The sequence below is a fragment of the Nicotiana tabacum genome, chromosome 19 (genome assembly GCF_000715075.1).
Source record: "Nicotiana tabacum cultivar K326 chromosome 19, ASM71507v2, whole genome shotgun sequence".
NCBI classification, from domain to species: domain Eukaryota; kingdom Viridiplantae; phylum Streptophyta; class Magnoliopsida; order Solanales; family Solanaceae; genus Nicotiana; species Nicotiana tabacum.
In genome coordinates, this window is record NC_134098.1 from 130,724,658 (window position 1) to 130,796,746 (window position 72,089).

Here is a 72,089-nt window from a genome sequence, read left to right on the forward strand (position 1 = left end):
ACTAAACAATTTTTTTTTTAAAAATCACATAAAAGGATGAAGGGAGTATTTCTTTTCCCCGGGAAATAAAGGAAAAGAAAAAGCAAAAGAATACTCGGAAATGTATGGTCAAAAAAGGCCCTCGGCGTTACTCGTGAAGATTCAACAATGTGGAAGTTGGAACCGACAAAATGATATTTTATTAATTTAAGACTAAGTTCTGTATTGGGAAAAGTAATTCAGATAATGCATGCATTAATATATTTATCAAAAATTTGGATTAAAAAAGGCATTGTTCTTACTAGTGTTTTAAAATGTGTGGGCGTAAGGCGAGGCGTTTTACATATGCTTCAGCGAGGCATAAGCCCTGAGGCACGGGGCATAAGCCACATAAGTATTTAATTTTTAATATTTTATAAAATAATATAATGACAGTTAATATTTATAAACATGTAAAATTACATAAAAATTGAAGAAAACTATATATATGTGCGCTTATATATGTGTGCTCCATCCCCACAAAAAACTAATCAAAATAATATATTATACTTTACTTACAAGCACAAGTAATTTGAGTCTAAAAGAATAAAGTTTTCTATATGGGGGAACAAAAATGATGATTAACCTGCAATTTGAACTTTGAATTTGCTGTTATGAAGAAAAAATGTAGTTCTCTTTGTATTTGTAAAAAAAATTAAATATTCGTTGCTTTTGGGAAATATTAGCAGACTAGCGGACAAGATAAAAAATTGAGAAAATTATGAATTAGAGCTTAAATCAATAAAAAAGGTCTTTACTTTTAAATTTAATACTTTTGAGTTCCTTTTTAAACCTTTTGAGTAATTATCAAACTGACTTTTGAGATTTTTGGTATTATATGAAGGACTAATTCAACAAATTTTGTTTTAATTTGAAAAAGTCTCTGGGGCTTACTCCTTACTAAAAAACGCGTCCCGAACGCCCGGGCGTACGCCCCAAATTGCGGGGCGTACGCCTCCTGAGACTTTCGCCCCACACCATCGCCCCGGGGCTCGCCCAAGAAACGCCTTTTAAAACAGAGTATTTAACATCTCTTTTTCCTCATTTTGAAAAGAACGTTCCACGGCGTCCTAAACGAAATTGAAATGTTTCCAAATACAGTCACACCGAATCTAGTTTTTTCTCAGAATCGATTTTTAATGTTATATTTTATCTTTATATAGTAACTTTCTACTTATAACAGTAACAATTATCTTTATGACAATACGTTTTTTTATAAAATTACCTCTATATAACAGTCATGTAGATTTTCTAAGATTATTATTAATAATAATTCTAAATATTTTAATCAAATATTTTATAACTTTAATTTAAAACTTATAATAGAAATATATATGTTAAAGATAATAGTACACTCCATGAAAATATGCACATTATTATTATGTTTTTTTAAAGATCTTCAAATGATATATTTTTAATTAGAAAAATGCCAAAAGATACTTAAAAGATTTATTTATACTTTTTGAAGATATATATATCATTCTTTTTTATTTGAAGATGTATACATGATATATTTTATATTGGACAAATGACAATAATATGTAAACGTAATATATTCATATTTTTTAAAGATATGCACATCATAATTTTTTATTCGAAAAGATTTGCACGTGATACTCTTTGGATGTTTAAATATTTGAGTGAGTTTCTCTTAGTGCATAGGTAATGAAATTTGAAGAACACACTAAAGTTATTCGTTTAGAAAATTCAAGCTATTCTTTTAATTTTTTTCATGTCATATGGGTCTAAACGCCAAGCTATTCCTTTGGAAACTAAGGTAGCATTGTGCCAATACAAAAAAGATAATCCTACCATCATTCATGAATAATTAAAGGAGAAATTTTCACTTACTAGTCGTCATACAGTCACCGACATTCTTAGCAAGAAGAATAAGTATATAGAGGCGGCTAAGCAAGCATAAGTTGTTCAAAGGCATGTACACAGCCAAAAGTTGTTCAGAAGTTTTTGAATAATTTTTGTCTATAACAACCAAAATATATTCAAACACTAAATGTTATTATAGGTGTATAAAAGTCATTCACTATAAAAGTCAAAAAATTTCAGAACAAATGATGATATTATAGAGATGTTTGACTGTACTATAATGTAATATCTGTAGATAATTTATACAGCTGATTCGACTTATTCAAACTTAGTACTTGTAACTGATTGAATCATATCATATAATTTTAATGCTAACTTGCTTCCCTCGCGTCTACAGTTGAAAACGATGTTTAACTATCTACATCGTTATTTATCATGCATTGATCTTTCCAAGCAGACCAAATCAAACCTCAAACATAACCATATTTTTCAAACTTAAATTTATTTTATCAATATAATAACAATAATATGTCAATCCCAAACAAGTTAGGGTGATCTAATGACTTTTTTAGCGGTCATATCGCTCGACGGTCATATCACTCGACTTAAGACTATTTCCGTACACAATTAAACAAAAAAGTAACATTGAAAGTTTTCATGTCTTCTACTTATAGATATTTATATGACCGAAAGACTTCTAAAAAAGTAGTAAAAGATATAAATACACACATATATATATATATATATATTATTAATATGACAAAAATAAGCATGTATACTATCGTTTGATAAATTAATTTTAAACGTAGTACCATTACGATAATGCTCACAAAAGCATTTTACAATAAAGCTACCAAAATTATTATATCAAACGTAAGTATTTTTGCATAATATGTGGAGTAAGGAATTAATTGTTTTGCATGCCTACCGAGAGAGATTCCAAGCAATACCTAAACTCTAGAGAGAAGTTTGGCATCTCAACCTAGAAGGTGTTTGGGTAAATTTAAAAGCGAATCAATCCGGGTTTTGAGCATCTTTTGCTTATTTTGGTGTTTGGTGAGTGGTGACATTGATTTTTTTTTTTTTTTAAACATTCTTCTTCAATTTCAAGTTATGCGAAACATGTTTGACTGAGCACGTAGTTTAAGAAAAAATAAAGATTTTTAGAATTTGTGATCCTAAACAAGTCAAAAAGAACTCTAGAGTATTTGTGTGATTATAAAAGCTTCTTATTAAGGGTATATTTAGAAGTTTAAGCTAAATTATTCTAAATTTAGAAAGGGATAATTTATTTTAGAACAGATCAAAAAGGAAATAGATTCAAATAAAATGGGATTGATGGGTAGTACTTTAAACCATTCAAAACAAGCCAAAAATGCTAGAAACTGAGAGTAGAGAGGCCTTCACTTTTAAAATTTCTGTGAGAATATTTTGCATTATTTACCTACAAACTCTAGTCAAATTACTAATTCTTACTATATCTTAACAACTTTAAGAGTATTTTAACAGAAATCAAACATACTAACTACCTATATTTAGTTTCAACAATAACTGCTTATTATTAGTCCAGCCACTTAATTAAACATGATTCCAAGCACTTGAAGACTATGATTTTTCTTAGCCAAACGGGCTTACAAGTGAAAGGAAAATCACTCCACCATACGTTTAGAGTACAAGGTGTTTTTTTTTGTGGTGCACGAGTAAAAACTTATTATATACGTTATTGTTGGAGATTATTATTATTTAATATTTGTTAGTTTATTTAATTTATATTTAATTAAAATTTGTAGTCAGAATTATATAGAAATACTTTTTAAATTTTTTAATTAAAATAAATTTTATAATATTATAAAAAGATGTGTGAGAAATTATTATAGAGAGCAGATAATTTTCCTTCAGTTACTCAAAATACTCCAATATATATGGGAAGTTTCAGCTAACTTTCTCCAACACACAGTCACACACACTCAGGTCCCCTATTCAACGTTTCACATTCCCCGAAACACACACAGAGAGAGCTGCTTCAAACGAAATTCATTTCTCCGAAAAATGGCGGTGAATGGACTGTGTGCGTCAACCGAAGATTTCCTGAAACGGTGCGAGCAGTCCGGCGATGCTGCTTACAGTACCCTCCGATCACTCCTTGAGCGACTGGAGGATCCGGTTACCCGGAAAGAGGCTCGAGTCTTCCTCGCTCTTCTTCAGAAACGCTTTGCTATTAAAGAAGCCTCCGATCAATGCCTTCAAACTTATCATTTCCAAATTCAAGATATTGTCCTTGAGCAATATGAAGGTCCTCTCCTTTTCTCCCTTTCGTATTGATCAAATTTTTTATCTACTTTTGATTCTCACATTTGCTTGTATAATTTTTTTTTAATAATATACGTGGATGTCTACGTACGTGATGATACGAGGATTGTACAGTTGTGAAAAAGCAGATGGATCAATTTTTTATTCCTCATAATATTTCGTCGTTTTTCCCGTTTTAAATCTGTAGCCTCTTCGTCAGAATTGTCGCTTCTATAATTGGTCAAAAATGAGGTTCATGAGCTATTACTTGCTTTGTCCAAAATTGTTTGGTACTATTACTATGTGTATAGTTACAGTATTTCTCTTTGACTATAATTTTTTCAAACAATTCTGGAATTTATACTTACCGTATTTTATGTAAATTTTAAATATGTATCAAAATTCGGTTGCTCTTTTAGGAAGGAGGAAATAGTACAGTTTAAGATTATCATGGAGTAATTTTTCTATGAATGACTTGTATTTAAAAGTAAAAAAATGTTTACTGATGGTGAGTTTTAGGTTCAGCAATTTTTATTTTGTTTTTAAGGAAAAAGAGTTGTTCAAACGGAGCGAAGATTCATATAGCCGACCCGACTAGCTTGGGAACGAGGATACTTATTGTTATTGTTGTTGATTTAAGAAATAAGAGGTATTTAAATGGAGTGAAGATTCATATAGCCGATCTGGCTAGCTTGAGAACGAGGATAGTTATTGGTTGTTGTTGTTGATCTAAGGAATAAGAGTTAAGATATGAGAGCCGAAAGGGGATGTGAAGAAGGGGGAGAGGACTCACAGTTCCTGGTTTCATCCATCAGGTACACTAGGAAATGTGAAGGGACATGTTAGGTGGATCTTGATTTATCAATGATGCCTTTTTGTATATTCTACTGCAAAACAAAGGATTGGCTTAAATGTAAACCTTGTTGAAGCAAGCTGTTCCTTTCTTAAACCAAGGAGATGAATATTAGGAGGATCATCTTCTATAGGTGTTCCATTAGACTTTTTGGAAACTTAAATTCGGCAAGTTAAGCTTGTATTCAGAATGTGTACACTGAGCATAAAGTCGTTCAGCAGAAGGGGTATCTCAAGTATGGAATAAAACTCTGGATCCTTTCATTCCAACTTCCAAACTCTGTGCGTGTTCACTCTTTCCACAGCCTCTGTAACTTTCTCATAGTTTTTACTTTAGTTGTTCTAATGCCATTCAGAGATATTGCCCTAGAAAAAAGATAAACAAAAATTAATTTTGTTGAGAGACTGCTTCTCTTATACGCCTGTCTGTTTATTTTTTGTAGGTTTCCAGAAGCGAAAGAAATTGACAATGATTGTCATCCCCAGTATTTTTATCCCAGAGGATTGGTCCTTCACCTTTTATGAGGGACTAAATAGACACCCTGATTCCATCTTCCAGGACAAGACAGTTGCCGAGCTGGGATGTGGAAATGGATGGATATCCATTGCCATTGCCGAGAAATGGCTACCATCAAAGGTGTGCTTATCAATAACCGTATTTTAGAATTCCTCTTGCAATTTTGAGATACAGGAAATGATGCTTTTGTTTAGGTTATTGCTTACAAATACCTTTTACTTTAATATTGTTTTGCAGGTATATGGGCTTGATATAAATCCAAGAGCAGTAAAGATCTCGTGGATAAATTTGTACTTGAATGCTCTGGATGACAATGGCGAACCAATATATGATGAAGAAAAGAAAACACTACTAGATAGGGTAGAGTTTCACGAGTCTGATCTGCTAGCTTACTGCAAAGATAATCACATCGAACTTGAAAGAATTGTTGGATGCATACCACAGGTATTGCTACAACTAGCATGCCATATTATGGTTATCTACACAATTTCCACTGTGCCTCTTTAATCTCAACGGAAATCTAGAGATTATGAGTATGTTTTGGTCATTTGATGGAAGTGTATGGTCACGTATTCTGATTTTTATGCATTTTTCTTGGATGCAGATTCTTAATCCAAATCCAGATGCAATGTCCAAGTTGATTACTGAAAATGCTAGTGAAGAATTTCTGCATTCATTAAGCAATTATTGTGCGCTTCAGGTTGGCATTGATTGATAGAAAATTCCCTTGCGTCTTTCCATGCTGAAACTGTTTTTATTAAATCTTTTTTTAAAAATCATGTCTAGGGCTTTGTTGAAGATCAGTTTGGCTTGGGGCTTATTGCAAGGGCAGTTGAAGAAGGTATTTCTGTCATAAAGCCATTGGGCATTATGATCTTCAACATGGGAGGCCGTCCTGGGCAAGGTGTTTGCAAACGGTTATTTGAGCGCCGTGGTCTTCGTGTTAACAAGCTCTGGCAAACTAAAATTCTTCAGGTGAGTGAATTCTCTTTTATTGAGATAACAGTTACAACAGACTATGCCTCTAAACAGTAGGTTAATGCAGGCAGCTGACACTGATATATCAGCTCTAGTTGAAATTGAAAAGAGTAGCATGCACCGGTTTGAATTTTTCATGGGACTTGTTGGAGATCAGCCAATATGTGCTCGAACAGCATGGGCTTATGGCAAGGCTGGTGGTCGTATCTCTCATGCTTTATCTGTGTACAGCTGTCAACTTCGTCAGCCAAATCAGGTAGCTGTAAAGGGCTTACATATGTTCAAATCTGGTAATTGAAATTGAGGATATACAACTCAGAGCATTGCAAATAGGCGTAAAACTGGTTCTGCTGAATTGACAGGTCAGAAAGATATTTGAGTTCATAAAAAATGGATTCCATGATATCAGTAATTCTCTGGATTTGTCATTTGAGGATGATGCAGTAGCAGATGAAAAGATCCCTTTCCTAGCTTATCTTGCTAGTGTGCTTAAGGAGAACTCTGTTTTCCCATATGAATCACCAGCAGGAAGTAGATGGTTCCGCAATCTGATTGCTGGCTTTATGAAAACATACCACCATTTTCCTCTTACTGCCGACGTAAGATTGTTTAACTTTGTTATTTTTCTTGATGCAAGATTCTTTTGCTAAAGTATTGGAGTTTAAGAAGGATTGCTGCCTGATACGGCCTTGTAGAGAACGCCATGTGTGGATATGGAGTGTGTTATGTGAATGTTAGCATATAGTTTCCACTGAAACAGTCATAGGCTTATCACCTACGTCCATAATTGTCATATTTCTCTCTGAAGTAATCTAGAAAAGCAAGTTATTTGAGTTTTCCTGCTCAATGTTTTCACCAACACGAGTTAGCCGTGCAAAGTTGCAATTTTTCGGTGTGAAATGCAAGTTATGCACTGAATGCTGTAGTTTTCATGGAAAGGCATCAAGGGGAACTGTAAGGTCTATGGAAAATGTAATGCAACTAATAATTTGCTTAGTCGCTGCAAGCCATGTAACTAGGATTATCCGATAAGTCGTGCAACAGACACATCTTTAAAAAAGTATCTTAAGATTTCAGTTTTTAAGAATTGGGCTGGGGGCTTAAGTGGAAGCATCTTTTCAGGATTGGTTTCTGCAAAAGTATAATTGCATTTATTATGTGTTCTAACATGGGCTTCTCCATTTTATGACAGAATGTCGTTGTCTTTCCTTCAAGGGCTGTGGCTATAGAGAATCTGTTGCGGTTATTCTTGCCACATCTAGCAATTGTTGATGAGCAACTGTCAAGACACCTGCCTAGGCAATGGCTGACATCATTAAAGATTGAGGTACTTGCTCTCCATCTCCGTTGAATATAATCCTTACCATTTTTTCTAAAAGATCATGTAATTTCACTAGCCTGATGAACTTATGCATAGTTCTCTATGAATACCAAGTTTACTAGTGTTTTAACTTTTAATAGTACGCGCAGTGAGTACTTGAAGGGGTATGTTGATTCATCTTTCATGAGCATTGTTATAGGTTTATTGGTCATTTTTAACAATTTTGAAATCTCGCTTTCATGCAGAAAAGTCAAACTGATAGTAGTTCAGAAGATAACATCACTGTTATTGAAGCTCCACGCCAATCTGATTCGATGGTTGAACTGATAAAGAAGTTGAAGCCTCAAGTCGTAGTTACTGGGATGGCGCAATTTGAATCAGTTACTAGTTCTTCTTTTGAGTACCTACTTGACACCACAAGGGAAATTGGATGTCGTCTGTTTGTAGACATATCCGACCAATTTGAGCTATCCAGCCTCCCCAAATCTAATGGGGTCCTGAAATTCCTTGCTAGAACTACTCTTCCCTCACATGCAGCAATTATTTGTGGCTTAGTGAAGAATCAGGTAGGTTTATATTTCCGCTTAATTATTGCTAGAGCATTACTAAAAGATTTCTAGGTCCTGTTTTATCATTCGTTTCTAAGTTACTTGGCGGGTTTAGTTAGCTAGCTTCATAATCGTAATCTCTTTCTTTGTTCAGGTATATTCAGATCTGGAAGTAGCTTTCGTCATATCAGAAGACAAAACTATCTGTAAAGCATTATCCAAAACCATGGAACTACTACAAGGAAATACTGCTCTTATAAGCCAATATTATTATGGCTGTCTTTTCCACGAGCTCCTAGCTTTTCAGCTTGCTGATCGACATCCACCTGCTGAGGTTAGTAGTTCGGCTCTTTTATGATTGCCTAATGGAAAAAGCTCATTAGCCTTTGCTCACCACTGCTATCGCCACTGGATGTAAGTTAAGTTTAGTTTTAACTATAGCACTTTAAGGTTTTCATCACTGGTATAAGATCTAATCTGGATTTTCTGAAAATGTAAATAAATCAGGAAAGTGAAGAAAAGAGAAAAGAAGAGAAGACCTGCTTTTTAACTTTGAGTATCTCAATATTACACTCATTTTTCTGGATCGTATAAAGCTGGCAGTTTGGCTTTTCTTTTTCCATGTCTTTAGCCATATTAAATTCTCTAGAGAGAAAATTCTTATGAATATGGAAATTTCTTGCTTTCCAAATGGACTGCATTTATAATGACTAAAACCCCCAAATTCCATCGAAACAAGCGCCAAAATTGACATGATTTCAGGATGTAGAATCTATACTTAATCACCATTGGCAGGGCTACTAGGACTTGGGTCAATCTATTGGGTGGGGCATCAAATCCTAACACTAATTAAGCTAATAATTGAATAATCAGTAGTAATAGAAGGAATGTACCAACAACAAGATATTCTAAATCTTGAGATGTGTGCACTTTCCTACTTTTTAGTTGCACAAGTCTCTTTAACTCTGCTTATATTAGCTGCTTAATTTGAGCACTATGTACTAAAAGTTACCTTCTATACATTCTCCCAGAGGGTAGCCGAGAAGTTGAAAGCATCCAAGATGATTGGCTTTCCTAGCTCTGTCTCCTCAGTACTCAATCATGCAGAGTTATCTGTTACTGATTCAGACAATACTCTGATTCACATGGATGTAGATCAAAGCTTTTTACCTATACCAACTCCTGTCAAGGCAGCCATTTTTGAGAGTTTTGTGAGACAGAACATTGCAGAGTCAGAAATTGATGTGACAAGCAACATTAGACAGCTAATGGAGAGTAGTTATGGTTTCCCAACGAACAGCAAGGCAGAATTTATATATGCTGACTGCCCTCTAGCTCTTTTTAGTAAATTGGTACTTTGTTGCATCCATGAAGGTGGGACTCTATGCTTCCCAGCTGGCTCAAATGGTAGTTATGTGTCTGCTGCTGAATTTGTGAAAGCAAATATAGCATATATAGCTACAAGTCCAGAGGAAGGGTTTAAATTGACACAGAAAACAGTTGAAAGTTTTTTGAAGACCGTCAACAAACCTTGGATTTATATTTCTGGACCAACTGTCAACCCTACTGGGCAGCTTTACCTCAACGAAGAGATAAAGAATATATTAACTGTGTGCGCAAAGTTTGGGGCAAGGGTCATAATTGATACTTCATTTTCTGGTGTGGAGTTCAACTCCAAGGGTTGGGATGGCTGGAATTTGGAGGACACTCTAGCAAAACTAAGATCTCAGAACCAGTCATTCTGTGTTACTTTGCTTGGAGGATTGTATCTGAAGATGCTTACAGCTGGAATTAATTTTGGATTTCTGCTTCTAGACCATCCTGCTTTAATTGATGCATTCCACAGTTTTCCAGGTTTGAGCAAGCCTCACAGCACTATCAAATACCAAGTAAAGAAGCTGTTGGATCAACGAGAACAAACAGCAGAACTTTCCAATGCAGTCTCAGAGCAGGAAAGTATTCTGGCTAGTCGATATAAGCTCTTGAAAAAGGTATTTTTTTTTCCTCGAAAGGCTAATTCACATCTATAGATGTTTATTATCACTTCATCTTCTGGTTATTTCTGCACCCGCATTCGAACTTTAGTCATTTGTCATTGTGATTACGTTCATGGCTGCATTAAGTAATCATCTTGACTAATAAGCAGTTTATTAGAGTCACTGTGTAGACCATTTTCTCTACATTATGGATTAGGCGTTTCACAAATTGCTCATATGCTGTTGTGGCCAAACCATGCGTCTGACTTCTAAAATATTCGCATGATCTCTTTCTTACCATTTGAAGAAAATTGAAATCGTATTTAGCCTCCATATATGAATTTGTTATAAATGGCTTCCAAGATGGTAATTCTTGACTATAGTTCTCTCATACAAATGTCCTGATTTATGTGTAACAGACCCTTGAAAGTTGTGGTTGGGATGTGCTTGAGGCTCATTCTGGCGTTTCAGTGGTGGCAAAGCCATCTACCTATCTCGGGAAGACAGTTAAAATCAGCAACGATTCATCTTCATGGGAAGGAAAACTTGATGACACAAATATCAGAGAAGCCATGCTTAAGACCACTGGTTTGTGCATCAATAGCTCTTCGTGGACCGGAATTCCTGGTTACTGTCGCTTCACTATCGCCCTGGAAGATGGTGATTTCGAGCGTGCATTAACTTGCATCGTTAAATTTAGAGATATGGTTGGTAAATGAAAGACACTGTAGCCAAGATAGTCTAGCACGCCTTTCTCTCTTTTTGCTGTGTTTCACAAGGCTGTGAAATATAAGCTCCATTTCCTGTGAGCAAGAACACCTTTACCACCTGTTTTGCTGCAACTTGGTCATTCTCTAACGCATTTGTATACAAAAATCTTTTTTTATGTTTTTGAATTCTTTTGTTGGAATTACATTTGTTCCTTTACCAACCTTATTATTGGCGTGTAGGGAAGAGGTATAAGAAAGAGAAAAAAAAAATCATGTGGAACTTGATAATTAGAAATCGTACAGTTAGTTTAAAATTAACAAGTTGCAATTTGAATCCCGATGTTTTCATTCGGATGATTTAAATGTCATTTTGGATTATCCGCCAATTATAGATTGCTTTACCCCAATTTGTTTTTCCATTTCTTTTCAAAGTAGAAAAGTGCTCATTGGATGAGACTCACTATTGGAGAGATTACAGATAAAAAAACTTAATTTTAAATCTAACGCCACAAATTACCCTCAAGAAGAGATATAAAAACAAATAAAATCACTATGATTTAAATCATGTATTCCTAATCCTACCGATACGAAATTAGTATCTCAGATTGCCGTAGTAGATTATCTGCACGTCTGATTTCTAATATTTGGTGATATCTTTATTTATACCGACTGTTTTTGCCTCTTCGATGATCTATATTAATGGTAGAACAATTAGTCTACAACCAAATTCCAATGATGTGTAAATACATAGGTAAACAAATAAAAAATAATTTGCAAGAAGAGAAAGAAGAAGGATCTTTTTCTTGGCACCCAACCAAACATAACTGAAAATAGAAGACCAAAATTGCAACTAAGGAACAAATTCTGCGAGATTTCTGGTAGCATGAAATGGATGGTCAAAATTACAACTCACAAAATCATGGACTACTAGTCCAACGTGTCTAACGCTTGTTCTCATATTACTTCCCTCTTATTTGGAGAGTTGGAGTTGGTTCACTACTCTAAAATATGATAACCTGAGGAAAAAACCAATTTTTTTTCCTTTGTTTTCTGAACCTTGAATATTCATAATGGCACTTCAGCTGCAGCTTCAGCCAACTATAAAAAATGGAGTTTTTCAGTACCCTTCTGCAATTAGACCTTTTGGTAATAGAAAAAAAGTTTCTTTTCAAGCACAAGCCACTCCTACAAGAACCCAGGTACACTTTCTTTGGTCAATCCCAGCCAATTATGTTTTTCGTAGTACATTTATGATACTGAATTAATATAAAGATTGAATGGTGTATCAGAGGATAATGGAAGGAATTGCAGTAAGTGGGGAGGTTGGTGGAGCTGGTGGTGCATACTCATATAGTGCATTAAAAAGATTGGACCAGCTATGGTCTAAAATTTGCTCTTCTTCAACAGGTAAATAAATGTACTTTCAAAAAAACATACCTTTATTCTATTGGAGGAAATGGATAGTGGCACTTAATTTTCCTGTTTGTAGTAGTTGTTGAAGAACCCCAGAAGGTGGTTTCCTCTGTCCCTGGATCATACAAAGATTCTGAGCATGTTGGAAATTTGGATGAAATGTTTGATGTCATTGTTTGTGGAGGTACTTTGGGAATCTTCATTGCCACAGCATTAAGTTCCAAAGGTTTTCGAGTTGGAGTCGTGGAAAGGAATGTTTTAAAAGGGGTAATGTATTATACTCATTGCCTTAGTGGGATTCAGTTATGTTATTTAGAACTAGTCATCTACTTAGGAGTCCAATAATGCTCGACTTTTTTGGGAAATTGATGAACAGAGGGAGCAAGAGTGGAATATATCAAGGAGAGAGCTATTGGAACTTGTTGAAGTTGGCATTTTAACTGAAGATGACGTTGAAGAGGCTACTGCTGCCAGTTTCAACCCTGTATGTTCTCTATCCTAGCATAGTGTTATATTTGTGCATAAAATAAGCCTAATTTTGCTAATAACGATTTTGCCTTGACCAGTGTGGACCTACTAATTTTTGTTTGGAAGGCCTATAGAGAACGAAACCTTTTTTTCCTTTTGTGAATGGACTTTTGGGGTGAGGATAGATAGAGCAAAAGAGGGAAAAGTTAAACATCTTAACAATACTATAGCTCAAGTGTATAATTTTGAAATGACTTCTGGGATCTGTTTCCTACTAAGGGTCCTCTACTGTTTTCTAGGCATCGTTACTTATTCTCTTTTGGCTTCTGTGTCACTTTGCAGAATAGATGTGGATTTGAAGGGAAGGGAGACATTTGGGTCCAGGACATTCTCAATCTTGGTGTTTCGTAAGTCTGTTTTCCTCTCTGAATCAGCATGCAGCCAAAGTTCATAACTGTAAAGTTTTACTGTGATTGCTACATAAGAACATCAAAACCCTTCTTCTTTTTCATGTTGCATGTAAGTTAATACATGATACTCATCCATCAGCACTATGAGAACTCAAGCATCAGGTGAAATGTAAATGATCACACATAAGCTTTAACATGAAACTGAGATAGATTTCATATCAGCTATCTTGATTGTTTTGTAAAATTTGCAAAATTATAAAGCCAAAAAAAAACCTGAAACAAACAGATGCATTATGCAGATAGAACCAAAATGGAGGATTTTCTGAAAGCTTCTTGTCTATTATTTTTTATCCTGATATAGTTATATTGATAGAATTCTTGGAAACACATTGAGTTATGCAGTTATACTGCTCCTATCCGGGCGCATCCTTCAATATCCAACTATCCAATCTTCTCGAAAGATGTATTAGCCCTATTCTTTCGTCGAACAGAAGCAGGATCAGAACAAACTGCCAATTAGGAAGCCACAAGAGCAGGCCGTACACACAAGAATCTGATTGCATCATACTGATGAAAGCAACCAACTAAGTTTAATTAACATAATGTTTTGAACTTCAAATGGTGGAAAATTGCAGATATAGCCTTTTCTGAAGATATATAGGCAGTCTGTAAGCAAATTTAACAACAAAATAGGTCCTGCTTGTTTAGGGTTCCCACATCACTTCCTATTATAGGATTCGAATAGAACAAAATGGACAGTGAGGATTTATATAACCGACAGCTTGGGATTGAGTAATAGTTATTGTTGTTGTTGTTTTTCGTACTCTCAATGTTATGGAAGATGGAGAATCAGCTATCTTCTACCCTCAATGAAGTGAAGTACTCTGTTGTCGTATGCTGCATCTGAACATCATGCGAGTTTTTATTATTATAGTTTAGATGATTTTTCAGTCACATATAATTTCTTTCTTTAACTTTTGTAAAAACCTAGCTCAAGATCATAATGTTCTTTTATATTTATCTGTTCGTAGGCCAGTAAAGCTTGTGGAGATTATGAAAAAGCGTTTCAATTCCCTTGGAGGTGTCACATTTGAAGGTTACAGTGTCTCTAGCATATCCGTGTATGAGGACTCCGCAGTATGCTTACTTACTCATAGATGTGGCTATTTAAGGATGCACTTTATCACTTAGTAGCATTCTAGGTTAGGCAGAAAAAGAAATGTATTTTGTTATTTGATTTTTAATTTGGGCATTGGGTTTTGCCTTAATTAAATTTGTGCTTAACCTCAAATGACTTGTGTTTGATTTGGCCAACCTACCAACTGCAAGAATGAAGAGGCTGAGATAAAAAGACCCCAAAATCCTAAATACAAGTACAGAATTTTTCCAACATAAAAAACACAAGATTCTAGAATTCTTTCGGAGAGAAAAATTTGGAGGTAGTACTTAAGTCACAAAGAGTTATGAAGATTAGCTGAAGGATAGTATGATATCTGGGTTTCTTTCAGTCAAAGGGTTTCAAATTAATGTCAAAAGAATGTTGCAAATGCTGTCAGCTATCTTTCTGTTACTATTGAATTCATACTAGATGAGTAAGGTTCATCCAGATTTTGCTCTTACTTTTCTTCTTGCAGGTCTTGCAACTAAAGGAGGGAAAGACTATATTCTCGCGTCTCATCATTGATGCAATGGGAAATTTTTCTCCTATTGTAAAGCAGGTGCAGAATCGTTTTGTTAAAGCATACAACTATAACTGTTTCTAACGGTGAAGAAATGATTCTGGTATCACATGATGTAAAGGTCAGGAGAGGTAAGCCACAGTTAAGGGCCGGTTATGTTGCATCACAATGATACTGTTGGACCAGAAGATGGTAGACTAAAACAGCTCTCCTATTATTCCAACTTAATTTCCCAAAAATATCACGTATTCTAGGATTACTTGGACCTCGTAATCCTTACTCCGACGCTTTTGATAAAAGTCTTCTATATCTCACTAATCTTCTATATCTCACTAACTTTCTCTTAGATTCTTTTATTAGTTCATTTCCTAATGTCTTGAACTGGCTCTTATGATTGAAAATTGCTTTAGATTAGATGTGGAAGGAAACCAGATGGTATGTGCCTTGTGGTTGGAACTTGCTGCCGTGGTTTTAAGGAGAACTCTACAAGTGATGTCATATTTAGCAGTGCTTCCATTAAAGAAACAAGCCAGTCAGTAGTCCAATATTTCTGGGAGGTAAAATGATCAAAGTAATTGGAAATCATGCAATGTGAACCGCTAAGATGCTTTAAAATATCTTGCACATCATAATTTGGAAAATTTTTGTGCTTAGCAAATAACAATTTTCTCATGATCTTCAGGCATTTCCTGCCGGCTCGGGTACTAGGGACCGAACCACTTATATGTTCACTTATGTTGATCCTCAACCCGGATCTCCACAGCTGGAGGAGTTACTAGAAGATTACTGGGATTTGATGCCAAAGTACCAGGTAAACTTTGGAGTATGCTATTTAAGGCTTATGTCTGGCATACTTCTGCTTTCCTCTTTTTCTTACTCTGGAAGATTTAGCTTGTTGATATTCCTTGCAACCGATTTTCTTCAGAAGAAAATTAACCCCTGAAAGATCTGATGTCGGTTAAAAATATCAACCAAGGGACTCATATTATTGCTTTTGTTGTTTGGATTAGCTGTGTAGGTTCAGTGCTTTGGATTTTGACAGTAACTGCTATCTTGTTGTATAAACTGCTGTTTCTCCTTAGTGATCTATTCAACTGCTAATTTCTTCCATTTTTGAACTTGTAGGGCGTGTCTTTCGATGATCTGGAAATCTTGAGGATAATATATGGCATTTTCCCAACGTATAGAGACAGGTAACCATTAACTTTAAGTTCTGTGCTTAGGACATGATTTATATCCATAAGATGCTGTTGTTGTTTCACTTGCCACCTAACTTAATTTGTTTTTCCTTCGATAATTGAATAACTGTAGCGTCCTTTTTATGCAACAAAATGAGAGTTGCATCATTTCCTCACTGCTCAAATATATACAACTCCTTGCATTTTGATACATGACTTTTGGTATATTTATAAGCCAGGAGTTATTATAAAAAAAGTTCTTGGTCGCTTTACTTTCTTACTATTCTGATAATTCTGTTCCCTTTCATTTTGATGGCAGTCCATTGCCAGCAGCTTTTGATCGTATTTTACAGGTGTTTCATCAAACCCTTTAAAGCCATGATACATTGCAATTACATATCAACAGAATACATGAGTTTGAATCTCTACAGTTTGGGGATGCTAGCGGCATACAGTCACCAGTTTCTTTTGGTGGTTTTGGGAGTTTGACTAGGCACTTGGGGAGATTGACTACTGGTAAAAGTTTATCTTATCTTACCTCAATCTATAACATCTTGCTAATATATGAAACCTTCTTTCAAGAAGAAAAGACTAATAACGCATATGTCAACCAGCTTTCCTCTTCTAGATATTTGACCAGTTTAATTCAACAAAATGTGTTAGGTTGGTGCTTTGAGGTTTGTAGATCTTAGGACTGCACGTTTCTTTTTCTGAAGTTGTTTTTCTCTATGCTTTATTTGATTCCCTTGTTTTTTCGTTTTCATCCATGATAGAGGGATGGAGAATGCAATAAAACTGTCGATTAAACACTAGTTGAAGCAAAAAGAAGGTTTCCAAGGAAATGGAAAATCATTAGCTATAATACGAGGGGAGAGATTATACTGGTACTTGTCAGCTGCTTTTTATCTGGCATTGCCAGAATGTTTCAAATGCACTACAGCTAATCAATTACTATCAATTTAGCTGTGTCCTGTTATCAGTGACCCATCCTAATGGACTACCAGCCTTCGAATAAATCTTGAAACGTACTTGGCATTTTAGGCACTAGCTGAAAGAAAATTAAGATTGCAGATTTCTTGTGCTGCTTAATTTTGATCATTACATGCTTTAGCTGTTATCGACATCCTCTCCTTAACTTTTAACAAGCAAATGAGCGTGTGCATAATAGGTATATTCCTGCTTGGAAAAAGAATATGGCTTCTAGTGCACTGATATTTTTGGTCTTTTCCTTTGGGTACAAGGTATATATGAAGCACTTGAAGGCAATTTTCTAGACTCCAGAAGCTTGTCCTTGTTGAATCCTTACATGGTGAGTTTTCAGCTGATGCATTAACACTTGAATAACTCTACTATCACCATACTTATGTATTATGTTCTGCAGCCGAACTTGAGTTCTTCCTGGTTATTTCAAAGGGCAATGTCAGCAAAGAAACAGTCCAATGTTCCACCAGATTTCGTCAATGAACTTCTTTTTGCCAATTTCATGAGTATGCAGGTATGCCATCATCATTTGGTAAGGTGTTGAATGCTTTAACATTTTTAGTATAGGATTTTGAGTTCTTTACCCTTATCTTGTTGTCGTCTACTTGCAGAAACTAGGGGATCCTGTCTTGAGACCTTTTCTTCAGGTGAGTTCTCTTATTGTGGTATACGGTTTCTATATCTAGAACTAATTTCCTTTCATCTCAATTGATATAGGATGTTATACAGTTTGGACCTCTTGTGAAAACATTAGGCCTTGTAATGTTAACGAGACCTCAGATTATTCCATCAATATTCAAGCAGGTAAATATATGGCTACCTTTTTTCATTACTCATTTTTGCACCCGCACCTTGCTCCTTTTCTTCTATTGTTAATGTCATATCCTTCAAGATACGAGTTTCCTAATGGCTTGACTGGGGTGCTCTCCATAAAGTCCAATGCAACAGCCACCATTTTATGGCTGTTAGATTGTGACAACGAGTTGTACGTCAAATAGTGCTACACACCAAATTATATTCATCTTCTGAATTACTCGCTCTATTAGTTCCCAACAAGTTTTTCTTTCTTCACATTTATCTAACATCCTTAATTGATACAGGAATTATAAATCCACGAAAAGCATGTAATAACTGAACTACACATTTTTAATGTTCCTGCAGTAAAATATGTTTATAGTTTGTGGCATTGTTTTAAGCATCAAATTGCTTGTGCATGTTGGCCAAAGGCATTATAGATAAAATCACTTAGAAAATACTTCTTCTTCCTTTTTTAGGCTGGTGAGAGTAAAAGGGAGTGGTGTTGCAAAGTTGAGATTGTTATGTTTCACAAGAACCTTATAAAACTTAACAAGCTGCAATTTCTCCTTCTGGTCTGACTTTGAGTATCACAAATTCAGAGAGGACACAGAATTAGATCTGTCATCTAAATAGATCAATACGAGTCATTTCACTCTGTAGCATCTGTACTATTCTGATATATCTAAATGTGTAAACGCTGTGCTGCATCTTAGTGAGGAAGACTAAACTCCAGATGATTTTTCAGGTTGGAATTCCTGTGCTTGTTGACTGGTCTGGACATTTTTTCATGTTGGGATACTATACATTTCTCTCTACCTTCGTCGACCCTGCAATTAGGTAATGAGCTTTTGTAACACACAGTTCCGTTTTGTGCTTGATATTTGCATTGTCACTAGATATCGTAGTCACTGACAACTATCATTCTATATTAGGCCATTGATAGGTTCATTTCCAGCCAAGGTGAGATACGAATGGAAGCGCCGACTTGAGGCTTGGCAATATGGAGCTGGTTTAGACTACAAACTGAGTCCTCCTGGAGCTCATGAGACAGCTATAACATCAGATCCTAGTAAAGAAACTCTTACTACAAATAACAAAACTGCAAAATATTAGCAGTTGTATAGTATGAAATGCAAATGCTATAACCAGCTACGGAAGCCAATGATTCAGGTCTCACACTACCTTTATTATACTAGTAAATACCATCATTTTTTTGCCCACTTTGTTTAGTGAGGTTTGCTTTTATATTTTTGGAAATATTAATTCTTAAACCTTTAGTAATGCCTCATTAATTTCAGATATAACTGATTAATGAAGTTTGACCTTTAGTTCCCAACTGAATGGTTGAGGTATAAGAGTGACAACCTAGAGATCTGAGGTTCAAATTTACTGACACTTGTATGAATGCGTTTACGCTAGTCTTATTGGAGAGGTTTATGGCTCACTTGCACTTGTGGTTGTAGTACGCTGCTATTAGTTCGGACACCACTATCATTAAAGAAATTTCATTTTGTCATTTACCTAGTGTCTTGGCATGTATAGTGAATATAGTGAAATGAAACTTGTATTGGGGAGACATTAATGAATATTACACAATTCTTGGATAAGTGAGTCTGATAAAATCATGAATAGGGTTGGTCCATAAGATTTGATGATCTTCGGATAACCAAATTGCAGATGTATAACCAAATTTAGAATTATAGAAAGTTAAAAATATACTATTTGCTAGTTTATGTTTGTGGTGCTTGATAGCTAAAACATATACGATTATATTTGGTTTCCATATAGAATCTTTCTCAGATAATCATCATTTTATTAGTACAGACTTTTGCCAGGAGACGGTGAAGATTTGTTAGTTGGGAAGATATTGGTTAACAAAATGGAGTTTGTTTTCCTAATAGACAAAAATCATGTAGCCTATGAAAGATATTAAGACATTTATTTAATTTTTTCAGTATACCAAAAAAAAAAAACTAGTTGTAAGTTTTAATTTTTAAATGATTAAGTTGCGAAATTATCTTTTACTGGATTATTTAAATTTAAAAGGACCTATAATAATTCGACATGAACGGATTAGGCAATACTCAAAAATGGCACGTTATTATTTGTAAGGTCACTACAACTCCAAGAGATAAAACTTAACTTTAAGAGGGCATTAATCATTTGACATGGATTGAGCACGTAATCTGTACACGTGGCACATAATTATTGGTCAGATGACTACAACTCTTGAATTCTTACTTCTCTCAGCCTCTTGAATGATCGAGAATAGTCAAGCCATGCAAATTCCTGCTCCAGAAACTTGTAGACCAATCCTAGAATTTTCCTGAACCACACTCTGCCTCTGTTTCAACATCTATATAAGCAGCAACTATGCGATTCTTATAATCAGCAAAAAATCTCACTGAAAATACATCGTCAAAATAGTGGATACTTATAAAATCCGTTCAAATATCTAAGCTATACAATACAACAGAAAATGGAGAAAGCAAAAGTTCTTGTTTTAACAATGGTGATAGCCTTTTTACCCTCACAAACCCAAGCTTCAATGCCATACACACGCCCATTCTGGGACTTAATGTTCCCACAAGAAGACCCTTTCAAAATACTTGAACAAACCCCACTTGCAATTCCTAAGGGAATTGATCAAACAATCGCTTTAGCTCGTTCAGATTGGAAAGAAACAGCAAAAGAACATATAATTTCTCTTGACATTCCAGGGATGAAAAAGGAGGATATTAAAATAGAGGTTGAAGAAAACAGAGTGTTGAGAATTAGTGGGGAAAGGAAAACAGAGGAGGAAGTTGAAGGTGAAAAATGGCACAGAGCTGAGAGAACTTCTGGAAAGTTCTGGAGACAATTTAGGCTTCCTAAAAATGCTGATTTGGAACAAATCAAAGCTCATTTGGAGAATGGAGTGTTGAATATTACTGTCCCAAAATTGGCTGAGGAGGAGAAGAAGCAGCCTAAGGTGATTAGTATTTCTGAACAAAGGAATGCTGCTGCTGGTGGTGAAGATATTAAAGCTACTAAAGCTGCAATGTAAAGAAGTGCACATGTGATATTTTGTCTGTGATCTTTTTATTTTAAATCACCTGTGTTGTTGTGAGTTAATTAAGTTTAATTTGTGTTACTTAATGTTATGTTGCAAGAAACTTATGTAATGTAACCATTTTCTGTATGTAATTTAGTGTCATGCGAAAAACATGATTAGTGTAATGGATTATGTAAATTAATGTTCAGTTTCATTTTGAAAATCACATGTGAATATTGATTTCTTTGACTCGTTAATAAGATTCAACTTCATTTTATACGGTTAAGATGGAGGCGAACACCCATCAATATCATAGCATCATCCTATTCTTTTTCCTTTCCTTTTCCATTTCCTCCCTTGATATAATAAAAAAAGATGTACCAAAAAAACTATCTACTTTTTGATAGGTTATCCCCTATACATATAATTCTCTTATTCTTCAACTAACTTTGTATTAATATTAATTTTTCTTTTTTCAAGTTCTAAACTCACAAATGAAAATTAAACCTTACTCTTAGTAAGTTGAGTTCATAGTGTAACATAACTACGTAGTCGAAGTACCTTATAAACCAAATGATCGAAAATCTAATTTGAAAGTTATTAACTCGTTATATATAGATAGGGAATTGCAAATTTAAAATTATTAAAACATCTCAAGATTCGGGGTATTATTTGTTTGAATGAGTAACCTTTTTTTCTCGTGCAAAAAAAAAAAAAAATTTTATTTTGCCATTTTAATACTTTTACTGTCACAAAAAAAGTTCACGATCCAAAAACATAAATTCAACACATTTAATTCTTTACTACGTCTTTTAATTCAGTAATAAAAGTTTAAAAATAAATTTAGAAGTATTACAAACAAAATATTTAAGAAAAAATCGGACTTTGTGTCCTAGCAGAGATAAAGATAGATTAGTTTCTACAAAGCATACTACTATGCGTTTGTAATGATTTAGCAAAAAGTGGTAACCTAAATGTTCTTAGTAACTTTACTACCTCTATTACTAATGAAATGCTACTCCCAATATTATGAATAAAACTTCCTTTTAGCCAAAAAATAAAATAAAATAAAAATTCACATGCTTTAGAGTATCTAATTTATTGTAAATTAGAACGTAATTAGTTTGTGAATAAATATTTTTATATTTTAGAAATCATATACCAAAAAGTACTAAATCATAAATTTTAATAAAAAATATTTGAAATATATTTAAGAAATAATTTATTTTTTCCGAACAACCACAACTAAGGACCTGTGTGTACGTAGATATTTTTTTTCCTTTTTCGATTTAAAAAAAAAAATACTTATTTATGAAATTTTACAAGTTTTTGAAATTTTTCGAAACTGAAATTTTCAAAAATCAAAAATTAGTTTTGATCACTTTTTTGAAATTTTCTATCTCTCCACTCAAGCATTATAATATTTTTTCGTGAAATCCATATCTAAACATAATTTCAATTCCAAATATACTATTTTTCAATTAACTCCAAATAATACTTTTTTTTAATCTTTTTAGAAACTACCATTTTTATGTCCAAACGCCTATTGAGAACAGTGATCTTTTCAACGGCGTCGCATCGCGACACACAAGTATCCTATTTTATAGCAATACATTCTGCAGAACTATCTTCGGGAAGCTGAAGTAAAAATTTAAACATGGCGGAAACCGTAACCCTAGATTCCACTACCCATCCACCTCAACTTCCCGACGAAAATCCCACCGGAAACGATGACGAAGACATGCTCGACGCCCCTAAATCCACTAAAAGTTCCGATTCGGATTCCGACTCCGATTCCGACTCAGAGGATGACGCACAGCAAAATCTACAAATTCAAGCTCTACAAACTGAGCTTTTAAATAACCCTTCCAATTACGATGCTCATGTTCAAGTATTTCTCTCTCTCACTCTATGTTCATTCACAAATTAGTAGGAAGAAATATATGTTCCATGGAGAATATTTTGCGAATCATTATCTATTGGAGTAACAGATAATCGTACAAGGTGTAAGATAAGGTATAAGGATAGTATTTTGATGACATTTTTGAGTACGGGATTGACAATAATGCCTAGACCCCAGGGCTTAGTTCAAGTGGCAAAGGTTGAGGGACTTGTGACTTACGTCACAGGTTCAAGCTCTGGGCCATGCGAAATAAGGTGTTTAAGTGGAGAAGGGTAGAGCGGCAGGCCCACTACTCCTTTCGAATGGTCCTAAAGGTTGGACTAGACAGTTTCTCAATAATCAAAAAAATAGATAAATGATTATGTCCAGGTGATCACTGAAATAAGTGATATGAGTAAGAGTTGAGATATTGGTAAAGAAAAATGAATTCTGTCCAAGTGCGAAAAGTCATTTAACCATTTTGGTGGTAACATATTCTTTTCATAGACTAAGGTAACTTTTCGTGGAGAACATTTTCCTCTGTACAAAACACACCATGAATGCTCACTAAAACTATTGGTTTACCTTTTTCTATGAGGTTAAATGATTTTTCATTTTGGAAGCGATTATCAGTTGGAGCTGTTTTCTGTATTTTCTGTAGTATGTGTGTTTGTCTGTTTAGAGATTGATGATACGATGTTTTTTTGTGTCTGTGTAGTACATAAAAGCTTTAAGGAAGCAAGGGGATATAGAGAAGCTTAGACAAGCAAGGGAAGCCATGAATACTATTTTTCCTTTGAGTTCTGAGATGTGGCAGGAGTGGACTAAAGACGAGACATCTCTTTCTTCGGGGTATCGCTTTTCATTTTTTCTACTGTATTTATTTCTTATTTAAATTCTTTTTCTTTTTTGTTTAATAATGGATGTTGTTTGATGATTTACAGATTATCTGTACGATATTGAGGCATACTTAGTCTTTAGGTTCTTCGTGATAGAAAGGCAGTAGATAAGCATGAAAGATGGTATAGGTTAGGGCCATAGAAAGGCTAGGAAAGGACAATACATAAGATTTATGTGGAACTTATTCTGTATGTTTTACATTGTATTGCTCTCCTATAGAGACTTGTGCTCCTGTATGCTCAGTTGGATCTCTAATTAGTAAGGGAGCGGAGGAAATAAAAAGCAGGACGTTTGTTCTGTAAATTTTGTATTTTCCTTTCCCAAATAATACTTATCCAACTGCTACATTTTATTGTTCTCTCATTTCCACTTTACTGTGAACAAGACTGAAGTTGAGGGAAGATCCAAATTCGTTTGGAGATCTCTATTTCCCAAGCTAAAATAGAGAACACATAGTACATAATCTTCTTTGAACAGGGTTTTTCTTTTTTCCGTTTAACAAGTTGACTCGACCTTCTGAAAAAAGTTGATTTGACACCATGTTGAGATCATGTAACCATCCTGCTCGCTATTCTCCACTTTGGCGATGCATGCTTGCTGAGACGATCCTCTCTATAGCTTGCATGACCTGTTCTGATTAATTTGTAACTTTTCTTACATGTTATCTGAAGAATGTCTATGTACCAGTCTGCACTTTAAGATAAGATGAGAGAAAAAAATAAAAGAAACAGACATAGATGAAGAGGGCATCTCATTTCTTGTTGTATGTTTGTTCACTCACTTTGACTTTATTATTATTGTTGTTGTTGATTTCTGAATAGCTTATTATTGAAGTTCAAGAGAGAGAAGTCATTAATGGCATCAACTTTAACATCCTTACTGAAGAAATTAACGACTGGAGAGTTCTAATCTTTAAAACAAAGGGAGTGCAGAGTGGATAAAGAACTAGGGGAAAATGGAAAGTATTTATGATTTTCCAATCTGCAACAGATCTTTATTTACTAGAGAAACTTCTTTAGATTTGGAGTTAACGAATTAGCTTTAGTATATGAGCCATAGTTGAAAAAGGATGGGGAGGAGATTTTGACAAAGAATGGAGAAACTCCATGGGAGGGTGAAGACAAATGGAGTAGAACGTTTTATGGCGTAATGCTCAAATCTGACCTTTTCTCTTACAGATTTAGATGTTAGAAAAAATGATGGGTTTGCTTGTACAGGCTGATATATATGTAAATGACATTGAGTTTATTCTGACACTATTCATGTAATATGATAATTTTTGAGACACACAGAGATTCCCTTGATTTGTTCATTCGTGTATATATTTTGCCTGTTTAGCTCTATGACACATAATGAAATAGAAAAAAAAAACCACTTTTGCTGCCTTCTTATATTTTTATTTGCATGTTTGTTTTGCAGACCCGAGGCTCTCCCTGCAATTGAGAAGCTATTTGAGCATGGGGTGTCTGACTATCTTGTAAGTAGTGTGTTAATGTCACTGTGAATTAAAAGCGTGAAAAGAATTTAAGGTGCAAGCCAGGATCTGGTTCTAGATTGAAAACACTAATGCTTTCTGTTGTATGTGCTATATGCAAGATGGCTCACTGGGAGATCCAAAATATAATTGCTTTGTCCGTGCCTAGTGACTTTAAGATAAGCTTAATCTTTGTTGAACGTGCCCTGTTTATTGTTTAAGAGTTGCCTTGCCTTTATTGAAATGACTTTGATGGAAAATCTCAAGGATATAGTTGTCAAATATTTCTTTGTATTGCAAAAGACGCAAAAGATAACAGAAGCCTGCCCTTGGTAAAGTAGAACGGTAGAAGGGTCTGTTGGAAATCTTTCTCAGATACCTTAATAATCCTTTTCATTGTGCTGCTTCATAGTAGGATGGTTATGTGAAGGACTTCCAATATTTCTACATTATTTCAAAGTTGTCTAAATCTCATGCTGCTATTAGAATTTAGAACAACTTTATTGACGGAAATCGTATTAAAGAAGTAATAATTCGAAGTCGTTTTTTGCTTATGAAGAATTTTTGGAAAAGAAACTTATCTTTGATATTCTGGAAATATCTGCATGACAAGAATTGTCCTAATATGCCCCCAAGGCTTTGGTATGGTGCTAATAGCGCAGTGCATATATGTGGGCTAGGCGCACGTCACGGGTTGGATCTTTGCCATAGACAAAAGCCTGGTAGTTAAGTGGAGAAGGGTAGAGGATGGGTCCATTCACCGAGCTTCAAATCGTGCGCCACTGGCCTTTGGGGATTTCTCGGTTATCAATTAGATGGAATTTTTTTTAATCCTAAATATTTTTTTTATGTGAAAAATTAACACAATTACTGCTTTTATGAGTTGAAATGGGCCAACAATAATAAAATTATTACCTTATCAGAAAAAAACGAGGACAATGAAATGGGTTTTGCTTGAATCAAAATAAATGTATTGATTGTTTTTCGCTTGATGCAGTCTGTTGCTTTGTGGTGTGACTACTTAAGTTTTGTTCAAGAGCATGACCAATCAGTCCGTACACGTTCCGTCGGTGGAATTTCAAAGGCAAGAAATCTCTTTGAGCGTGCCCTTGTAGCTGCCGGTTTGCATGTTACTGAAGGCAGCAGGATATGGGAATTATACAGGGAATTCGAACAAGATGTTTTCCTCACAATTGATGAAACTGATGCGGACGTAAGAGCTTGACAATTTCCTTTCTTTCCTTTTATGTGCGTCGTTGTCTCTTTAGCCGTTTCTTAAGCTATAGTAGAGCTAGCCCTATCTAGTTTGAGATTAAGGCGTTGTTGTTGGTATTAATAACGAGCGCAGTTCTTTCCTTAGCCCTTGTTTTCTTTTAAGGTTGTGTACCTCTCCAGATGTGAGGAAAAGGGAGCATTTCTCTTTCCTTAAGGTCGTTATCACTATGCACCCCCTCTTTGTTTTTCCTGCAAGCATACAACATGTCTTTGTTCATATTTCCCTGCTCATATCACGAGTCATGTTCTTGAGGAGCTTGCTGCCATTCATCTAATAGGGCTTCTTCCAAATCACTGTTTCTGAGAGTTTACGGGCTTTTAATGTTCCCCCTCTGAATTAAGAATGTGCTAATAAAAAATGCTGCTGAGCCATGTTGTTCTTCCTCTGAACCAGTTATCACTCCCCACTCCAAAAATGGGTTAAACTTGTGTCGTGGTTTGACTCTCAAGAAATCATGAACAGATGTAAAGAAGAGGTGTATCTTAACTTTTACCATTTCAAAAAAAAAAAGAAAAAAAGAGAAAAGGTGTTTCTCAAATCTTCGGTTGCTTTTACTGGTTCATGGGACTGATACAGCTTAATATTGGAGTTCCCTTTATATAGCATACTTCAACAACTGGTAGCAGGTTGAAATGCCGTATACTTATATACGGGGAAAGCCTATTTTCGTTATTGAATGAAGGCGGAGAAAAAGAAAGCACATATTGGTTCATGGGACTGATACGGCTTAATATTGGAGTTCCCTTTATATAGCATACTTCAACAACTGGTAGCAGGTTGAAATGTCGTATATAAGTATACGGGAAAAGCCTATTTTCGTTATTGAATGAAGGCCGAGAAAAAGAAAGCACATATTGAGTTGTTCCCTCTTGTGTTATGAGTTCGCATAATATTCCATTCAGTGTAGTTATTTGGTTGAGTTGATGTCGAGAAACTATCTATTTTTAGTAACTTCAGTTAGTTAGGTTTTGACTCGAATGTTAGGTCAGAGGTATTGGTCTCACAAAGATGCCTCTGCCTTCTAGTACTAGTACCTTTGCTGAAAATCAAAGAATGTTGGGTCTAGAACTTAGAACTTTCCTCAATTGATATCCTGTTCTGTATTCTCGTGTAATACGATTGCTATATGACGTTGGTATTCGGTTACTATATTGGACAATGTTCAAAATGATAACTTGATCTGTATCTATTTCCCACATTTTATAGTTGATATTTGCTATTGGATGTTTGCTTCATTGTGATGTAGTTGAGAGAGAAGCAGGTCCAGCGTATTAGGAATTTATTCCATCGCCAGTTGTCTGTCCCTCTTGCTGATCTAAGTTCAACTCTTCACACATACAAGGCTTGGGAAGCAAAACAGGGAGCCGATCTTGATGCAGACTCCAGTAACTTGGATGGGCTTTCGCCACATGTTGCCTCTTCATATCAGAAGGCCCTCGACATGATGAATGCCAGGACTCATCTTGAGAATCAAATATCTTGTAAAGTTGCACCTGAATCGGAAAGGCTTCAAAACTTTATGGTGCATATCCTGATACTCTCGTGTATATTTTTGAAACAGGACTCAAAAATGATTGTTTGACAATGATAGTCACACTTCAACAATAGGTATTAAAATTGGATGGCCCGCAAATTGTCGTAGTATCACGGAATCATGACTAAATTGATACGTCTGCTATCATGACTTAGTAAAGGTACATTGTGTGCGAGAAGCCGAGAATAAGATTGTGTCACATATGAGTAACTTATACTGTTACGGTCTAGAATCATGAACAGGCTTTTTGGTTGGTTGGATTATTTTACCTTAGTGTACCTAAAATTAACAGAAAGAAAAAACTGTTGAAATTAGGCAATCCTGCGTGAGATGAACCCAAATTTTAACCACTTAAGTACAATATAACTCCTTCTGTGCTATTAAGGACTTGATCAATTTACCAGATATTTTAGACTCAATTATCTGTTAAGAATTCTACGCGTGGTGTTTTCCTGCAGGCTTACTTAAAATTTGAGCAATCATTGGGGGATCCATCGAGGATACAGATCTTATATGAGCGTGCCATAACTGAATTTCCTATATCTAGTGAACTCTGGCTTGATTATACTCACTACATGGATAAAACCTTGAAGGTTTGTTCTCCGGATTTTTAACTAATTTCTCATTTCTTGATTGTGATGAAAACTGATTAAGTTATGTGCCTTTCTTTGCAGACCTCCAGTCTTGTTCGGGACATTTACAAAAGGGCGACAAGGAACTGTCCCTGGGTTGGAGACCTGTGGGTGCGATACTTGCTGTCTCTTGAACGCAGTCGTGCTTCTGAGGAAGAGCTATCTGCTGTATGTCTCCATTCTTGACTTTGCTGGATATTCAATCACTGAATTTTATTCTGATTTTAAGTGTCATCTTTTACCAGAATTTCAAGCTGGAATGGTACGTTCCTTTATGCTTTGGACTTATCTGCTGAAGATCCGGCATTGACTGTCTGTCCTTTATTAATGCATGTTTTAAGTGCTTTCTGACAAAATCCCTCATTGTCAAAAGAATTGGATATTTGACACCCGATTGTTTGCTATATATTCCCCAACTTGCTTGGAGTTGAGGTGTAATAGTAGTTGTTGTGTATCGTTTCCTATATTTTCTTATAACTGTGTTATTGCTATTTTGATTTCTGTCAAATTGTTCTTTTCCTTTTTCTTTTTCTTTTTTGGTATTAGACAATGATATCTTTTTTACGTGAAACTTAATGAGAAGAATTTAGCGCCTTAGTTTCCATTCTGTAATAGCACATGTATCAGTATTTGTGGTGACTGTCAGGATTCTTATTCAATTTTTTGTCATTGTTCCAGGTTTTCGAGAAGGCCCTACAGTGCACTTTCTCAAGCTTTGAAGAGGTTAGGACATATCTGCCTTTTATTGTTATTAGTAGTCAAATTTTTCTCCGCCCATTCCTGTGCAGTATGTTTACTATGTTATGGTGCAAAACTACGTAGGTCTTCTGGTGCATCCTTTGGATTGTTCCTTTACTTCTATTGCCTGTTATTGAGGTGATGCAATATTAGATTTAACTACTGCTGACAATTTGCTGTTAATTTTGAATTGCAACTTAGTATTTGATAGAACTTCAAAATGAATAAAAGATTCACTGTATGCCAACATATGCAAATTTCAGTAATGAAATTTGCTCTATGTTCTCTTCATCAGGCACTTATTAGGGTGGTGCGATTTATTATTTCTTTGCTGAAGCCAAATTTTAGCTTTAGGACAATGCAATTGCTGCAATGAAGTCTGATGCTCATGGAAGTTTGTCAGTGACCTGTTCGTCCAAAATATACGTCGTAGAGAACTAGCAGAAGTTAACTCATCCTGTTGTCTCTTGATCAATGAAACTTTTATTTGTTAGGAAGCGCATTGATGAGAATACTTGTTGGTTGCTGTATCCCGTGGTCTCCTTTTGAGATTTAAGAGAGAATGCCCACTTCTGAAAACAAGGAAAATTCGTAGATATTTCTGCAAATTAAGTTGCTATATCTTAGGATTGATTTTATAGAGTTGGTTCTAACCTTTAGCTGCATTGTGTTTTAGGGACTAAATGCACAGTTCATTAGATTATAAATCTATTTATGTTTGTTGCAGTATCTTGATGTATTTCTCACAAGAGTTGATGGCTTAAGGCGGAGGTTGTCTTCGTTGGAATCTGGGCCTGAAAGCAGCGACTTAGATTATATAATTATACGGGAAACTTTTCAGGTACACTTTCAAATTACTGAAGAATTTTGACCCCCTCTTGGTGTTTACCCTTGCCCTGGATTTCAGTTTTAGCTTTTGTTTGCTTTGCTGTTGATTCTTGCCTTCAAAGGACTTAACACAACAGCTATATCTGATTTTTTAATAAGGTATATAAGTTTATTAATGATGGTAAAATATCCTGTATACAAGCAGTAAACCAAAAGGGTAAATTGGTTAATGAAAGCATGAAGGGTTAAACAGGCTCTTTCTAGTTTCTACAGCAAGAACAACCAACTATGCTTGGTTTATGAACCTCAATGGTGGTGCTTTTGTATTCTCAACTCCCCATCTGTGTAAGCTTTAAATAGATCCAATGCTTGGTTCAATTTTTTTTTAATCATTAAAAAGAAGGGTTGGCTCAACTTGATATTTTTGCAAATGGCATGTAGTGATGTCCACTATCACACTATCACAGTTGACTGCTTAATTAACAATTTTGTGTGTCCAAGAATTAGTCTTGACACGATTCTTAATGTTTCTTGCAATACTTTTGAATTTGTCTGTTAATCCTTCTTCTATTGTCTCCTATTCTTTTCTTTGGACTACCACAATTTCTGATATTTGGAAGTGTGACATGACTTGCTATACATCCACATTTCAGCTTGACTATTGTGTTTCCGATTTTTCCACCTCAATGGATTCTCAATTTCCTAATTTCAAGCTTCGCCTGCTCATCTCCTTGCCAGTATTATAGAACTCAAAATAGTTAACATGACATTCTTCTGCACTTTCTTATCACTAAAATATTCAACATTTAATTTTGGTCTCACCTGTCCCCTGATGAAATTAAGAGTTTCGCATTAACTCTATCTCAATAGTCATGTTAGGCCAAATGCAGTTTGATTTGTAATTGAAACTTTTTATACCATTCACCATCTTAATTGTGCAATCATCCTTGATATTCATTCAAGTCTTTCTGATCAGTTATAAGAAATAACTCCTTTTCTACATAACCCAACATTGAAACCTTTTTTTTGGGTAAAGAAACCCACAGTGTAACTAAAGGTAGTCTCTTTACTTTTCTTCCAGCGTGCATCAGATTATTTGTCTCCACATCTGAAGAATACAGAAAGTTTATTGCGGATGTACAGATATTGGACCCGCTTAGAATCAACTCTGGGGAAAGATTCAGCTGCAGCTCGTGGTGTCTGGGAGAGCCTGCTTAAAATCAGGTTTTCATTAGATGTTCCCTTGTTCCATTTAGAGACATCAACATGCTTAAATTTAATGTTTTGATCCAAGTTTCTTCCTTGTATTTTCTTTGTTATAATGTGGCTTGTTTTGCAGCGGATCTACGCTAGAGGCGTGGCAAGGATACATAGCTATGGAAGTTGAGATGGGTAATATTAATGAAGCACGATCCCTCTTTAAGAGATGCTACAGTAAACGATTTCCTGGGACTGGCTCCGAGGTATCTTCTTGTAACAAAATCACTTAGATCATGCTGTCAAATTCTATCTCCTATTAGGACTATCACCTCTAGCTTGTTGGTTGTGAAACTGTTGAACCATCTGCTAACAGTACCTATAACATGTGCACTTAATTTTCCTCAAACTACATCACACATCATCTCTTGGTTCAGTTGAATCTGATCCTTCTGTACTTTAGCAAAGAGTTCCTTTAGGGCTAGGGAAAATTTTCAGTTATGATCTTATTAATTTTATATTTTTGGAACAGTCAATTTGGAAACAAATTTGGGGCCATGAAAAGTAACTTTTATCTGCAATACTTTGTGTATTTGAGGTACGCAAGTTTTTTTGTGCTTTGAAGCATGATTTTTGTCACATCAGCCCAATCCAATAAAGTCTCTTAAGAGAAGAAATGTGCACCTTATACCCGAGAAACACCTCTTAACTAATTAAGTACCATCGATTATGCTATTAGTGTGGAAACTTTAAGAATGAAAATATGCCAGAAATCTTTTTGGTTTCAAGCAGTTTTTTAATAATTTGGTAAAAATGGGAGCAAAATCAAGAAGATTCTCGCTGGATGCTTTATTTGGCTCCAGTTTGTGCTATCCTCTATGCGATCTGTTATATTTTATCTTTTACTGGATCGTCCTTTGCAGCCTAAGTTGCTATTCATTTTGAATTAGATGATACCTTCTTCTAAAAAACAGAATCATTCAGGACATATGCAATTCATGGATTCGCTTCGAGAGAGAGTATGGTGCACTTGAAGACTTTGACCTTGCCGTTAAAAAGGTAATGCAGTTTAATGTCATTGCTGCTAGAGTTCGCTCATAAGTGTGTTAATTCGTGCTTCAGTTGAAAGTAAGATGGATGATACAGGGAGCAGTCCTTTATGTGCTATAGAAAAATATTTCATATCTCTCTGATGCATTCTAATTACTCAAGATTAGTAATTATGCTAACTCTGTTCCATGAGCAATATAAAGAAAGTTAGAAATTTAGTTATCTTCCTAATGTTGCCTAAAGCCTCATAGCTTGTGTCAGTGACGGAATTATGATTTTTACTTTTTGGTGCAGTCACATTTTTTAGTAAGAAAGACATTTTTGATGGAGCTACTCTTTTTGTGGTTTTTTTGGGTGCATATGTTATTCCTTTTCTGATGTGAGAATTATCTGTTCCCAAGTATCTTATTGGTGGATTTTGAGTAAGAATTTTATTTCTGATGGATCTGCTTCTCCTTTCTCCAATTGTCTCAGGTCACTCCTCGCCTTGAAGAACTGCAGTTATTCAAGTTACAAGAAGCTAAGAACATTGGTCTGCCAGCAGATGATAGAGACAATTCCTCGAGGAAAAATGTGCGTGAAAAGAGGAAGCCAGTATCAAATTTAATTGAAGAACAATCTCCTGCTAAACGTCACAAAGATAAGGCTAAGAATGTTAAGATCACTTACGAAGATGGTAAAGGCCAAGCTAAAGACTCAGTGAAGGTAAATAATACAAATCCAGATGTGGATGCCAGCAAACCAGCGAGTGGAAGCAAAAAAGAAAACAAAGATGTTTCTTCCGGAAAACCAAAGCAGTATAATGACCAGTGTACTGCATTTGTATCTAATCTTAACCTCAAGGTAAGTTGTATGTTGGTGTTTCTTGAAGTTTAAATACTCCTGAATGAAATTACTTGCTTTAGCGGAATTCAGTTACTTGGTTGTTTGTTACTGAGACAGGCAACGTATGACGACCTACGCAGATTCTTCAGTGATGTCGGAGGAGTGGTTGCTATACGAATATTAAATGACAAGTTCACTGGAAAGTCAAGGGTATCTCTCTTTCTCTAGACATACACACATCAACAGATTTAGTTTATCCTTTGTATATGAGCAGACACCATCTCTTAATTGTAATCTTTTGCCTGCATTCGCTGGATGCTTTTAATGAATTCTCCTTACTTCAAAAAAAAAAACAGATTTAGTTTATCCTTACCTGCTTAGTCTCAACACTGTTGTGTTAAAAGTACCTTCTCTTTTGCTAACATTATTAGAAACACTTACCCTCTAGTTTTTATTATGAGACCGAGACAAGTTTTGATGATCATTGAAAGTTCCCCTTGTATTTGTATTTTTATTTTTATTTTCCGCTACTCCCTGGTTCCTATTTTATGAGATATTTTATTATCTGGCAAGTCAAACAGTTTTTCTTTAATTTTTGCGAACAATTTTACCCTTATTTAAAATTTCTAAACATTGTGCATTCTGAAACTTATATAAAAGTTCTTAATATGTGAATATTTTTTGCAAAAAGTCAAGGAGTCAATGTCTAAAATAAGAACGTGAAAATTAGATGTATGACTTACTTCGGCCCCTGCCATTTAATTTTGGGGGTGGGGGGGTGGGGGGAAGATACAATTTTTTTTTACGGATAAGAATAAAGAAAGAAAGGAGGAGCAGAATTGTCATTTGAGACCCATATTTAGTCACCTGCATTGGGTTGGAATGCACAAACATCGAGCTAAGTGAACAGCTTGTATGGACACAGCTTGAACCTCCAGCAATTTGAAGTTTCATGATCCACTGAGAATGCAATCATCAGAATCAATTAAATGAATCTGACTAGATCGTTGACCTAGATTGCTCAATGGGTTATTACAATTGATTAGTTTTTTGAAGTTCTTGAAATTCATGGACTTGTGCATAGAATTGAACATATCTTATCTATATTAGATGTGATGTCATAATTGTTTTCTTTCTTGGACGTGTTAAGGGATTGGCTTATGTGGATTTCTCGGATGACAAACACCTGGCTGCAGCCGTGGCAAAAAACAAGCAGACCTTGCTTGGGAAGAGATTGAGCATTGCTAAGTCAGATCCCAAAGGCAGAAAAAAAGGAAGCGATTCTCACAGTGTGTCTTCAAGACAAGGTATCACACTATGTCTTGCTTCAGTTGTTTTCACTGGTTTTGCACATTCTTATTAGTTCCGTTCTCTACCTTAATGTCATTGCTTCATAGATACCTCTTCATTTCGTGCCAACGCTTGGATAAGACAACTGATGTGTAACACAGTGAAGAAATGCTTATTGATGCAAAGATTATTCCTTTTTGGTGCATACTTGCCAGTGCAATTTCAATTTTCAAGGACACGAAGGTTCCTCCCCCCACAACCCACCCCCTCTTTCTGGTTTCCTCTGCTGGTGCTTGAATACATTTTCAAGTATGGACTTTTAATCTTTCTCCCTTTTTGGAAGCTCTTGTTGCCTTGTTCTCTCCTCTTTTTGGGTTTCCTTGGTCTTTCTGCTGTGTGCTTTGATATCTAGTTCTGATATCTTCTACCATCACTTCTATGTTTTGGCTTGTGCAATGGCTCACTATTTTGCAGCTTTTATTGGTATTTAGCACCCGATGTAGCTTACTGCAGAATGAACTACATTATAGCAATGTTCATTGCTCTGCATGTTTTATGTCTTTCTTTTTAAAATGCTCTTCATGTGTTACGAATCTTGGTGAAGCTAGTCAGCATTTCTATTAATTGCATATTTTTGTCTATTGTCTCACTGCGACCACATGCTGATGGGGTTAAAATGGCAGGTGAAGGTGCTGAGCAAACTACTGAGAGTTCAAAATCAGGTGCCAAGGATTCTGCTGAAGGTTCTAAGGAGGGCAAGGGGCATCAGGGGCAACCTTCCAGTCATCAGCGGGCATCTAATATCCAGCTCAAAGGTAAGAATACGTTCGCAGTGCCCAGAACTGTCAGGCCCCTTGGTTGGGTTGACAAAGATAAACCCATATCAGAAGAAACTGATGCTGCGGAAGATGAAATTCCTAAATCCAATGATGAATTTCGGAAAATGTTCATCAAATCTTGACATAACTAGAAAGGTAAAAAATCACCTAAATATAGTTGTGTATGTCGTGATTAGGATGCCAACTTTAGTAAGCTCTCTATAGAGTTGTGTATCACCGTTTTTTTAAGCTGTTATGAGTATATTATGAAGTTGAAAGTTTGTGATCTGCCAGCCAGTTCTAAATTCAACATTTTTGAAGGTTCATGATTGAGTTTATGACCGGTGGATGTTAGGCCACAGTTATGTGGAAATCCTTTGACGGTTGGATCCTGAAGCGCAGTAAATTAATGTTTGTGTTATAGTAAAATCCTGGTTTTGTAATTGCTCATAAAATTGTCTTGAGACATAATTCTGAAAGTTTCCATAGTTAAACAGGGGCCGCTAAGAGCAGTTCATCAACACTCAGTGTTTGCACTAAATAACAAACATATTTCACCATAAAACTGAATTTACAAAATATGTTAAAATGTTTACTTTTATGTAAATATATTTCTTAATCATGATTAACTGATGTTGTATAGTGTAAACAATGAATTCCTCGAAGCTTATTGCCACTTTGGAAGTTTGGGTAGCGTTCTGGAGCTCTTTTCGAACTGGCATTGCTTTGCTAATTTGCTAACTATAGATGTGGAAAAATAGAGCATAGATTTTCAAAAAAGGTTTCGTATCAAATTAAGAAATCGTAACATTTGCCATTCCCGTTCTTTACGTTTCAAAAACCTTTCACTTTAGACTGTTGGGTGACAGGAGAAGAAATTATTGAGTGGGGCAGAGGTTTTGATCATCAAAACAGAAAACTATGTGAAACATGACAAGTCTACGGAAGTTGCAGTTGCAGGGATACCATGTCTAATCTGAAACTGTGGTGGTTTTCTTACACGACAAAAACAAATCTGACATTTGGAGTAACCAATGCACATCAACATAATCGTATGAAAACAGGGCCTTAGAATGACTTCTCTGACCAAAGTTAAATGTTTTAGAGGACCACGCTGGTGTTACCCTTAAATGGTGCGAACTTATATGAATACAACATATTTCCAAAACGCATTTAATCTTCATATAAAAAGTTTAATTGGAACCCGAGGCGGACCTCTGCGGTAAAGAGAGGGGTCACCCGCACCCGCAAAATTCGGCAAAGTTTTTATTTATACATGTATATATCTTTACAAAATAGTAATATATTAGTAGTAGCATCTTATATATAGAGCAAATTTTGGTTGAATACAAAAATGCACCAGCGACCTTCAAATTCTAGCTCCACTCCTGAATTTGGACCCCACACCAACAACACCTCGTCAAAATCGCTATAGGCAAATTATCTAATGAGATTATGTTACCATTTGCCACAATGATCACAGCATAATAACATTATTTAAGAGTTTATCAGTCATTTACTTGTGGTTTTTTCATAAAGTTCTATACGTTAAGTGTTTCCCTGTGCTGATTTTATGTGTACTTGTGTAGTAGTGATTTTCTTCGTAAACACAAAAAACAGTCGATCGATTGAACTTTGTACGATGGGATTGAATAGTTTCAAAAGTTTAACAGAGCATACACATATATACTCTCAGCTCTCAGCCCCGTAATTATTTAAGCTGTGCAAAGTGCAAAGACATATTAAAAAAAGCCATAGTAGAAAAGTTTGTTTTCTGAGGCTGTAGGCAATTCCCATGCGGGCAAAAGCGATGTTTATATGCAAAGATCAGCGTGCATTCAATATTTACTTTTAAGAAAAGAAAAGAAAACACTCTACATGTTTAATTATCACTTTCTTTCTGTAATATGGCAAAATTTTCATGACATAATATCCATTATAATAAATTTGTGGTTCATGACATTTGCCATGACATAATATCTATTATTAGGCCACGGATTTCTTGCTATAAATAGAGGAGTTTCTCCTCATTTGAAAACACACCAATTCAAGAGCTTTTCACTCTTGTCTTTCTTTCTCCTCCTTTATTTCATTATAGAGTATTTTGTAAGAGAGTGAGTGTTGGGAAACACTTGTGTGAACCATTTCTTTGGAGTGATCTTGTGAGGTTATTCTCTTGGGGTATTTGGGATTAATTAGAGTATTTACTCTAATTTTGCACTCTCTTTTGTACTCTTGTTGGTATAGTAAAATTGCTCCTCTCCGCTTGTGGACGTAGGTCACCTTGACCGAACCACGTTAAATTTGTGTCTTCTTTATATTCTTTAATTGCCGTTATTATCAACTTCCATTGTCTTTGTTATTGTCATTATACCGTTGTTTGGCTAAATTCCGCACTACCCGGGTTCCCGATCCTAACAAATTGGTATCAAAGCCAGATCTAACCGGGTTAGTTTAAATAGCCAAAATGACTCTAACAAAGTTTTATGTTGAGAAATTTGACCGAAGTGTAAACACGGAATGTGGCAATTAAAGACGGAAGCTATCCTAATTCAGGATTGCTTAGATTTGGCATTGCAAGGAAAGGAGAAGATGCCGGATAAAATGATGGACGAGGAGTTTGCCGTCATAGACAAAAAGGCAAAAGCAAGTATTATTTTAAATCTTTCAAACGAGGTTTTGCATGAAGTTGCAGCAGAAAGCTCAGTCAAAGGCATATGGGAAAAGCTTAAAACCTTATATATGAAAAGAACAGTAGAAAACATGCTTTACCTAAAGCAAAAACTCTACACTTTTCGTATGGCTGAAGGTACCTCTATACTTACTCATCTTGATACTTTTGATTCTCCTCTTATGGATTTAAGTAACATACATGCTGAAATCAAAGATGAGGATCAAGCTGTGTTATTGCTTGTTTCCTTACCCCAGTCGTTTAAACATATAAGAGATACTATACTTTATGGAAAGGATAATATCTCTTATAAAGATATCAAATCTATTTTGAAATCAAAAGAACAAATAGATAGAGATATTACTGGGGAAACTAGTGGGAACCAAGGGGAAGACTTATTCATAAGAGGTAGATCCAATAAGAAATATTCAAGTAGTGAGAAACCTAAATCAAGGTCAAAATCCAGATACAGAAATGTCATGTGCAAATATTGTCATAAGAAATGTCACATTATTTCTGAATGCTTTAAATTGAAAAACAAAAAAAAGCATATAGAAAAGAAAAATGAGCACAAAAATACTGACACTGCCGAAGCAAGTGTAGTTGCTGATGAGACTGAGGGAACTATTTTTTTAGCAACTAATAATAGTTTTAAATCTAACAATGAGTGGATTTTAGATTCGGGTTGTTCTTATCATATGTGTTCCAGTCGGGATGTATTTACCACATATGAATCTATTGGAGGTGGAGTTGTCTTGATGGGCAACGATGCTGCCTACAAAGTTATTGGAAAAGGTACAATCCGAATAAAAAATGCACAATGGTGTGGTGAGAACTCTCATCGATGTTAGACATGTTCCTGACTTGAAGAAAAATTTTATCTCTTTGGGCACTCTAGAATCTCTTGGGTGCAAATACACAGGTGAAGGTGGAGTTCTGAAAATTTCTCATGGTGCTCTTGTGATCATGAAAGCATGCAGATCTGGTACGTTGTATACTCTTTTGGGATCTACTGTTACAGGTGTTGTTGCAGTTTTAATATCAGATAAATCAGATTCTGACATCACCAAATTATGACATATGCGATTGGGGCATATGAGTGAAACAGGTCTTTCCATCCTCAGCAAAAGAGGTCTCTTATGTGGCCAAAGTACCGAAAATATGGAGTTTTGTGAACATTGTGTGTTCGGAAAATAGAAAAGAGTCAGCTTCAAATCTCCAGCGATTCATAGAACAAAAGGTACTTTGGATTACATTCATTCAGATCTTTGGGGTCCTTCACGTACCCCATCAAAAGGTGATGCCATGTATATGTTAACTTTCATTGATGATTATTCAAGAAAAGTTTGGGTTTATTTCCTGAAAAATAAAAGTGATATTTTCTTAAATTTTAAACAATGGAAAATTTTGATTGAGAAGCAAACATGAAAACAGGTTAAGCGGCTTAGAACAGATAATGACTTGGAGTTTTGTAATGATGAATTCAACGAATTTTGCAAGAATGAAGGAATTGCTCGACATCGTACTGTGAGAATGACACCTCAGCAAAATGGTGTGGCAGAAATGATGAATAGAACTCTTTTAGAAAGGGCTCGTTATATGATTTCAAATGCTGGGTTGACAAACGCCTTTTGGGCAGAAGCTATCTCTACAACTTGTTATATTGTCAACCGAGCTCCTTCTGCACCTTTGAACTTTAAAACTCCAGAGGAAGTGTGGTCAGGTACTCCTGCTAATTATTCTGATTTAAAGATATTTGGTTGCCCAACATACATGCATGTAATTGATGAAAAATTAGAGCCAAGGGCTAAAAAGTGCATTTTCCTTGGGTATGCATCTAGGGTGAAAGGATACCGACTATGGTATCCTGATCCCATGGCACCAAAATTTATAATTAGCAGAGATGTAACCTTTGATGAATTCTCTATGTTACATTCTAGAAAAGAGTCTTCTAGTTCTTGTGATACAGATAAAGGAAAGTGTACACAGAACCAAGTGGAGATTGAGGTTGGCATTCCTTCTGAGCCAAGCTCATCAACTTTGGAGCAAAATACAGTTGAAACTCTTGAAGTTGAGACAAAAGCTGAAATTTCTAAACTTGAGACTCCTGAAGTTGAACTAGAAGAAGATGAGTATTCTATAGCCAAATATAGACCAAGAAGAGAAGGTAAACAACCATTAAGGTTTGGAGATTATGTTGCATTTGCTTTTTCAGTTTCACAGGAAACTGAAGAAATTGGAGAACCATCAAAATATTCAGAAGTAGTTTCTGGTGCTGACTCAGCCAAGTGGCTGATTGCAATGAATGAAGAAATTGAGTCTCTCCACAAGAATGGTACTTGGTCTCTTATGAAGGCGCCATCAGGAAAAAGAATTATTGGTTGCAAATGGGTATTCAAGAAAAAGGATGGCATTCTAGGGGTTGAAGATGCGAGGTATAAGGCACGATTAGTTTCAAAGAGCTATAGTCAGGTACAAGGCGCTGATTTTAATGATATTTTTTCACCTGTTATTAAACATAGCTCTATTCGTGTCTTGCTTGCCTTCGTTGCCATGTATGATTTAGAATTAGAACAACTTGATTTTAAGACAACTTTCTTACATGGCGAACTTGAGGAACAAATATACATGCATCAACCCGAAGGATTTGAAATTAAAGAAAAAGAAGATCATGTTTGCTTGTTGAAGAAATCCTTGTACGGATTAAAGCAGTCTCCAAGACAATGGTATAAAAGATTTGATTCCTTTATGTTGGGTCATGGTTATTCGAGGAGCATGTATGATAGTTGTATTTACTTCCGGAAGTTAAATGATGGTTCATTTGTGTACCTGTTATTATATGTTGATGACATGCTCATTGCTGCTAAGGATTTAACAGAAATTCACAATTTGAAAAGTCAGCTGAAAAGTGAATTTGAGATGAAAGATTTAGGAGCAGCTAAGAAAATCCTTGGCATGGAGATCAAAAGAGATCGAAAAGCCAACAGGCTATTTCTGACCCAAAAGAAGTACTTGGAGAAAGTCTTGGAGAGGTTTGGCATGAAAGATGCTAAACCAGTTAGTACCCCTCTTGTTGCTCATTTTAAGTTATCAGCTGCTCAGTTCCCGCAGTCAAAGGAAGAAGAGAGGTACATGGCACAGGTTCCTTATTCCAGTGCAGTCGGCAGTATTATATATGCAATGGTTTGTATACGTCTAGACATTTCACAAGCAGTGAGCGTGGTAAGTCGGTATATGGCTTGCCTTGGTAAAGCACATTGACATGCTGTGAAATGGATTCTCAGATACTTGCGAGGTACTTCAAACACATGTTTGGAGTTTGGGAGAAATACTAACACTTTGGTTGGTTTTGTAGACTCAGATTATGCAGGTGATCTTGACAAAAGTAGATCACTGACAGGCTATGTATTTTACATCGGTGGTTGCGCTATTAGTTGGAAAGCTACATTACAACATGTAGTAGCTTTATCTACTACCGAAGCAGAATATATGGCAGTGACCGAGGCGATCAAAGAAGCTTTATGGTTGAAGGGTCTATTTGCGGAACTCAGTTTACACCAAGGTGGTATTACCATTTTCTGTGATAGTCAAAGTGCCATTCACTTGACTAAAAATCAAATGTATCATGCGAGTACGAAGCACATTGATATAAAGTATCATTTCATTCGAGAAACCATTGTTGAAAGAAAAGTCTCTATTCAGAAGATCAACACTAGAGACAATCCTACTGACATGTTCACAAAACCTCTTCCAGTGTCCAAGTTCAAGCTTTGCCTGAACTTGATTGGCATTTATGAAGAATGATTTTGCCCATTGGGGTTTTTGTGGAGAAGGTGGAGCAAATTTACTATATATAAGCGAAAATTAGGTCAACGTGGAGATTTGTAATATGGCCAAATTTTCATGACATTTGCCATGACATAATATCCATTATTAGGCCAAGGATTTCTTGCTATAAATAGAGGAGTTTCTCCTCATTTGAAAACACACCAATTCAAGAGCTTTTCACTCTTGTCTTTCTTTCTCCTCCTTTATTTCATTATAGAGTATTTTGTAAGAGAGTGAGTGTTGGAAAATACTTGTGTGAACCATTTCTTTGGAGTGATCTTGTGAGGTTATTCTCTTGGGGTATTTGGGATTAATTAGAGTATTTACTCTAATTTTGTACTCTCTTTTTTACTCTTGTTGGTATAGTGAAATTGCTCCTCTCGCGTGTGGACGTAGGTCACCTTGACCGAACCACGTTAAATTTGTGTCTTCTTTATATTCTTTAATTGCCGTTATTATCAACTTTCATTGTCTTTGTTATTATCATTATACCGTTGTTTGGCTAAATTTCGCACTACCTGGGTTCCCGATCCTAACACTTACCTTATAATTTCCTTCCCTATTTTCCCTTTCCGTATTCCCAGTGTAATAAAAAAAATTAAAGAAAAAAGTTCATGTATAAGACCGGTGTGTGTATATATATATACACACACATTTATTCTAAAAGAATATTTTCTTCTTTGAATAGTTTAATTCATGCATTGTTAATACAGTATTTTTATTTTACACTTTATTCCTTATAAAATAATACATAAATTCCTACATAACATAATGCCGGTACTATTTAATACCGTCAACCAAACACTACATTAGTTATTTATGCCTTTTATTTTTCTTATACGTCAAACTAAACGTTGTATTATTGTATGAATGATTTTATGCTAGGATTAACTATCTTAAACCATCGACCAATGATGGATGTAGCCCTGGTGCTATGGTTCAACATAATATTTTTGATACGAAACATAGATATGTATATGAAAAACAATAATAATTTTATAAATATTAAATTTTGAATGCATAATTTTAAATTAACGAGCTGAGTATTAAATTTTTTAAAGATTGAAGTCATTAACTTAAAATTTAACATTGTCTCTCCCATCAACCAAGCGACCCCAAATTTGTGCATGTTTAAGTCTAAAGAAAAGTGTTCTGGTATTGATATGAGTACATTTTGGTGTAAAAGAAAAGTAGTAGAAGTTTGAGTCTTTTACTCCGTGCAATTACTTGAAGTGCGTAAGTTAATCCAAACATCATAATTATAATTTCTTTTCTTAAAAAAAAAAAAGAAGTTTGTAGTTGAAGGCTATGATCAGACCGCATCCGTCAAAAAAGAGAAATATAAGAGCACAACTCAGACTCAGTAGTATTCTCTTCTAACTTGTACTATTCTACTTGATGTTTTTACAAACATATACATTGTCAGTAAATAAGAATTTAAACTGTTTACTCAAATACTACATGTTAAAGTGTGGACCAATCATCTGAAAGTGCTTGAGAATTAGAATCTCCAAAGTCTTTTTTGTTTTCTCAATAACTGCAGATTATAAAAGCTGGTTCAGAATATTTACTTTTTAATCCAGCTTTTTTTTTTTTTTTTGTCTTTTCAACATATGGACCATTGAGCATGTACTATTTAGAATAAAGGAGCTTATAGCATGTAAAAAAGGATTTGAAGAAGTAAAGCAAAGAGCATGCAAATATTCTCTATTTTTTGTTATCTATAATGAAAATTTATCGTATTTTAACCACATTGAGGTTCTTCTGAGCAATCTCGTATTGAAATGTGTGCACATGGTTCTGTCACTGAGTAAAGTTTCTTATTCTTAAAGTGATGTACTAAAAGCATGGTATTCTACTTAAGAATGTAATGTGACATATATATATATATATATATATATATATATATATATATATATATATATAGTGCTAATTGCTATGTATTAGGCTCAAATTCATGTGGGCAATTTAACTAGATTTCTTCGTATCGTTGTTCTTCATTTACTCCAACTCCAAGTATGTGTTGTCGGATTACAATGGATTGTTGCAGTGGTAGAAGGTGTTTTTTATGTGTTCGGAAGGTCACGAGTTCAAGTTATAAAAACTAAGTCTTGAAAAATCAAATTAAAGCTACTTACAATATAGTATAACGTGGTCCGATCCTTTCTTAGAGCCATGCATGTCAAAAACATAGTGCATCAAACTTTCTTTTTTAAATTTGTTATTTTGCCGATTACAGATTAAACAACTATAACGGAATTAGCTTCGTAAAGAGAAACAAGAATAATATCGATCGACCTATTAATTAATTAGTTCTATGCAGAGCATTATATTCAAAACTTTTATGTATTTTGAGGCTTCAATATTATGAGGGTGTTTGGCTAAGCTTATAAGCTGGTCAAACTGGCTTATAAGCACCTTTTGGCTTATTTATGCGTTTGGTAAACACTCAAAGTGCTTATAAGCCAAGTGCTTATAAGCTAAAATCAGCCATAAATCATAAGCCGGTCACCCCCAACTTATGGCTTTTCAACTTATAAGCACTTTTAGTTTGACCAACACTTTTACTAGTTTATCCTTAATAATATTTTCTAATTCACAAAATACTTTTCCCAAAATAAATTTCTTAACTTTCTCTTCATTCCATATTCGTTATTAATTCTTTTCTTTACAAAGAAATTTTTAATTTATAATCTTTTGAAAAAGATTCAAGGGTATTTTAGTTATTTTAACAAAAGAATAGCTTATCAGCATTTTTTAATCAAACACATCAACTGCTTATTATCAGTTTCAGCACTTCTATCCAAACATGTAAATGCTTATTTTAAAAATCAGTTTCAGTATTTAAAAAAACTTTTCAGCACTACAAGCTTATAAGCTATTTACAATCAGCTAATCCAAACGGGCTCTATGTCATTAGCGCTGATTTGGCCCTCGAAAGCAATGATCACTTTTAGCCCGTAAAATTTGTATATTTTTTATATATAATATACATCTATATATATATAAAACAAATATGAAGTATACATTTTTCGATTATTATTTTCATAGCGATTATACGGTGTCATTTTCCATTGAAATATTGGTTTACTATTACCATGCATGTGTTTTTTATCTTGCTATATTGGTTGTTTTGATGTTTCTACTGTTAATCTTTGATTGAACAGTAAATGAATATCTTATACCCTTTGGTATTAGGAAGAACTATTTCACTCTCTCTCTGCCCCTTAGGTTCAGAGCTCAGACTCACCGAATCATCACATAATCTCTACATCTTATATATTTTGGATATATATCGAAAATTCACAATAAGGCACCAAAACTGAATTAATGCTATTTAATTAATATTCTTCAAATTCTCAAACATCATTATCTAAAAGAATTCAACTCCACATTGTCGCTTCTTCCTCATTATCTTCAAATATTTTTTTCCTTATCAAATTCTCAAAACTTCAAATTACAAGGGGCATTGGGAGTTGGGACAGTGAAACTTTGAAATTTTCACTAAGGAGATTCAAAATATAAAGAACTAAACACAAAAAAAGTTAAGAATATTCAACATCTTTTATATACATAAAACATAATTTTGATATCATATATATACAATGTAATTTTCAGACGAAAAAGATTGGCATGAATCCCTTACGTTGCTAGCTCCACCCATGCAAGGGGTGGTCAGGGGCGAAACTGCGTATGACCAAGGGTGATCAAATGAACACTCTTCGCAGAAAAATTATACTATATATATGGTAAAATATTATTTATTAGTGCTAAAAAACACGACTTTGAACATGCCTGCATAGCCCTCTGGCAAATGGTGTTTTGAACACTCTTATTGAATTTCCTGGCCTCACTGCCGAAGGTGGCGGGGTAAGAGAATTGTTGTACGATACCAATGGATATGTTGTGTAAAAGAAAAGATAGTCTTTATAAAATGTAGTTGCTTTGAATCTCATGCCTTGCCTTGAAGAAGAATATAAATTAATGTCTCGTCTGGTGTGTGCATGTGGCTTTTCTGAATCTAAGTCCGATCCAGACAAAATTTTAAAGCCAAAAGAATGTTCTCAAATTAACGGCTACTCGATCTTTAATTTGCTTTTTATTTTCTTGTTTTGTTTTCAACCTTTTCAAATTTTCAAAAGAAGAAAAAGGGAGACATTGCTTATGCCTTGTCCATATCATTGCACAATCCCCTCTCTCAATTAATAACAGCTTGAAATTGACGTATGATTCCCCCTACATATGCATTTTCTCAACAAAGGCGCTACGTCTTATTTTTGCTATCATTGTTTTTTCATGATGGAGTATATGAAGTTAATTCTATTTATTTGATCTGTATGTAAATTAAGGACCCGTTTGGTCATAGATTTTGTCAAAATAAACTTGGATTTTATTTGGCAAACACATGTTTGGCCATATATTTTGCCTACATTTTGGCCAAGTCCCAAATCCCAAAACCAGCTCAATAACTGATTTTGGGCCAAAATATCACTATTATATTTTTTAAAAATTGTCCCAAACTTTTGTATTTTATAAAAGAGTCCACCATTTATTATTTTGTAACGATGTTGTTTCGTCTTCTCGGTCATCTGATAGTGTATCATGTAGTTCATTATAAAAATAATAATTTTGTATCAAATTTATTTATGTTCAGGACTATGGTTTGCGATAATATAATGAATGTTATTGATAATGGTACTGTTGGGTATTTGTGATAATTTTTGAAACTTGTGGGTATAAGTCATGTTTCATGTTTTTCCAAACCAAACTTCACCCAAATCAGATTTTTCAGAATAAATTTGGGAATCTATGGCCAAACGTTAGCTAAATCTCACAAAATAGTTGGTCACATTTCACCTGGGCGTTTTAACTAGCTTATTTGACGTTCTGGTCAGTTTTTTAGCAGATCGTTTATCGGAAACAACCCCTCTATCTTTCCAGGGTAGAGGTAAAGTTTGCGTATATACTACCCTCTCAAGATTCCGCTTGTAAGATTTCACTGAATTTGTTGTTGGTGTTGTTGCACTTGACTCTTCGGTCAGATTTAGTGGATCTTTTATACAATACTGTAGTATATATTTTCTCAGTGACCAATTTAGTACAATAAATTTTAAGTGACAAAATCAGTTTATTGACTTTTTTTTAAAAAAAAAAATCGTAAAATTATTTTGCCATGCTTATATGCATGCAGTATTAAAATCTTGAATTCTTAATGCACATGATCTCATATACACATGAAGTTGCATAAGTGTAAAGTGTGGTAAAATGATGATAGTGTGGCAGCTTTCGAAAACCCTATACTATGACTAGAAGCAAAGCAATGGTACATATATATAACTATTGAATCCTAAGATATTTCTGTTAGTTCCGTCAATATTACTGTATTTGTAAATAATAATTTTATAAAATATAAGTTATCGTAATGAAACTGTAATTAATTCGAGCCCACTGAATTCACAGTGTTTATTTCCTCCCAAGGTAACCAAGGTAATGGATTATTTCCTCCCAGGATAGAACGAATCACACACTGGTGTAGCGGTACTTCAATTTTGTGTCTTGTGTATTGTGTGTGTCTTTCTTCAACAGCTGCTGCACATATATATAGCAGCCAGTGTTGATTTGGTCCAAAAAATTAATCAATCAATCGTTTGACCGAAGTCGTAGCCGTAGCCGAAGCCAAGCCGAGCGAGCGACGACGGCGCGAGACTTGCTTTCTTCTTAACTCTTTAAGAGCTACAAGAAGAGCAAATATATATATACCTACCAAAAATCTTTTCCTCTTCCAATATGAGACAATGTCTCATTGTCAAGAGGGGGAAACTTAAAATTTTACTCAAAAATTTTATTTTCCCTCCATTTTCCATTCACCCTCATTTTAAGACTATTTCATCCTAAAAACAAAAAAACCTCAACAACCCCATGGAATTGAAAGCTGTAGAGCTTATATATAATTTATTATGTTTGTCATCATATAGCTTCTATATCTGTGGAAGTATATGAACTTGAGCCCACGTTACAATATATCCATTTTATTAAACATACAGAGAAAGGAAACGATAAGTGAAATAATAATGAATATGAAGTTAGAAAACAAGGACTGATACTCCAATAACGTGCTAATGGGGTTCACTGTTTCTGCTGTAGCATTTTCATGTTTATGTACATAAAACCCATATGTTTGAGTATTTCTCAAACAAATTAAGCCAAACCTCAAATTAAACATAGTCGACTATTGGGTTTTAGTCTACCTGTAATTAAAATTCTAGCTCTGTCTCTGACATCAAAGGTCCTTTTTCCTATCTTGAGATATATGTAATTTACTTATGTTATGCAATAACAGAACCATCGGAGCACGAGGAGAAGCAGTAAATCAAAGATTTTATATATCCTTTCTACGTATACTGAAGCAAAAATGATTATAAGGCTTTTATTTCTTGTTTCGCGGTGGAAGCGTAAAGAAAGAGGAAAAATCGAAGCTACTTATGTGTATTTTAAATTTAAAACATTAGCGTGTATTTACATGAAACAAGAAGAAAATAAATAAGATGGGTACTTCCTTTCTTATCACACTATATATTAGTACAATTTAAGCGGTTATTGCAAGTTATTATTATTTATATTTAATGTTAATATCTTATCATGCCTGCTATAAAGAATTATACATATTATATAAGATAATTTTAACATAATGATAATAAAAATTTATATGTTGTCAAGATCACAAATTAACTAAATACTATTTCAAGTAGATGATATATTGTTAGAGCTATTTTATTTTTAAGCTGTAGTTACTAATACAACCTTTTGTTAGCTAAGGTCAACTTATTCTTGAACCAAAATATTTAAGGATTGAAAAGAGTTCCATTCCTTAATTTTCTCCTTAATAATTTGAATTAAAATTAAAATTAAATAGTACTGATTAAGAAAAGGTGATATTTCAAGCAAAATGGTAAATTTTCAAAATTTTCATATATAATAAATTAAATGTGTATTTATTGCTATTACTTATAGAGTTAGCATGAGCAGTAAGCAAGAAGCCAATAGGGGTTATGATAAGAAAATATAGATATGCTGTATGAGTCTCAGTATCTGACAATTGCAATTATCTGTGTGATAACTATGGTCAAACACACTTTTAAAAACAAAAGGAAGCATGAAATAATTTTCCTTTTGAAGTTAAAAAAAGAAAAGAAGTGGGAAAAGAGAAAGGACTTGCGTAGGTGAAATGATTGGCTTGCTAAAAGAAGCTTTATATATTTATCATAAATTCTACTAATAACAAATTTGTGGAAAGGTTGTCTGAGATTATTAGTACTAAAAGCAGATGATAAGTAAGATCTAGGAATTTGGTTTTGCTCATATATTATATAATCAAAAAGTTGATCTTCTTTTAAAGTGAATTTCGAGGGCTAAAGTTTTAGTCTATCTTACAAAATATTGTGGGATCAAATAATCATTTTGCTTGAACCTAAGCTAGCTAGCAAATAGCCTTTCTTGTAATACTCTTAGGGATCAGAAAAACTGTCTAGGCGGATTCAATTTTTTTTAAATCAAAGGTGCTTTACTATCTTTAATTTAAAAATTGCTACTTTGACTGGTTTTTAATTAAAATATTTACATAATTATTAATTTTTCTATATAAATAATAGCGTTTGTCTTCAAATGCAATGAGTGCTTATCCGCCATTGAGAAGAAGTTATGTTTCTTCGCCAATATAGTCAAGTTTAACTTTGTAAATTAATCCACCCTTATTCTTACCTTACAAGCTTAAATTTTTATGAAGCATGAATTTCTGCGAGGACAGCAACTGATCGATTTAGCAAAAATTAGTACAGCAGTAAAAGATTTTTGTACTCCCTCTGTTCACTTTTACTGCAATTGCATACTAAAAATAGATTTTCATATTTATTTGTCACTTTACGCTTATCAAGATAAGACAATTTTTTTTTCTTGTTATACGCAAAGTATTTATTACTCATTTCAAATCATTTTATCAAATCCAATAAAATATGCATAAATTAATATGAGTATCATGATAAATTATGCACTTCATTTATTATTTCTTAAGGGGCGTAAAAAGTCAAAATGTGCCATATAAAAGAGAATGGAGGGAGTAGTTATTTAGTGCAGTTGGTTTTGCAAAAATACATGTAATAAATGCTTGCATTAAAACGTTTAACAAAAACATTACTAATAGTGAATTACTCGAGAAACAATAACATTGAAGGATCGTTCAAATTCTTAAATGACAAAAAAGCTAGGCGTTCGAATGTTGACTGTCACTACCAAAACTGGGACATTTGCACAAATGGCCTTTTTGGTGCTCCCTTTCTTACCTTCTTGTTTTCCTCAGCTTCCCTCGTTGCTTCCTCCCTTGTATAGAATTTTTCCATATCAATTTTACGTATGTCACCTCTTTAGAATGCAACCTTTTTACTTGCTAGTCTACTATTGACTACTAGTTTCTCATAAGATAGATTTTCATCTAGCTGCATAGAGTATAGTCGGTATATTAAGGTAAGTTATCTATATCATACCCCTTAGGGTACTTCAAACTCTACGTGAATGTTAAATACCTTATGCATCAGGCTGCTCTTTTGTTTTTTGCATAGTTGGCATCATGCACGTGATAGGATGAATTTAACATATACTTTAATAACATAAATACATGAAATACCGAATATAGAAGCACAACTTTTCAACTTTCCTAGATATTAAAAAGGTTTCACATATATCAATATCTATTCCAATTCTACAAAGTTAAGACTACATCTATTTAGTCACAAGATGGTACCATTAGAAATAACTGCATATATCTGTAAATTGCACAAATGGATGATTCTACTAGAATTTGTAAGAAAAGTCTAATTAATGATACAATTATAAAAACACAAGGAAAGTGTGAGATAACAATGACCAAAATAAATACACAGATTATTAGGGGCTGGCAGTGATTGAGATAGATGGACAATTTTTTTCAGAATCTTGAAATTTGTGATCAAAGTTGTATGTGTACTGTAATGTAATGTATTCTATCTACCCCCATTTATTATTCATGTGGCCCTGCTTTCTTACAGCACCATAATAATTAACCCAACTTCCTTTCTACTCAATACTCACTCAGTCCTTTACCCTTCACACCCCCCACTCAAAACCACTCTATTTGGAATGTTGAACAAATCCTTTTTTGGTATCAGAAGATGAAATACCAGAAATAGTCATCTATTTTTACATTTATATTTAATGAAATTTGAAAAAGCAATTATTACATCTCTTCTGTCAGCAACAGTAAATATTTTGTAGTAGTACATGTCTACGAAGAACTAACAAATATTTAGGGAAAAATCCGATTTCTTTTGCTTTTTTGGGTTGACTAATTCATAGGGTAAAATAATGGAGAAAAAGAGAAAGGGAGAGAGGGAAGTTTACCATTGCGCGCAAAGTGTTCACCACAGAGTATTCACCCGAAGGGCAGAGGCTGTGACAGAGACGGTAGCGAATGTGGGTTTCCCATCTTACCAAAAAAAAAAAAAAAAAAAGAGAGAAAGGGAGGATGGAATCATATGGATTAGCTACAATAGACAAGAGAAGTGAAGACAAGAAATTTAAAGTGTCTTTAAACAGAGTAGTGGATTTGGAATAAATAAAGGAAAGGATAATGAAGAATATTTCAACGTCCTTTTTTTGGATAACTTAGTAAAGAAAAGGGTGTATAATTTGATTGCAGAATTTTCTACATTTGATTCTTTATTTATTTTTTAAAATCCAAATAAAAAAAGTTTGCAAGGAATATCCTAGTATTTACAACTTTTGATTTTTGAAAATACTGTCAAAGGGGTCTTTTAATACCATGAAAGGGGTCCAGATAAATTACTGATTATATTTGCTTTTTATATATATATATATATATATATATATATATATATATATATATATATATATATATATATATACTTACTTTTGAAAACAATAACTAAGACGAACTATAAATTAGACAAATTAAGAAATCAAACCTTATCTCCGCCTCTAATTACATTTTCTTCTCTTAAGTATGTACTAGTTGTTGAGATTAAAAGATTGGTGAATAGGAAATGGAGGGAAGAAAGTGAAGGGAAAGTGAGCTCCCTTTTGCTTTGGAAATAACAAGTGTCCCTCATTGGTGGTGGAAAGAAAATTGAATATGCTTATATTGAGAAAGCACTTCCCTTAGTGTTAAATGAGTTGGAAAGAAAGTAAACATTGCGTCGGTTTTGGTTAAAGATTGATTGATTAACCTTTTTGGACAAAATTTCTTTCAATTATTTAATTAATTAATTAACGAAAAATCAACCTGGAATAACCCAAGACCCGCGACGCGGCCCGGTTCGTTTCTTTCCCGGATTATTTTAAATTAATTTCCCGGAATATTTTGAATGGGAATCATTCTCACCTCTTCCAACAACCATGGCTATTTCTAAAAGGTTGTAAACTTTTCAGAAATAGTGCCAGAAAATGGCTATAAATATGCCTTGATCCCATAATCTTTCCTTACGAAATTTTTTGATCTTTTTCTTCTTCTTCTGCACGAAATTTTTCAGTGTGTTTTACAACCATTAAGTGGTTCGAAGTTCACCAGAGTTTTTGGTACCAATACATTGGTGAGTTAAGTCGTTCTATCCTGGGAGGATAATATTCCAATACATCGGGTACTTGAGAGGAATAATTTTCTTAAGGACATACTGTGCATTCAGTAGGCTCGATTTCATTCCAAAATATATTTTCAGATTATGTTTCTAATTATTTAAATTTCTGCTATACAACTATTTTTTTGTTTCTGTTTTTTATTTCAGAAAACTTGTTGTTTCATATATCTTATAGTATTACACTTTGACTAACAATCTTAAGAAAATTATTAATATACGGTAATCTATATTCTGCTTTGGAGATTAAAACCTTTGTGGTTTTCTACTCCGCCTAAATTTTTCTATTTCTGATTTGAAGATATAAAAACTTTATCGGAGTATTAAAATTCAGAAACAATTTGAAGAACATAAAAACTTCATCGTTTTTTGTGCAACAATATATACAAAACTTCGATTTTTGTTTATTAAACATACTGTTTATTGTTCTATTTTCTGTCATTAATTGAACTCTTCTATTGTGGACAATGAGAAATGGCAATTGATAATGAAAATTCTTCTACGACTGTTGCGGCAACGACGATAGTCTCGTCAAGCGAATTGCTGTACCACCGGCCGAAAAAACGGGGAGATGTTCTAGAGCCAACTTCAAAGGATGGCAGCAAAGCGTGTTCTTTTAGCTTACCACACTTGGTATGCAGAAGTTCACCAGTGAAGGCCCTCTATTGTATGTCGCCGACATGCCATACAATGAGAAGTTTATGATTGTTGAGGCGTGGAAACATATAGATTTTTTTTGCAAAGGTTACATCCTAAGTGCTTTGGAGGATGACTTATACAATGTCTACAGTGCTACGAATACTTCGAAAGAATTATGGGATGCATTTGCGAAGAAGTACAAGACTGATGATGCATGCTTGAAAAAGTTTGTGGTTGCCAAGTTTCTAGACTATAAAATGATAGACAACAAAACCGTTGGATCCCAAGTTCAAGAGCTTCAACTTATTTTTCACGACCTTATTGTTGAAGGTATGATAGTGAATGAAGCATTTCAAGTGGCCGCAATGATGGAAAACTTGCCTCCTTCATGGAGAGGTTTCAAAAACTATCTAAAGCACAAGCGCAAAGAAATAAAGTTGAAAGATCTTGTGGTTCGTCTCAAGATTGAGGAAGATAACAAAACAGCCGAGAAGAAGTCTCGTGGAAATTTAACGATTATGAGAGCTAATATCATTGAGGAGACTGCTCCAAAAAGTAAGAAGAGGAAGAGGTCTTCTGGACATACTAAGGAGCAGAACAAGAAGAAATTCAAGGGCAACTGCTACAATTGTGGAAAAGCTTGTCACAAAGCCCCTGATTGTCATCTCCCGAAAAAGGACAAGAAAACGGGATAGGCCAACTTAGTGGAGAAAAATGATGACATGATCTGTGTGCAATGCTTTCGGAATGTAACTTAGTTGGAAATCCGAAGGAGTGGTGGATTGACTCTGGATCCACTCGACATGTTTGTGCTGCCAAAGAAGCATTTGCAACTTACTCTACTGCTGGTCCCGCAGAAGAGCTTTCTATGGAAAATACTGCAACAACCAAGATTGGGGGTTATGGGAAGATAATCCTGAAGATGACTTCCGGCAAGGCGTTAATGCTTAACAACGTTCTTCATATTCCTACTATTAGGAAAAATTTAGTTTCAACTTCTTTACTTGTTAAGAATGGATTCAAATGTGTATTTGTATTTGACAAAGTTGTTGTAAGCAAGAATGATATGTATGTTGGAAAGAGATACCTCACATAGGGCCTTTTCAAACTCAATATAATGGGTGTTGACAGCCTCTTCTTATTTATTGGAGTCAAAGATTTGTGGCATATTCGTTTAGGACATATCAATTACAAAACCTTGCATAAGTTAATTAATTTAGAAGTATTACCTAAATTCGAGTGTAATAAATTAAAATATCAATTATATGTTAAATCTAAGTTTGTAAAATATCCTTATAAGTCTGTTGAAAGGAATTCAAATCCGTTAGGCTTAATTCATACTAACATTTGTGATATGAAGTCAATACCATCTCGTAGTGGAAAAAGTATTTTATAACTTTTATTGACGATTGTACTCGATATTATTATATTTATTTGCTTAATAGTAAGGATGAAGCTATTGAAATATTTAAGCAATACAAGAATTAAGTGGAGAATCAATTGAATAAGAAGATTAAAATGATTAGAAGTGATGGGGGTGGAGAATACGAATCTCTGTTTGCAAAAATATGTTTGGAATATAGAATTATCCATCAAACTACTGCCCCTACACACCTCAATCCAATGGAATTACGGAAAGGTTCAATCGGACATTAAAGGAAATGATGAATGGCTTATTAATAAGTTCCGGCTTACCACAGAATTTGTATGTGTATGTGTGTGGGGAAGGGGGGAGGGAGGCTATCCTTACAGCTAACCGAATACTCAATAGAGTACCCCACATCAAAACACCATCTATTTCATATGAAAAATTGAAAGGAAGAAAACCCACTTGAAATATTTCAAAGTGTGGAGGTGTTTAGCAAAGATACAAGTACATTTACCCAAAAGGGTAAAGATCGAACTAAAAACTGTGGATTGTATTTTTAATGGATATGCTACAAATAACAAAGCATGTCAATTTTTGGTTCATAAATCTGATAATCCCGAAATTCATGTTAATACGACAATTGAATCAGACAATGTTGAATTCTTTGAAAGCATCTATCCGTATAAAACTGAATACGAGTCGTTAAGTGAAAGACATAAATGACCACAGGAAGAACCAAAGGAAAATACTCCAAGTGAAGAGGATCTGAGGCGTAGCAAACCTCAAAGAACATCTACTTCCTTTGGACCAGATTTTGTGACATTCTTATGTCAATCTTCTGATGGCACTATTGACAAATATAAGGCAAGACTTGTTGTCAAAGGTTATAGACAAAAGGAAGGCCTTGATTACTTTGAGACTTACTCGCCAGTAACGAGGATAACATCTATTAGTGTGTTAGTGGTACTGGGCTATGTATGGTCTTGAAATCCATCAAATGGATATTAAAACAACTTTCTTAAATGGAAAATTGGAGGAAGAGATTTACATGGAACAATCTAAGGGTTTTTTGTTTCCGGGTAAAGAAAAAAAAGTGTGCAAACTTGTTAAGTCACTTTATGGACTCAAACAAGCACCCAAACAATGGCATGCCAAATTTGACAAAACAATGTTAGCAAGTGGGTTTAAAATCAACGAGTGTGACATATGTGTTTACATTAAAAATACTCCGAGATATGAAGTCATTGTTTGTTTATATGTTGATGACATGTTGATAATGAGCAAACATATGGTAGATATAAATGCTACTAAGTGCATGTTGGCTAGCAAATTCGACATGAAAGACTTAGGAGTTGCTGATGTGATCTTAGGAATCATAATTCACAAGACTCCACAGGGTCTAACATTATCACAGTCTCACTACATTGAAAAAATATTTGACAAGTTCAAGTATTTGGATTTCAAGATTGCCAAGACTCCAATTGACGTGAGTTATGCACTTTAAAAGAATGAAGGTGAACGTGACTCACAACTGGACTATGTAAGAGTATTGGGAAGTTTGATGTATATCGTGAATTGTACACGACCGTATATAGCATGTGCTATTAGCAAACTGAATCGGTTTACAAGTAATCCCAATCAAATACATTGGATGGCAATGAAACGTGTTTTGGGGTATCTGAAACATACCCAATACTATGCTATACATTATAACAAATATCCCTCCCTGATTGAGGGATATAGTGATGCAAATTGGATCTCCGGATCATCTGAAGTTAAATCCTCGAGTGGATATATTTTTACAATTGGTGGTGGAGCAGCGTCTTTAAAATCACCCAAACAAACGTGCATCGCCCGTTCTATAATGGAATCTGAATTCATAGCTTTAGACAAGGCCGGTGAAGAAGTTGGATGGCTCCGGAATATCTTGGAAGATATTCCATTTTGGCCCAAACCTTTAGCACCTATATGTATACATTGTGATAGTCAAGCGGCAATAGGCAGGGTAGGGAGCGTTATGTATAACGGAAAATCTCGTCAGATACGACGGAGGCACAATACCATTAGACAATTACTCTCTAGTGGTGTTATCACGATTGACTATGTAAAGTCAAGAGATAACATGTCGGATCCACTTACAAAGGTCCTATCTAGAGAGGCAGTTGAAAGATCATGGAAGAGAATGAGGTTAAGGCCTATGACAAATCATCATGGCAGTAACTCTACCTAGAAGACTAGAGATCCCAAGAGTTAGGTTCAAAGAGATCAAACAAAGTTATGAATGACGGTTCAACATTGTCAAATAACTCAACCCATTCTCGTGATGAAGACAATGTTCAGATATCGGGGTAAAACATTAAAGCTTTTTGATGAGTCAATAATGCTTAAAGCTTTTTAATGATTTGCAAAGTCTGGCAGAAAATGACCAGATAGTGTGTCTATAGGACTACACGTTTAGAAATCACCTATGTGAGTGTGAAGTGTAAGCCACTTCAAGGGGAATGAAATTAAAAGCCCATCCTCTAAGCACTCATGAAACTAGGCGGTGTTCATGGCTGAAACGAACACAACCGTGAGAACCATAGATGGTTAAGGGTTGATTGTGTGATTTATGTTGTCTAGGTATACAACAAAGCTCGACGGTTCAAAGATATCAAATCTACAGATTGACCGAGTATATCCGATATAAGTTCACTAAGGAAAGTTCAAAGGGAAACCTACTTATCCAGATGCAATTAATAATTACATGTAAATCACACACTCGTCCGTGTATTCTTTTGTCTTATAGCCATTTTCCATTCATGTGGGGGATTATTGGGATTAAAAGATTGATGAATGGAAAATAGAGGGAAGAAAATGAGCTCCCCTTTGCTTTGAAAAAAGCAAGTGTCCCTCATTGGTGGTGGAAAGAAAAGTGAATGTATTTATATTGATAAAACACTTCCCTTGGTGTTAAATGGGATGGAAAGAAAGTAAGTCTCGCGTCGTCGTCGTCGCTCGACTTCGGCTTCGGATTTGGTCAAAGATTGATTGATTAATCTTTTTGGACAAAATATCTTTCAATTAATTAATAAATTAATTAAATTAATTAACAAAAAATTAACCCAGAATAACCAGGACCCGCGACGCGACCCTGTTCGTTTCTTTCCCGAATTATTTTAAATTAATTTCTCAAAATATTTTAAATGGCAATCGTTCCCGCCTGTTCCAACTACCATGGTTGTTTCTGAAAGGTTACAAACTTTTCAGAAACAGTGCCAGAAAAATGCTATAAATATGCCTTGATCCCAGAATCTTTCCTTACGAAATTTTCTGATCTTCTTCTTCTTCTGTACGAAATTTTCTAGTGTGTTTTACAACCATTAAGTGGTTCAAAATTCACTAGAGTTTTTGGTACCAATACACTGGTGAGTTAAGTCGTTCTATCCTAAGAGGATAATATTCCAAAACCTCGGGTACTTGAGAGGAATAATTTTCTTAAGGACATACTGTGCATTCAGTGGGCTCGATTTCATTCCGAAATATATTTTCAGATTCTCTTTCTCATTATTTAAATTTTTGTTATACTACTATTTTTCTGTTTCTGTTTTTTTGTTTTAGAAAACTTGTTGTTTCATATATTTTATATTACAGTTTGACTAACATTAGTTAATACTAATGGACTAAGGCTACTAACAAGGATCTCGGGTTCGAGCTTTTGGGTATGGAGTCGCCTTTATTATGGAGCGCTTTACCCCCAATGTGGAATTTTGAGGCGCGAATTCAGATTCAGTCGGGCCTCAATGTGGGTACCGGCAGAAACCGGGTGGAAAACCCAAAAAAAATGGACGAAGGCTGTGATAAATTGACCTACATAAAAATTGACGTCTAAACTTCATATTTAACAAAGGATTGCTTGTGTCCCTCATTTTTCTCTCTAAAGATGGTACCTAAATTTTGAAAGTAATTCCTTTGGCTCTAATCTTTAGGAAACAAAGTATAGGCGGAGTATATTTTTCTTAAATTTGTCCGATTTTTTTATTAGATAAACTAGTATTAGCATCCATGTCAAATATTTGAGTTATTTGAATTATATATATCTTATTTTTTATGTCTTTCTTTATTTTGTTACAAAAATAATAATTTATTTCACTATAAAAGGATGAGTTTTAATAAAAATTGTCTACATAAGAACTTTATTTATATTTTTAGTCTTTGATTGAATTTATTTCATATTTTTCTTTTGGTTTTATCTAATCAACCTAAATAGGTACTCACCCAACCACTTAAATTAAAAAATTGAAGGGTGTATAATTTATATATAATCCATATATAATATGTGTATAAGCGTGTGTTCTCGGTATATCATCTATGTATATTAGCTATATGAAGTAAACAATAAATCTGGCCGGATATTTATGTAAATATTCCATAAGATTTCGGTTTCTTGATTTTATCCATGATATGACTTCTATTATAATAATTTTAAAAACTCTCTACTAAAATTCAAAAATATCTTATAGTTTTATTCTTAAAATTAAATTATATTTTAAAATATAATCCCATTTCGAATACTTTGTTTACATTTTAAAAAAAATTGTTTATGTCATACCAATTATTTTTTAAAAAAATATACTTTTTTATCCCGCTTGAAAATCGCTATAGAAAGTATCAATTAGAAACCAATATCCCTCTCGTTGAATTCGAGAAAAAAATATCTTTCACATAATCTAATGATTCAAAACTAATATTCTTCAACAAAAAAAATATTATACCCTTATTATGTTGGATTGACTGCAGCTAAATGAAGAGATTTCAGCTTATACCCTTAAATTCCTAGAAGGTGCTAAATTGAAATTAATGATAGCGATTGTATAGCCAAAGTAGCGTTATTTTTTTTTTATGTCCATTTATACAAATTGACTTTTCAAAGTAACATTCTTCAAAAAGAAAAAGAAAAATATTTTTTTTAATATTGACTAATTTTTGTAATGTTTCTTTCTCCAGCATGTAGGTTTACTTCATTATATATGTAAGTAAACTTTTATTCGATTTTTAAAATCCTTTTTGTTAACTGGATAAACGTAGACGTGTAACCTATATATTACATTTATTTTAAAAGAAATTCGCTTTATTCAAATCTAGCTATAGTGTTTTAAAGAACTATAAGTATAGGGTTTTAAATGTGAAAGAGTTTTATAGTTATATGGAGTAGTTTTTTTTTCTATTTTTTGCTAGAGCCGAAGTAGTATTTAAATAATTAGATAAGATAACAAAAATTCCTAACATGATTGTATATGATCATTAACCGAATTAAGTATGATAACATGGTAATAAAAGATAAATTTTTTTAATTCAAATTTAAAAACTTTATCTATAAATTCAAAATATCCTTTAATTCATATTCAGTTTTTTTAGATATATATGTATTTGACTAACATAGTCAAATATAGAATAAAGTTACCATATGCTATTGACATTTATTAGCTTGTCATTTGGCTTAACCACAATGTCAATTATATATGGTAACATTATTCCTTTAATATATATACTAGTATTAATACCCTCGCGATGCGCGGACACAAACCATGTCAAATTATGATGTAGATTGTTTGAATCATGTGCAAATAACTTTAAAATATAAACCTCTCATATAAAAATTATATAATCATTAGATATTAATTAAGAAGCAAGATATAAAATTATTGTTCAAATCTCGTAGTGGACAACCTATTTTTTATTTCATTTGTAGCAACCTAACCCCTTGACTTTAGTACTTGCATTTCGTTTCTTTATCAATATTATAGAATACTAAACATGTCATGTTGTAATCTGCCTTGTTTGAGCATATTAGATCATATTATTTTAACAAAAATTTTACTATCACTCTCTTTTTATATGAAAGTCAAATATGTCTTATTCATCATATCATTTTTATGCAAATTCTTTTTCTTTTTGTTCTTTACTTACAATTATTGTATTATTTATTATTTAACATTATAATACTATCATATAATCTTTTATTAGCTTAATAATTAAATTAATGTCATCCTTTTAATAGTCTTTAATAAATACACATTTTTTATTCTTAAAATTTAATATATTTTTATGTTTGTATCCTCTTATTCAGAATTTTTTAATCATTTAAATCTATTAGTAGTATTTTTAAATATAATTTAATTATTTAATTTATTTTAAATTAATTTAAATTGTAAGTATTCTCACACTAACTTTATTTTTTTAATACATTTTTCTCCCTACTATAAATTCAGCCACACCACAGTGAACCCGAAGAGATCTTCTTTTAGATGCGGGACGAAATCCGACAGCCAATTGCTGGCTCTGAATAACCAACCGAGCAATAAGCTCAATTCTTCCATAACATAAGGGGGCAAGCTTGCGCACAATTTTAATTAGTTTCTATATTAATAATATCATATTTTTAAGGGGGGCAAACCTGCAACCAAAATAATATCATATTTTATTTTAAATATTAACTTTGAATTAGTCTAAAATATTAATACATAAGTTCTTTGATTATTATGTTCCAAATGTATTGAGTTTTCTTATAATTATTTTTGTATTAGATGTAGTTAAATTTTTTTTCTTTTTTAGTTTTAAGATACAAATTTAATTTTTATTAGTAAAATAACCTACATTAAAAATTTATTTGGTTTTTTAATTTTTATTTTAATCATAGAAAAATATTTTCTTAATTGTTTGAACACATTGTATCTAAATATTGTATTAATATTTTCACTGTCATTTTATTTCTTTACGTAATATTTTCAAAAATAATAAAAAATATATAAAATAAAAAAATCTCATCTCAAATTCAAATAATTATTATCATTCTATTTTCTAAAGTGGACCGTAGTTTTAAAAAATTATGTTATACTTTCAAACTTAAACTAACTACACTAAGTTCAGATATTAATCATAAAACAATATTTGCTTAGTTGTTTGAACATATTATATATGTAATGACCCAACCGGTCATTTTGACTTTTAAAACCTCGTTCTCCTAAATAAAATTTCCCGTATGTGCTTTTATAAATTTATGACTTGCGGGGATAGTTGATTCATGATTTGAAAGTGTTCGGGTTGAAATCGGAACACTTGATTCCTTAAGTTGGCATTAAAATGCTAACTTTGACTTCGGTCAACATTTTGAGAAAACGACCCCGGAATAGATTTTTGATGATTCCAACAGCTCTGTATGGTATTTTGGACTTAGGAGCATGTTCGGAATTTTATTTAAAAATTCGTAGTTAAATTAGGCTTGAAATGGCTAAAATAGGAATTTAAGTTTGGAAGTTTGACCGGGGAGTTGATTTTTTGATATCGGGGTCGAAATTTATTTCATAAAATTTTCACAGCTCCGTTATGTCGTTTATGACTTGTGAGCAAAATTTGAGGTCAATCAGACTTGATTTGATAGGTTTCGACGTCGTTTGTAGGAATTGAAAGTTTCAAAGTTCATCAAGCTTGAATTGGGGTGTGATTTTAGTGTTGTTTGACGTGATTTGAGGTTTCAAATAAGTTCGTATGATGTTTTAGGACTTGTTGGTATATTTGGTTGAGGTCCCGAGGGTCTCGGGTGAGTTTCGGATGGTTAACAAATCAAAAGTTAGACTTAAAAAGCTGTTGCAATTTTCTTCTGCTCGAAATGCAGAAATTGAAGCCCAGAAATCGAGCCGATATATCGAGCCCAGGGTCGAAGGCTAGAATCGAAGCCAAGGACGAGGCTCAGGATCGAAGCCATGATCGAAGGCCTAGCTCGAGGGCCATGATCGAAGGCAAGGCTCGAGGGTTATGACCGAGGCCAGGATCAAGGACTATGACCGAGGCCAGGATCGAGGGCCATAAAGATTAAAGCCATGATCAATATCCAGGATCGATGGCTGCCTCGGCAGTTTATAAAACTGGGAATTTCGTCCCATTTGCCATTTTTGACGAACTTGAGCTTGAGCAGAAGCGATTTTTGGCAGTTTTTTAAGGAAAAACAATTGGGTAAGTGTTTCCAACTCGGATTTGGTCAATATACACGAATATATCATTGTTTTTACCATTTAATTAGTTTATTGAGATGGAAATTTGGAAAAATTTTAGAAATCTCATAAAAATAAATTTTTGAGATTTCGGCGTCGATTCGGAGTCGGATTTGAGTGAAACTAGTATGGTTGGACTCGTAATTGAGCGGGTTGTTGGATTTTGTAAGTTTCGCCGGTTTCCGAGATGTGAGCCCCACGGGCAATTTTTGAACTAATTTCGGATTTTTATTGAAAGAAATATAGTATTTTCTTATGGAATTGATTCTATAATTTTTGTTGACTGTATCGCATTAATTATGACTAGATACGAGTTGATCGGCATCGAAAAGTCGAGGAAAAGGTATACTACGTGATTAAATTGGAGCAAGTCGAGGTAAGTGACTTGTCTAACCTTGTGTGGGAGAAATTTTCCCTAGGATTGGTATTAATGTGAAAGATTATGCCTTTAAGTTGTGTAATTCGCTGTTGCATATTAATTAAATAATTTTACCTTATTATATTCTTCATCATTAATTTAAATATTTATATTTTAAATTTGCTTGACCTTTTCCTGCTAATTATTTTACCTGTTTAGTTGAAACTTGGTTTCTTTTATTCTGTGCATTATTGGAAGGTTGATTTTCTTTAAATTAAATATTATTAATATGAATTATGTGACATTTTAAATTTGGTATTGAAGCAACATATTAAAATTTTAAAATATTATTTTGTTGAGTTATTTATTCCCGAATATTTTTGTGAGATTTTCGTACTCATTGTGATGGAGTCGTGAGCTCTTATTTATGGAAAAAAATATTATTGTTGATTTATTTTGGCAAATTAAAATATTTGGGTACTTGAGGTGCAAATTGTGATATATTATGATATTGATACGCATGCGGTGGTATAAGGTTTGGGTGTTGAAGCACATGCGGTGAGATAAGGATTGCTTGATACGCGTGGCTAGTAGGGAAAACTACTAGAAGTCATGCGGTGTGATAAGGATGGCTAAAACGCGGGATGCTATTTCGGAAAAAATATTTTCTTTAAAATAAATTGTGAAGGCACCCGCGGTGATATAAGAAAAATGAGATATTGTGAATTTAATTATGATTTGGGACTACGAGGCGGTACCTCGGTAGTACCCTTGTTGATATTAATTTATGGTCGCAGTTGCCTTTGATTATTGTTGTGATTTTTTTAAAGTTGAAAATAATTCTGTTTTGTTTTCACAAGTTATAAAATGCCATTATTTGGTGTAATTAAATGGTGACATACTAGTTGATTCATTTTCATTGTTATTTTATATTATTATATTATTAACCATTTTACCGTGCCATTATTTATTTTCCAGTAGGGCCTGACCTGACCTCGTCACTACTCTACCGAGGTTAGGCTTGGCACTTAGTGGGTATCGCTGTGGTGTACTCATACTACGCTTCGGCATATCTTTTTGTGCAGATCCAGGTATATCGTATTAAACCAGGCATCAGTAAACTAGTTGTACGAGGAGACTTCGAGGTATATCTGCCAGCATCCGCAGAATCCGGAGTCCCCTTCTATCTTACTATGTTGTCTTCCTTATTTGTTTTAGACTCTGATGTTTAGAGACGTAGAGAATAAATTCTTAGAAGCTTGTGATTTATTTCTACCGGGTTTTGAGAGTTGTAATTGTTTGAATTGTAGTTTATTTATTTCAGATATTTATTATTATTATTCTGAATTGATAGGCTTACCTAGTCTTAGAGACTAGGTGCCATCACGACCTCCTACAGAGGGAATTTGGGGTCGTGACAAGTTGGTATCAGAGCTCTAGGTTCATAGGTGTTATGAGTCACAAGCAGGTTTAGTAGAGTCTTGCGGATCAGTACGGAGACGCCTGTACTTATCTCCAGGAGGCTATTGAACTGTTAGGAAAATATTCACTTCTTTGATTCCTTATCGTGCGCAATTGTTGACTTCAAAGTTCTAAATCATTATCTTTTTATTCTCTCACAGATAGTGAGGACACACACAACTGGATCCGATTATCACACACCCGCGCCCCCTGTTGGAGCCGCAAGAGGCCGGGGTCGGGGCAAAGGCCGAGGAAGATCACATGGTGCAGCCAGAGCACCTGCACGAGCTGCTGCACCAGAGCCACCAGTAGCTCCAGTTTGAGAGGAGGCACCTGAGATGCTTGTTACTACTCCTGAACTTCAGGAGACTCTTGCCCAGCTTTTGAGCGTGTTTGGCACTCTAGCTCAGGCAAGGTTAATTCCACTTGCTCCTGCCACATCTCAGGCCGGGGGAGGAGCACAGACTCCCGCCGCCGGTACTCCAGAGCCACAGGCCCAAGTTGACCATGCCCCTGAGGTTATACCAGTGCATCCAGTTATCCCAATTCGGCCTGAGATTAGGACAACAGTTTCAGAGGGGGAGCAGCTCAGGCTCGAGAGGTACAAGAAGTACCACCCTCCCACTTTCAGCGATTTAGCTTTGGAGGATGCTCAGGGTTTTCTGGAGGAATGTCATTGTATCCTTTGTACTATGAGTATTGTGGATTCCAATGGGGTTTCTTTCACGACATTCTAGTTTAGAGGAGCAACCTACCAGTGGTGGCAGGCATATGAGTTGGATAGTCCCGCTGAGGTATCTTCACTCAAGTGGACTCAATTTTCAGATATGTTCTTAAGGGAGTATGTTCCTCAGAGTCTTAGAGATGCATGGCGCGTAGAGTTTGAGCATCTGCGCCAGGGTTCTATGACCGTGTCAGAATATGCGGTCCGATTCAGTGATTTGGCTAGGCATGTACCAGCCTTAGTTGCTATTGTTCGAGAGCGAGTTCACAGATTTATTGAGGGTATTCACCCTAGTATCAGATTCAGTATGGCCCGAGAGCTAGATATGGACATCACATACCAACATGTGGTGTCAATTGCTAGGAGATTGGAAGGTATGCGGACTCGGGAGAGGGAAGAGAGGGAAGCTAAGAGACCCTGAGATTCTGGCACATATAATAATTCTCGTGCCCCAATTGCAGCCCGTCATGGTAGAGGTTATGTGAGCCGTCCTATTCATTCAGCACTTCCAGCTTCCAGTGGTATTCAGGCTACTCCAAGACCTCAGGTTCCATATTATGCACCGCCAGTGTCTATTGTACCTCTTTTACGGGGTGCTTTCAACGGGCAGTCTAGTCGATCAGGCCCGAGACAGTCCCAGCACCCACATCCTCTAAGGGCTTGTTTTGAGTGTGGTGACACTCATCATATAGTGAGGGATTGCCCCAGATTTAGGAGGGGTGCACCTCCACAGATTTCTCAGGCCCCACCTATTCCACAGGGCCCTCAGGCTTCTCTGGCCATGATTACTGCACCAGTTGCCACTCCACCTGCACAGCTAGCTAGAGGTGGAGGTCGGGCAGGTAGAGGTCTCCCTAGAGGGGGAGGCCAGGCCAGATATTATGCTCTTCCTGCTAGGACAGATGTCGTTGCATCCGATTCTGTTATCACAGGTATTATTATGGTCTGTCATAGAGATGCATCAGTCTTATTTGATCCAGGCTCCACTTATTCTTATGTGTAATCTTATTTTGCCCCGTATTTGGGCGTATCACGTGATTACTTGAGTTCTTCTGTTTATGTATCTACACCCGTAGGTGAATCTATTATTGTGGACCGCGTGTATCGATCGTGTTTAATTGTTATCAGTGGTTTTGAGACCAGAGCTGATTTATTATTGCTCAGTATGGTGGATTTCGATATTATTTTGGGTATGGACTAGTTGTCGCCCTATCACGCTATTCTTGATTTTTACGCTAAAACGGTGACGTTGGCTAAGCTAGGTCTATCGCGGCTAGAGTGGAAAGGTACCTCAGATCATGTTCCTAGTAGGGTTGTTTCATTTCTTAAAGCTCAACGAATGGTTGAGAAGGGGTGTGATGCGTATCTGGCCTATGTGAGAGATGTTAGTATTGATACTCCTACTGTGGAGTCAGTTCCTGTAGTAAGGAATTTTCCTGATGTATTTCCAGCGGATCTTCCGGGTATGCCACCCGACAAGGATATTGACTTTGGCATTGATTTGTTATCGGACACTCAGCCCATTTCTACTCCACCATATCGTATGGCCCCAGCAGAGTTGAAAGAATTAAAAGAACAGTTACATAAATTGCTTGATAAGGGCTTTATTCGGCCTAGTGTATCGCCTTGGGATGCTCCTGTCTTATTTGTAAAGAAGAATGATGGTTCAATGTGGATGTGTATTGATTACCGCCAGCTGAACAAGGTTACAGTGAAGAACAAGTATCCATTGCCATGTATTGATGACCTGTTTGATCAGCTTCAGGGTTCCAGAGTGTTCTCTAAGATCGACTTGCGTTCAGGCAATCATCAGTTGAAGATTCGGGAGCCAGATATATCGAAGACTGCTTTTAGGACCAGATATGGTCACTATGAGTTTCTTGTTATGTCTTTTGGGCTGAACAACGCCCCATCAGCATTTATGCACTTAATGAATAGTGTATTTCAGCCCTATCTTGATTCTTTCGTCATTGTGTTTATTGACGACATTCTAGTGTATTCCCGGAGTCTGGAAGATCATGAACATCACCTGAGGACTGTGCTTCAGACCTTGAGAGAAAAGAAGTTATATGCAAAATTTTCAAAGTGTGAATTCTGGCTTGATTCAGTGGGATTTTTGGGTCATATAGTTTCGTGTGAGGGGATCAAGGTAGATCTGAAGAAGATTGAGGCAGTGCAGAGTTGGTCAAGACCGTCCTCAGCTACGGAGATCCGGAGTTTCCTTGGTCTGGCAGGGTATTATCGCCGATTTGTAGAGGGTTTCTCTTCTATTGCTGCATCTATGACCAAATTAACCCAGAAGGGTGCTCCGTTCAGGTGGACAGAGGAATATGAGGAGAGCTTCCAAAAGCTCAAGACAGCTTTGACTACAGCCCCAGTGTTGGTATTACCTACAAGTTCACGGTCTTATACGATGTATTGTGATGCGTCGCGTATTGGCTTCAGCGCAGTGTTGATGCAAGACGGTAGGGTGATTGCATACGCGTCCAGACAGTTAAAGATACATGAGAAGAATTATCCGGTCCACGACCTTGAGTTAGCAACTATTGTTCATGCCTTGAAGATTTCGCTGCATTATTTGAACGGTATCTATTGTGAGGTCTACACCGATCACCAGAGTCTACAACATCTGTTTAAATAGAAGGATCTTAATTTGTGGCAGCGGAGATGGTTGGAGTTGCTTAAGGATTATGATATCACCATTCTCTATCATCCCGGGAAGGCCAATGTAGTGGTCGATGCCTTGAGTCGTAAGGCGGAGAGTTTGGACATCTTAGCATATTTACTGGTAGCAGAGAGGCCTTTAGCCTTGGATGTTCAGGACTTGGCCAATCAGTTTGTCAGGTTGGATATTTTCGAGCCGAGCCGAGTTTTGGCTTGTGTGGTTTCTCAGTCTTCTCTTTATGATCGTATCAGACAGCATCAGTATGATGACCCCCATCTGCTATTCCTTAAGGATACAGTTCAGCATGGTGATGCCAAGGAAGTCACTATGGGATATGACGATGTACTATGGATGCAGGACAGGCTATGTGTGCCTAATGTAGATGGTTTACGTGAGTTGATTCTCCAAGAGGTTCCCAGTTTGCGGTACTCAATTCATCCGGGTGCTGCAAAGATGTATCAGGACTTGAGACAGCACTATTGGTGGAGGCGGATGAATAAAGACATAGTGGAGTATGTAGCTCGGTGTCTAAATTGTCAACAGGTGAAATATGAGCTTCAGCGACCAGGTGGATTGCTTCAGAAGTTAGATATTCCAGAATGGAAATGGGAGCGGATCACTATGGATTTCGTTATTGGGCTCCCACGGACTCAGAGGAAGTTCGATGTTGTTTGGGTGATTGTGGATAGGTTGACCAAGTCAGCTAATTTCGTTCCTGTAATGACAACCTACTCTTCCGAGCAGTTGGCTCGAATCTATATTCGCGAGATTGTCAGACTTCACGGCATACCGGTATCTACCATCTCTGACCGGGGTACGCAGTTTACATCATGGTTATGGAGGGCTGTACAACGTGAGTTAGGTACTTGGGTAGACTTGAGTACACCATTTCACGCTCAAATGGACCGGAAGTCCGAATGCACTATTCAGACACTATAGGATATGCTTCATACGTGTGTGATATATTTTGGGGGTGCTTGGGATCAGTTCTTACCACTTGCGGAGTTTGCTTACAACAACAGTTACCAGTCGAGCATTCAGATGGCTCCATATGAAGCCTTGTACGGTATGTGGTGCCGGTCTTCAGTGGGTTGGTTCGAACCAAGAGAGGCTAGGCTATTGGGTACAAACTTGGTTCAGGATGCCTTGGAGAAGGTTAAATTGATTCAGGATCGACTTCATACAGCCCAATCTAGACAGAAGAGTTATGTGAATCGGAAGGTTCGTGATGTTGCATTCATGGTTGGTGAGCGGGTCATGCGTCGGGTTTCGCCAATGAAGGGTGTGATGAGGTTCGGGAAGAAGGGCAAGTTAAGCCCTAGGTATATTGGGACTTTTGAGATTCTTGAAAGAGTTAGAGAGGTGGCTTATAGACTTGCAGTACCACCTAGTCTCTCTGCAGTTCTTCCGGTATTCCATGTTTCTATGCTCCGGAAGTATCACGGCGATCCGTCTCATGTGTTAGACTTCAGTTCAGTTTAGTTGGACAAGGATCTATCTTATGTTGAGGAACCAATGGCTATTTTAGATGGGCAAGTTCAGAAGTTGAGGTCAAAGAACATTGCTTCCGTGAAAGTTCAGTGGAGGGGTCATCCAGTCGAGGAGGCGACTTGGGAAACCAAGCATAATATACGCAGCTGTTATCCTCATCTTTTCACCACTCCAAGTATAATTTTAAATCCATTCAAGGACGAACGATTGTTTAAGAGGTGGAGAATGTAATGACTCAATCGGTCATTTTGACTTTTAGAATCACGTTCCCCTAAATAAAACTCCCCATATGTGCTTTTATAAATTTATGACTTGCAGGGATGGTTGGTTTGGTATTTGGAAGTGTTTAGGTTGAAATCGGAACACTTGGTTCCTTAAGTTGGCCTTAAAATGTTAAGTTTGACTTCGGTCAACATTTTGAGAAAACGACACCGTAATAGAATTTTGATGATTCCAACAGCTCTGTATGGTAATTTTGGACTTAGGAGCGTGTTCGAAATTTTATTTGGAAGTCCGTAGTTAAATTAGGCTTAAAATGGCTAAAATAGGAATTTAAGTTTGGAAGTTTGACCGTGGAGTTGACCTTTTGATATCGGGGTCGGAATCCAGTTCTGAAAATTTTCACAACTCCATTATGTCATTTATGTCTTGTGTGCAAAATTTGAGGTCAATCGGACTTGATTTTATAGGTTCTGGCGTCGTTTGTAGAAATTGAAAGTTTCAAAGTTCATTAAGCTTGAATTGGGGTGTGATTTGTGATTTTATTGTTGTTTGACGTGATATGAGATTTCAAATAAGTTCGTATAATATTTTAGGACTTGTTGGTGTGTTTGGTTGAGGTCCCGAGGGCCTCGGGTGAGTTTCGGATGGTTAACGGATCAAAAGTTGGACTTAAAAAGCTGTTGCAATTTTCTTCTATTGGAAATGGTGAAATCGAAGCCCAGAAATTGAGCCCAGATATCGAGCCCAGGGTCGAAGCCAGGGACAAGGCTCAGGGTCGAAGCCATGATCGAAGGCCCAGCTCGAGGGCCATGATCGAAGACAAGGCTCGAGGGTTATGAACGAGGTCAGGATTGAAGGCCCAGGATCGAGGGCTATGACCAAGGCCAGGATCGAGGGACATAAATATTGAAGCCATGATCGATACCCAGGATGTCACGACCCCAAATTCCCTCTGTAAGATGTCGTGATGGCACCTAGTCTCTAAGACTAGGTAAACATATCAATGCGGAGTAATAATAAATATCTGAAATAAATAAACTACAATTCAATAGAATTTTAACTCCCCAAATCCAGTAGAAATAAGTCACAGGCTTTTAGGAATTAATCTCCATGTCTCTATACATCAAAGTCTAAAACAAATAAGGGAGACAACATAGTAAGATAGAAGAGGACTCCAGAGTCTGCGGACGCTGGCAGATATACCTCGAAGTCTCCTCGTACAGTTAGTTTACTGATGCCTGGTCTGATAAGATGTACCTGGATCTGCACAAAAAGATGTGCAGAAGCGTAGTATGAGTACACCATAGCGGTACCCAGTAAGTGCCAAGCCTAACCTCGGTAGAGTAGTGACGAGGTCAGGTCAGGCCCTACTGGAGAATAAATAATGACATGGTAAAACGTTTAAACAATATAATAAGATAAAATGACAATGGAAATGAATCAAGTAGTATGTCACATTTAATTACACCAAATAATGCCAATTAATATCTCGTGAAAACAAAACAAAATCAAAGGCAACTGCGGCCATAAATCAATATCAACAAGGGCACTCCCGAGGTACCGCCTCGTAGTCCCAAATCATAAATAAATTCACAATATCGCATTTCCTTATCTCACCGCGGGAGCCTTCACAATTTATTTGAAAGAAAATATAGTTTCCGAAATAGCATCCCGCGTTTTAGCCATCCTTATCACACCGCATGACTTCTAGTAGTTCCCCCTACTAGCCACGCGTATCAAGCCACCCTTATCTTACTGCATGTGTTTCAATACCCAGACCTTATACCACCGCATGTGTATCAATATCACAATATATCACAATTTGCACCTCAAGTGCTCAAATAATTTAACTTGCCAAAATAATTTAACAACAATATTTTTTCACAATAACGAGCTCACGGCTCATGCCAAAATAAATCATCAATAATATTTTTTCACAATAAAGAGCTCACGGCTCCATCACAATGAGTACGAAAATATTACAAAAATATTCAGGAAAATAATATTTCAAAATCTTTAATACGTTGCTTCAATCAAGTTTAAAAATGTCAAATACTTCATATTAATAATATTTAATTTAAAAACAATCAACCTTCAAATAATGCACAGAATAAAAGAAACCAAGTTTCAACTAAACAGGTAAAACAATTAGTAGGAAAAAGTCAAACAAATTTAAAATATATATCTCAAATCAATGATGAAGAATATAACAAGATAAAATAATTTAATAAATACGCAATAGTGATCTATACAATTTAAAAATATAATCTTTCACATTTAGCCCGTGTACACATTCCTCGTATACACGACTTTCAACATATTTTAATAATCACATCAATACCAATCCTAGGGGAAATTTTTCCCACACAAGGTTAGACAAGTCGCTTACCTCGGCTTGCTCCAATTTAACCAAGTATTATGCTTTTTCTCGATTTTTTGACTCCAATCGACTCGTATCTAGTCATAATTAATTCGATACAGTCAACAAAAATTATAGGAATCAATTTCATAAGA

At 35.1% G+C, this 72,089-nt stretch overlaps 4 protein-coding genes across 12 annotated transcripts; all 4 read left to right on the forward strand.

The window, feature by feature from the left end:
• The first annotated feature begins 3,752 nt into the window (after positions 1-3,752).
• Positions 3,753-11,246, forward strand: LOC107775022 (methionine S-methyltransferase). 2 transcript variants are annotated; one of them, XM_075238630.1, is made up of 12 exons: positions 3,753-4,135; positions 5,427-5,620; positions 5,738-5,944; positions 6,105-6,200; positions 6,287-6,475; positions 6,546-6,734; positions 6,841-7,077; positions 7,671-7,805; positions 8,045-8,365; positions 8,502-8,685; positions 9,386-10,338; positions 10,743-11,246. In XM_075238630.1, the coding sequence occupies exons 1-12, from the start codon at positions 3,892-3,894 to the stop codon at positions 11,040-11,042; spliced, it is 3,249 nt and encodes a 1,082-aa protein (XP_075094731.1). In that variant the 5' UTR covers positions 3,753-3,891; the 3' UTR covers positions 11,043-11,246. The 2 variants fall into 2 exon arrangements, with proteins under 2 accessions (XP_075094731.1, XP_016450177.1); XM_016594691.2 differs by having other exon boundaries at positions 8,502-8,681; positions 9,379-10,338.
• Positions 11,247-11,726: 480 nt separating this feature from the next.
• Positions 11,727-19,180, forward strand: LOC107775021 (uncharacterized). 4 transcript variants are annotated; one of them, XM_016594689.2, is made up of 18 exons: positions 11,727-12,232; positions 12,323-12,440; positions 12,526-12,713; positions 12,823-12,930; positions 13,257-13,321; positions 14,356-14,461; positions 14,959-15,042; positions 15,414-15,560; positions 15,686-15,814; positions 16,129-16,196; positions 16,501-16,534; positions 16,613-16,697; positions 17,423-17,490; positions 17,563-17,676; positions 17,774-17,809; positions 17,880-17,966; positions 18,706-18,797; positions 18,893-19,180. In XM_016594689.2, the coding sequence occupies exons 1-18, from the start codon at positions 12,104-12,106 to the stop codon at positions 19,071-19,073; spliced, it is 1,839 nt and encodes a 612-aa protein (XP_016450175.1). In that variant the 5' UTR covers positions 11,727-12,103; the 3' UTR covers positions 19,074-19,180. The 4 variants fall into 4 exon arrangements, with proteins under 4 accessions (XP_016450175.1, XP_075094733.1, XP_016450174.1 ...); XM_016594688.2 differs by having other exon boundaries at positions 11,975-12,232; positions 12,523-12,713; XM_075238632.1 differs by lacking the exon at positions 16,501-16,534 and having other exon boundaries at positions 16,588-16,697.
• Positions 19,181-20,257: 1,077 nt separating this feature from the next.
• Positions 20,258-21,220, forward strand: LOC107775020 (18.1 kDa class I heat shock protein-like). The gene has a single exon (XM_016594686.2). The coding sequence runs from the start codon at positions 20,440-20,442 to the stop codon at positions 21,004-21,006; it is 567 nt and encodes a 188-aa protein (XP_016450172.1). The 5' UTR covers positions 20,258-20,439; the 3' UTR covers positions 21,007-21,220.
• A 1,329-nt stretch (positions 21,221-22,549) lies between these two features.
• Positions 22,550-35,764, forward strand: LOC107775018 (uncharacterized). 5 transcript variants are annotated; one of them, XM_016594682.2, is made up of 17 exons: positions 22,550-22,885; positions 23,595-23,728; positions 25,196-25,253; positions 26,248-26,463; positions 27,773-28,048; positions 28,519-28,653; positions 28,735-28,860; positions 29,371-29,415; positions 30,158-30,271; positions 31,340-31,482; positions 31,598-31,721; positions 32,440-32,514; positions 32,980-33,348; positions 33,448-33,540; positions 34,481-34,637; positions 34,728-34,929; positions 35,304-35,764. In XM_016594682.2, the coding sequence occupies exons 1-17, from the start codon at positions 22,652-22,654 to the stop codon at positions 35,305-35,307; spliced, it is 2,505 nt and encodes an 834-aa protein (XP_016450168.2). In that variant the 5' UTR covers positions 22,550-22,651; the 3' UTR covers positions 35,308-35,764. The 5 variants fall into 5 exon arrangements, with proteins under 5 accessions (XP_016450168.2, XP_016450169.2, XP_016450167.2 ...); XM_016594683.2 differs by having other exon boundaries at positions 34,728-34,863; XM_016594681.2 differs by lacking the exon at positions 34,728-34,929.
• Positions 35,765-72,089: the final 36,325 nt, after the last annotated feature.

Coding starts and splice junctions, on each gene's coding strand:
- LOC107775022 (XM_016594691.2), top strand. CDS start 3,892: ATGGCGGTGAATGGACTGTGTGCGTCAACCGAAGATTTCCTGAAACGG. Junction 4,136..5,426: donor TGTCCTTGAGCAATATGAAG/GTCCTCTCCTTT, acceptor TATTTTTTGTAG/GTTTCCAGAAGCGAAAGAAA. Junction 5,945..6,104: donor TTGTTGGATGCATACCACAG/GTATTGCTACAA, acceptor TCTTGGATGCAG/ATTCTTAATCCAAATCCAGA.
- LOC107775018 (XM_016594681.2), top strand. CDS start 22,652: ATGGCGGAAACCGTAACCCTAGATTCCACTACCCATCCACCTCAACTT. Junction 23,729..25,195: donor GAGACATCTCTTTCTTCGGG/GTATCGCTTTTC, acceptor TTTGTTTTGCAG/ACCCGAGGCTCTCCCTGCAA. Junction 34,638..35,303: donor CAGTGTGTCTTCAAGACAAG/GTATCACACTAT, acceptor TTAAAATGGCAG/GTGAAGGTGCTGAGCAAACT.
- LOC107775020 (XM_016594686.2), top strand. CDS start 20,440: ATGGAGAAAGCAAAAGTTCTTGTTTTAACAATGGTGATAGCCTTTTTA.
- LOC107775021 (XM_016594688.2), top strand. CDS start 12,104: ATGGCACTTCAGCTGCAGCTTCAGCCAACTATAAAAAATGGAGTTTTT. Junction 17,491..17,562: donor CCTTGTTGAATCCTTACATG/GTGAGTTTTCAG, acceptor TATGTTCTGCAG/CCGAACTTGAGTTCTTCCTG. Junction 17,810..17,879: donor TCTTGAGACCTTTTCTTCAG/GTGAGTTCTCTT, acceptor CAATTGATATAG/GATGTTATACAGTTTGGACC.